General features: G+C 41.6%; 1 protein-coding gene and 1 long non-coding RNA gene across 3 annotated transcripts; one reads left to right on the top strand and one right to left on the bottom strand.

Moving 5' to 3' along the window:
- The first annotated feature begins 13,410 nt into the window (after nt 1-13,410).
- LOC138949294 (uncharacterized) lies at nt 13,411-46,661 on the top strand. Of its 2 annotated transcripts, XM_070321081.1 has the most exons (5): nt 13,411-13,637; nt 15,411-15,593; nt 27,803-28,452; nt 35,914-36,128; nt 45,589-46,661. In XM_070321081.1, the coding sequence occupies exons 2-5, from the start codon at nt 15,422-15,424 to the stop codon at nt 45,761-45,763; spliced, it is 1,212 nt and encodes a 403-aa protein (XP_070177182.1). In that variant the 5' UTR covers nt 13,411-13,637; nt 15,411-15,421; the 3' UTR covers nt 45,764-46,661. The 2 variants fall into 2 exon arrangements, with proteins under 2 accessions (XP_070177182.1, XP_070177181.1); XM_070321080.1 differs by lacking the exon at nt 13,411-13,637 and having other exon boundaries at nt 14,657-15,593.
- Nucleotides 42,025-43,508, bottom strand: LOC138948119 (uncharacterized). Its single transcript, XR_011449893.1, has 3 exons — nt 43,390-43,508; nt 42,316-42,410; nt 42,025-42,161 (listed from the first exon to the last, which is right to left on the bottom strand). It is a non-coding gene; the product is annotated as an uncharacterized lncRNA (long non-coding RNA).
- Nucleotides 46,662-72,089: the final 25,428 nt, after the last annotated feature.

Below are 72,089 nucleotides of genomic sequence, written 5' to 3'. Positions count from 1 at the left end.
AAAACATCACAGCATTAGCAACAACAACACAAATTACCTAACGGATCTTTCGCTGTTTTGAATTAGACGCAAGAATGTATACAGCATTCTTTTTTTAATCAACGTACCAACCGCTGGAGTCTGCTTTGGCTGAGTTTTGATAGGCTCCAAGCAAAACTCGTATTCCTCGTTTGCACAGAGATTCTCAATTTGCATTTCCTTACGAAGATTTTTATGCGGTGTCCAACTGACGTTGCCTATAAGTCGATACTTGAGTTTGCAGTTTGTGAGGGGGATTCTCTGCGGTGCTGTTAATTCAAGGCAAACAGTTGTCCTGTCTCTGGCTGTAACTTCAATTGCTCCTTTAACCCGCACTGCGTGAGAAACAGAAAACAAGTGCCAATCAATTAGTCAATGAAATGTCAACGTTATTGTCAATTCTTAGGAATTCCACCAAATTTGATTTAATTGGTATCTGCGAAAGGCACGCTGCATGATTCCTGTCCAAAATGGTACTGCAGACAGTCACACATACCTCCACCAGGTTTGTACCTCACTTATCATAACTTAAACACATTAAAACCTACATTTTGTTATTGAAATAATAATAAGACACCTGTTACCAGGTTAGGTTATTCTTTTTATCCATATTTCGGCAGATAAACTGCCTTCGTCAGGATGGTATGAAAGTGACATCATAATATCATTAGTTATTTATGATAACACATTTAATTATAATGTAAATTATAACCTTTATTTTCCCGTTAATTTTCAAAAAAAGCAAAAGATTCAGTTCATTGAAAATTCATTAAACATAACCGGTTATGAATTCTCAATGAACACCAATTACTATTAAGTTGTTTGTTACCTTCGTCATGTTCCATGCTCATATCTTGTGTTTCACAGGGCATATCGAAATCAACATTAACACAAATCTTCAGTGGTAGTTGTAGGCTTAAGTAATCCTGTTCTTGCATTAAAATATCCAAGTGAGCAAGCGCCATCATGCATGATATAATTCGGTATAAACATCCTTATTCACGTATGGTGAACCTTCTGGGGGAATGTACATGGCGTTAAAAAGTATATCTTGTTTTGAAAAATTAATTAAAAAATTAAAGAATAAAAAAAAACATTTCTTCACATAATTCTGCATCACAAAACATATGATAACATTATCTCCTTAGGGAAACATCAACTTTGGCTTTTCTTTCTTTGGTTTCATATACTGTGATAAACTTTACAATATCATCCTTGAACAACAACAAAATTCCAGTCCTGGTTTACGTTTGAACTTGCTTCTGCTTTCATAGAGGGACACATAACCCGGAACATCAACTGTGTCAATATCATTCAACTTGCTCTCGGATAAGGCAATGATATCACATTAACAGATTAGCTTCAGGAAATCTGGGTGTTTCATTTTAGATAATAGGCCTACACCACCAACATTCAACGCAATGCACGATAGCTCGGAGCCTTTGTAATCACACGTAACATTTCTTAAAATATTTACATGATGTGCCTGTCCCTGATCACACACGATATCAGTTAGTATAAGACTAGTATACTGTGCCTGTTCCCGATTATACACAGCAATAGTTGCATTGACATTGGATTCTTGTTCTTGGTCCGTGTTGCATGTGTTATTATTAGCATCACAAAATCAATGGCAGTTGCATTACAACAAACATGACATAAGTCAACACATTCAACATTGTTTTTGACAGAATTGTAACACAAAGAAGGCTCTGAGTCATTCATGCGATCATTTACCCTCACGTGTTCACATCATTCTGTTTCCTCTCACACACACACACACACACACACACACACACACACACACACACACACACACACACACACACACACACACACACACACGCATTCATGGTTTTTTTAAGTCGTTGCTTGTTTATCCCTGTAGCCGTATGGGAGTGGCCACAAGTGGATGAAATACTACTATTATGATAGGCTTCTGGACTGGCCCACTGTGCGCGGTCGCGCATAGCCTTGCTGTGTGACACACTTTCTGTGCACGGCGCGTTTTTATCTCTCTCCCTTCTAGCACCATGAATAATACTATGTCTGTCACTAAATGCATCCATATAATTCTGACTGTCATTGACTGACTCAGTAAGTGAGTCACACACCTTCTCCTTCCTTTCACTGGATTGACAACTGAAAATACAATGTTCATCTACCATTTCCTTATTCAGTGTACCGAATGATATTCACATAAGTGTGTTTTTCCTTCTCCACCTCCCTCTTTCTTTCACCACTGTTCTGTTTTTCATACTCTTATTTCTTTTCTTCATAAACGCAAATGGCAAAGGTCTGATTTGTATCGACCACCTCGTTCTTCTGCTACATGTTCCACTACCGCTGTAGTGGCGGGGCAGTTCTGCACGCCTTATGTGAATGCTTCAGCGCTTTCTCGGGAGTGAAATATTGGCAAAACTATTGTCTTGTGAAAGAATACACTGCATTCAGTTTCACCATGTGAGTTCGACAGATTGACGAAACAACTCAATATAATTCATTAAGTTTTGTTTAACGCGACTTGTTTGTTTTTCCTTTCAGTTTCAGAGGGTACAACTTCAATTTTGAAACAATTACTGGCCTGTTACATAACAGCATACCTTATGTCTAAAATGAATTAAGATTCCGTGTATAGTTTATGACATGTGCCGCAAGTTTGATGGGTCTGCATAAATAGTTACAGGCGAAAACCGCCAAGACGCTTGATAGATGTTCCGGTCCAGAAAAAAACATAATGTTGTTGAAAAGAACACAACTACATTTTCTGTCAACAAAGTTGGATATGTGACGTAACAGTACGTTTGGATGTTCAGATTACACAAGGCGTTAAAACACACACACTTATTAAATTGTAGAACTTAAAATGCAAGTCTGAAATTGAAAAGACCATGTTTAAAGTATCCGTTTAAAGTTTTGTTACGTTTGTGTTCTTTAGGGGGCACTGCCACTGCACTTAAATTATTTTCCAAGTAAATATCAATCGATTCATGTCAAATTAGGACAACATCATCAGAAAACATCGAACTTTAAACAAATTAAACATTAATAAAATACTAACGTCCGAAAACTGTTTTCCAATTTTATGCTAAACTATATTTAGGTTTAGGTACACAATTAGTCATTACCATTATAAAGGTTACTCAGTTAGTGTTTTCTACCGACCTACCACCGTGGTTGATTTCTGATGCACCATACATGTTTTGTTATTTGGTACTTCAGGCGACAGTTTGTCCTGCCTAAATCCGCAATATCTCCAAAACAATAAATGACAGCTACAACGGTGCACGATGTTACGTGTATGGTACTTTATTACAGATATGGTAATCATGCGGATGAGTACATGCCGATTTCTGATGCTTTTGATTCAACAACATGTTGTCACTTTTCAATGTAAGTGAATGATGGTATTTCCAGAGAAACAAATACATATGTCATTTTTGGGGGGTCAAAAGAGCAGGGACAATAATTATACTTTAATGCAGAAAACAACAAAGTCTGTGAAGCGACATCGAACATTTAGTATATATGTCGGTCTGAAACTAAAATAAAAGAACGCTGAAGCATGATTCATCATTCGGTCAATCAATTGCACTGAAAACCGTCCACTTTCCTTTCACTTTACGAACACACACACACACAAATACATACACACATTCACAAACACACACACCCACCCACACACAGAGCCGTATACACAACCACACACACATCATTCGGACAACAAGAGAGAGATAGAGAAGGATGGGGGGAGACAGTGACAATGACAAAGTTTTGTTTACGAGGGTAATGGTATAAGCATAAATTGGTTGCTTATTTTACGACCTGCCCTCGAATAAAGAGGGATTACGCTAATGATAAACGCTAAATGAACAAAATATTACATTCAAAACATATGCCAAAATGGCTTTCGCACGAGTTTTTGTGTGTACATCTTAGGATGAACAAACCAATTTAAGAAAATAAACACAAACAAGAACTTGTAAACAGAAGACAAACAACTTTAAAGCAAAAGCGATTAGCTTTGCAACCCATGTTAAAACAAAGCAATGGAAGGAAACGTAATAAATAAAACTCAATAATCAAAAAGCAAAGTCTTTGAAAGAAAAAAAACAATTATGATTTCGTTCAGGTCGAAGAAAGTCTCTCAAACATGTGACGGAATTGATTTGCCGGAAACTGTTGGTAAATAATGTCCATAGTATGGTTTCAGAAAAGTTTAAAATAAACTTGAAGAAATCAATGCGAGAAAAAAGAATGCGTATCTTTGTGTGGTCTCTTTGATTATTTGAGAACAATGCAGAGCAAAGTATGGGGGTGCATTTTCTGATATAATCTTGTGCTTTGAGTGGAAGAATGTTTAATTTTGTATGTTCTTTCTCTGAGAATGTAATGCTGCTAAATAATTCTAACTTGAAGGCTTGCTTATAAATGTAACCATGACATTTTAGTGGTTTGAGCACATTTTGGCTGGCAGAAGCCCACAGTGTGGATAATCTATGATGGATTGAATGTGTGCATTGAAAAACAATTTCCTTTCGTGTACATTTAGTAATTATTTTATTTTTGATAACAAGTACACCTTTTTAGGGAACATCTTGTACATTCCAAATACATGGTTGACAAAAAAGCTTGTCAGAAAGAAAACCACCAAACATCTTTATATGACATTTGTGATTCAAACTTCAATGTTTAAGACATTTAAAATATCGGCTTATTTCGAGTCAACATTTCATAAATGAATTTTAAAGTACCAAGGTAAACTGCAATCCCATAGTCCGGACTAAGTCAAAGATTTTTACTCCAAATTTCAATGAAATCGATGAAAAAATGTGGCCGTAACAGTGTCGCCTCAATTTGCAAACAGGCGAATATGACGTAATCAAAAAGCTCTATTAAAAATCGGCGAAAACAATTTCAAGAAAATGAGTTCAAAAATGTCCATAATAATCTGTTTTGTAGTTTTTTAAGAAAGACAGGCACTTACAAATGCATCGGGAGACAAACCTAAGCTACTGCCCTCGTAACATCATTCAGTCAAGGATTGTCTGAATGTCAAAAGGTCAATTAAACTGAAAACCCAGAATCAGTCATCTTCGTGATTATCAAGGCTTGTCTAGCCGAAACCCAAAGACCAAGAGCCGGTTTGGCAAGACAATAAAACAAAAGACCCAATTTGCATTAACCGATTTTCTTTAATTTTGCACATACAAAAAAATTAATGACAAACCTATACATTTTTGGATTTACAGAATGATAGAGAATACAATGCAAATATTGATGGATCTCTTTTTGAGAGTTTTAAATAGAATTGGAAACAAACATTAATAAACAAACTGATTAATTATTTTTTAAAGCTTCCGAGTTAAAATACTATCCAATTGTCTGGTCCTAGTCAATCATTCTTTAACCAAAATGTCAAATAATTTAATTGAAATATGAGGTCACCTTTGTGTGCCCTCAACTTGTTGGAAAAAAAGGACATGACCTCATAAGAAAATGTATCTACATAACGGGGAACACCTGTCATATTGCTATGAAACAAATGCCAAAATGCGTGACTTACAAGTCTGTTCATGATGTCAGGTACATAGGAGGTACAAACCATGTTATTGTGTTCATTATTTTATTTTTCATTTTGCTACAATCGATGTAAACTCCGATTACAGTGAAAAGCTTTTCAAGGGTTCATGCGCAAGAACAGTCATTAAAATGAACGAACACGTCGTGCCGCTATTTTTGTATGCGAATTGACAAATCGCACTTAAAGTCTGTTAACAATAATCAAAGCAAAAATATGATCTTAAGTCTCTTTCGAAAAAGTGAAAAACATACTTTTTCGTTTTTGGTTGAGTATACACAAAAACACCCTAACATTTTACTTAAACTGCCGTGGACAAAATGTTATTATCTGTGAATATCTGTGAACACGGATTCGTGCTATTTGCATGAGAACAACCATGAAGTGCTTAAATACATTTATGGGCCGAGTGTTTGCGTATGGATCGAGCCTTACAGTTGTTACATTCTTCCTTGTTCATGGGTGCACAGTGTTGTGTTTGTGCTTATGCGTGCGAGTATACATATAATTATACGTGATACATTTTTGGTTATTTTATGTTACACTTACAGCAGTAAGGCCGTACACGTTGACAGTCATGTAATAATAATTTAAAAAATAATAACCAGTTTTACTTACCGTTATTTGCAGTATTATGCAACTTAGCGCTCGCCATGTCCAGACAAACTGGCGACAGGTTTTCTTTCTCGCTCGGCGTGACTTAGTTTGTGTAGGCTACATTTACCCATGCCCATAGGTACATGTGTCCTGTTGAAGGCCTACATAGTTCTACAGACAGTGTTGCGTCCAATACACAGACCCGTTGCCAACTATGACTGCTATTTGGCAAAGACAAGTTGCCGGCGTCGATTCTGCACCGTTTCTTGCTCCCTTTAGATATGAACAGATTCGCATTAAACATTTCTGAGAAAGTAGGTCAAACCACTCCGCCTTCGATTCACACCTGCCATAGCTGGCAGGTTGTGGACGAGTTTCAGTGGTCGACTCAAGTCTAGTCTGGTTAGTCTACTCATAGACCAAATAGCCTGGACCGCCAACTCGTCACGTGACCCTTCGAGGTTACGACGCTCGACTTCCACAGGGGCGCTTAGCGTCCGGTTTGAAAGACAGTGAAAAGAAAGCACGCTCCAGTTATGTGTAACAATGGGAGGTGACAATGAACTAGATTTTCCAAAACTCCAACTAAACTTTGCAAAACTCATCGAAAAACATGTTCCATATGCACTTTAGCTGAGTTTATTTCAGCATTTTCAGAACTTACCTCGGCAACTTCGTCCATGTTTACAATCAACACCGGTTATGACATCCCCCTGATTTCTGAAAGGCTAGTAAGCGTAGCTTCCTAAATGCATGAGGCCGCTACCTCGTAATAGAGAGACAGAGCGGAGAGAGAGCTAGTCCAGGATAAATGGTCTATGCTGAAACTTGGGTTTGTCGTCACATGGAGTTTTGTATGTGAATAATTTAAATAATAACATCAATAAGGTTATTCTTACATATATTTTCTCACAAATGTAGTTGACGAAGTCATCGACGTCGAAACCGGTCTGTTTGTGTTTCTGGTACTGGTGAGTGGATCTTGATTGTTATCTGGTTCTTACATATATGACACTAAATGCCAAACACTTACTCCGTCACGGCGGAGGGCTGACCGTGCGCCCAAAAGCGGACTCTACCAAATGGGTATTTTTTGAAAGCTTGGGACCTGCCAAACATAAAAATCGATGTTAACAAGAAATATTCAAGGGCGCATTTTCTCTTCTCAGTCAAAATTCAACTATACCCTGAAGAGTGATGCACGAGCATTTCAGACGCTTGCCTCTGAAAAAAGAAGTTCTCAGCCAAATTACGAACTCAAACTGGTACGTTTTACATATAAATGTGTTAGTTGGTATCTTTTGATTATCACAAAACAATGTGCGACTGCTTTGGTCGAGGATGCTGGTGACAGTATCATTATTATGAACCCTACCCTAAATCCAGGAAAGACGTCGTCCAAAATGTAGGTAAGTTTTGATTAAAAATAAATTCACACAAGACTAGTATTGTTGTTTGGCTTCAATGGATATATTTTCGTCAAGTATGATGTCTTTACATAATATCTGTATAATATGAATGGATTTGAACCATATACTATGTCATTATGACCTTCCAATCTTCCTAACCCCCAGCCCAGTAAAGCGTGCGAGACGTTTCCTGAAAAAATGTCGCTTTGTGGTGCGAGTTCAGTGTGACATGATTAGTTTCCAGAACCCCATTTCTGACTTTCGAAGTTTATCTACATACATTTAGCAATGCACGAGCAAAATATGACAACTTAATGGTGCTTTTTGGTTTAATGCTATGGTAAAATTGCTAGTGATAGTGTTTACAGCTTGAAACAAAACATAACAGATGGGAATAGTCTTCCTCAATCTGGTTCAGAGCATAATGTATTTCTATTTTCAGAGGTAGCATTATTTCTGATAAGAGCTAGAGCCAATATAATGATGCTGAATATTTGAAAAATGAACTTTGTGACTCATCTGAGTAGCAAGAGAGCCTTCGTGATCGTCAGCGTAAGGCTGGCTGTCTTCAAGGCAATTCCTAGATGAACAACTTAACACTGCGTTCGATTATTCGCCCGTTTCTTAAGCTAGAGCTTTGAGACTTTACACGCGTCTAGGGCTACATGTACGCTTTACAATACGTAAAATATAGTTGACTCTCGCGTTATTTAAAGGTCACAACAAGGTCATTACCAGGCAAAAACGAGGGAAAACCGACGGAAAGTACCATTTTCTGCAACTGTTTGCAAGAAAAAGATTTCAAATTCAATTGTTTCCTGGGATTAACGCATCTCTAGACATGACAATCATCCGATTATCAGACATCAATTGTGGAGGTCACGACAAGGTCATTACCAGGCAAAAACGAGGGAAAACCGAGGGAAAATACCATTTTCTGCAACTTGTGTGTAAGTAAAAGCTTTCAAACTCCATCTTCTTCTGGTATCGGCGCATCTCTAGGCATGACAATCATCTGATTAACAGTCCTCAATTTTCAAGGTCACAACAAGGTCATTACCAGATAGAACCGAGAGAAAACCGAGAAAAAATACCATTTTCTATAGCATTTTTGTAAGTAAGAGCTTATAAACTCCATCTTCTTCTGGGATTAGCGCTGATTTCAATGACCCTGAAGTGCGAGGAAATTTTTCTTTACCCATGCCTACTTTGAAGGTCATGACAAGGTCAAATTTACACGTTTTCTATTTGGGAATATCTTTTACGGTCAAATAAAATACTTTCTGGACGTCAGCTATTTTCGAAGCTAAAGCTTAATTACAACTTTACACACGTCTTGGGATTTATGAGACATAACGCAAATATTGTTGACTCTCGTAATATTTAAAGGTCACACAACAAGGTCATCACCAGGTAAAACCGAAGAAAAACCGAGGGAAAGTACCATTTTCTGCAACTGTTTGTAAGAATGAACTTTCAAATTCAATTGTTTCCTGGGATTAGCGCATCTCTAGACATGACAATCATCTGATTAACAGTCATGAATTGTGGAGGTCACGACAAGGTCATTACCGGGGAAAACCGAGGGAAAGTACCATTTTCTGCAACTTGTGTGTAAGTAAATGCTTTCAAACTCCATCTTCTGGTATTGGCGCATCTCTAGACATGACAATCATCTGATTAACAGTCATGAATTGTGGAGGTCACGACAAGGTCATTACCGGGGAAAACCGAGGGAAAATACCATTTTCTGCAACTTTTTTGTAAGTAAGAGCTTATAAACTCCATCTTCTTCTAGGATTAGCGCTGATTTCAATGACCCTGAAGTCTTTGGAAAGTTTTCTTGACCCATGCAATGTTTGAAGGTCATGACAAGGATGGGTTTTACACACGTCTAGGGCATTATAAGACATGAAACAAATATTGTTGACTCTCGTAATATTTAAAGGTCACACAACAAGGTCATTACTGGGTAAAACGACGGAAAATATATCAACTTTACGACTCGTCTGAGTGCCAGGACAGCCGGTGTGACCCTCAGAGTCAGGCTTGCAGACCGCAAGGCTATCGGTAGATGAACACCTTAACATTGACTTTTTCTTCTCTCTCCCCTTCTCTTCTACCCCTATTACATCCAGTCCCGCCCACCCCCTAGAGCCCTTGTGGGCGAAGGAAGATGTCATGAATCTGCCTCAACAGCTTTAGCTTAGAAAATAGCCGAACACAAATAGAAAACGTGTAAACTTGACCTTGTCATGACCTTCAAACTAGGCATGGGCCAAGAAAACTTTCCTCGGACTTCAGGGTCATAGAAATCAGCGCTAATCCCAGAAGAAGATGGAGTTTATAAGCTCTTACTTACAAAAAAGTTATAGAAAATGGTATTTTTTCTCGGTTTTCTCTCGGTTCTATCTGGTAATGACCTGGTTGTGACCTTGAAAATTGAGGACTGTTAATCAGATGATTGTCATGCCTAGAGATGCGCCAATACCAGAAGAAGATGGAGTTTGAAAGCTTTTACTTTCACACAAGTTGCAGAAAATGGTATTTTCCCTCGGGTTTCCCTCGTTTTTGCCTGGTAATGACCTTGTCGTGACCTCCACAATTGATGTCTGATAATCAGATGATTGTCATGTCTAGAGATGCGTTAATACCCCCAAAATAATTGAATTTGAAAGCTTTTTCTTGCAAACAGTTGCAGAAAATGGTACTTTCCGTCGGTTTTCCCTCGTTTTTGCCTGGTAATGACCTTGTTGTGACCTTTAAATAACGCGAGAGTCAACTATATTGTATGTATTGTAAAGCGTTCATGTAGCCCTAGACGCGTGTAAAGTTTCAAACCTCTAGCTTAAGAAACGGGCGAATAATCGAACGCAGTGTTAAGTTATTCATCTAGAATTGTCTTGAAGAAAGCCAGCCTTACGCTGACGATCACGAAGGCTCTTCTGCTACTCAGATGAGTCACAAAGTTCATTTTTCAAATATTCAGCATCATTATATTGGCTCTAGCTCTTATCAGAAATAATGCTACCTCTGAAAATAGAAATACATTATGCTCTGAACCAGATTGAGGAAGACTACTCCCATCTGTTATGTTTTGTTTCAAGCTGTAAACACTATCACTAGGATTTTTTACCATAGCATTAAACCAAAAGGCACCATTAAGTTGTCATATTTTGCTCGTGCATTGCTAAATGTATGTAGATAAACTTCGAAAGTCAGAAATGGGGTTCTGGAAACTAATCATGTCACACTGAACTCGCACCACAAAGCGACATTTGTTCAGGAAACGTCTCGCACGCTTTACTGGGCTGGGGGTTAGGAAGATTGGAAGGTCATAGTGACATAGTATATGGTTCAAATCCATTCATATTTTACAGATATTATGTAAAGACATCATACGTGACGAAAGTATATATCATTGAAGCCAAACAACAATACTAGTCTTGTGTGAATTTATTTTTAATCAAAACTTACCTACATTTTGGACGACGTCTTTCCTGGATTTAGGGTAGGGTTCATAATAATGATACTGTCACCAGCATCCTCGGCCAAAGCAGTCGCAAATTGTATTGTGATAATCAAAAGATACCAACTAACACATTTTTATGTAAAAGTTTGAGTTCGTAATTTGGCTGAGAACTTCTTTTTTCAGAGGCAAGCGTCTGAAATGCTCGTGCATCACTCTTCAGGGTATAGTTGAATTTTGACTGAAAAGAGAAAGTGCGCCCTTGAATATTTCTTGTTAACATCGATTTTTATGTTCGGCAGGCCCCAAGCTTTCAAAAAATACCCATTTGGTTGAGTCCGCTTTTGGGTGCACGGTCAGCCCTCCGCCGTGACGGAGTAACTAGTTTCCAATGCAATGCGTGCTTGTAAATGGCGCTGTCAAATATTGGTTTTGCAAGTGAAACTATCACTTAACGAAACCGTCTCGTCGCAGAATCGTAAATCCTGATACACACACGAATATGAAAGTGAGAATAAACACACATTAGGAACGTTGTCAAATAAACATTATAAACTGACATCATTTGCTGACAAACTCTGTTATTTTAAGATGAGGTTATCTCATTTGTATTTTGGAGATTTTCACAGAAAGGCGGTAACCGCCATCGTGTAACCAATAATGCTCTGGTCTGTTCTGGTTAGTACACTGCGTATGTCACTCTGGTCGCTTCACCGAAACGTGGTCCAGTCAAACCATAGCCAACCAAATTGCCCGTCGCTATGTTAATTGTTTCTTCTTCAAATAACTAGCATGCCTATTCCCGGCTTTTCACTGTTCTCACTGAAATATAATTAAATACGTACCCGTGTCCATCTACACACGAACACGTTAAAGAAAAAAACAAACAAACAATTAAATAAATAAAGAATTTTGCTCGACACCCGGAACTGAACTCGAGACCCACCGCTCTAGAGCGCGGAATCATACATCCGAGATACGAAGACCGTTAACACAAGGTAGAACATCTCTCGTGGATGATCGAGTTTCAATTGAAAGCTTTTCGCGATCGATACCTGCTATAAAGACTCAACATTTTGTGACCCAAAAGCTATACTCCGAACACGAGTGGCATGAACGCACACACTAAATTTGTGAACGATTTGTTTAGAGATGGTCGCTTGCATAGCGTCAAAGAGATCCCCCCACACACACACACACACAAAAACAGGATGACAAATACATAATTTGGAGGACATCAACGAAGTGATTCGCACAAATATGACACAAACAGCCTTACAACTAGTTTGCAATGCAAAGCGTGCGTGTTGACAGATTAGGCTATTTCTCTTTAAGGGGGGGGGGGGGGGGGGCGATTAAGATATGGGCGTTTTTCGGAGAAAAGCAGTAACCGCCATCTTGGAACCAAACAAGAAGCAGTGCTACCAGATTGACGTTATCTAATTCAACCAGACCACACTTCAGAGAAGTTTTGTCCGACTGTAGTGACTAGGGTCTCCGCTGAAACTTACCCTGTGTGAGCTTGGAAAGCCAGGGCGTACCGCGCCAGCGCAGCGAGAAGCCTGCAATAGTTTGTGTTAGGACTTAGTGTTAAAATGACGATTAATAATCAATCAATGAGGCTTATATCGCGCATATTCCGTGGGTACAGTTCTAGGCGCTCTGCAGTGATGCCGTGTGAGATGAAATTTTATACGGCCAGTAATTGCAGCCATTTCGGCGCATATTTACCTTTCACGGCCTATTATTCCAAGTCACACGGGTATAGGTAGACAATTATTAACTGTGCCTAAGCAATTTTGCCAGAAAAGACCCTTTTGTCAATCGTGGGATCTTTAACGTGCACACCCAATGTAGTGTACACGGGGGGGGGGGGGGGGGGGGGGGGGGGAGTTTGGACACCGAAGAGAGTATGCACACAAAGTTGACTCTGAAATAAATTTCCGCCGAACCTGGGATCGAACTCACGCTGACAGCGGCCAACTGAATACAAATCCAGCGCGCTACCAACTGAGCTATATCCCCCGATTAAGAAAACATTCGTCAAGGAAAAACCAACAATTACATTTAAAGAGAGAAATGGCTAAAAGAATATGTGGTTGGTGACTCGTGAATGTTGAACGTCAAAGAAAAACAAAGATAGGAAAATAAAATTCTAGTTCGAACAATCGTTGTTTGTGTGCTGCTGTTGGGTTTTATGAGACCAAAACATGTTTCACTTCGCCCAGTTGACACGCTCAATTCGCTATCACGTGACAGCCACTGCGCTAATGCTACGCAAAGTGAATTGGGACTGGCTGGCTGTGCAACCACAGCAGCTAATAACAACGAGTTTCTCGAAAACACCAGAATACCTGGCAGTCGCAGTTAGCCAAAATACGTCGTAGTGGCTTAGGGACCAGCGAATTGTTACCATCCCAATGATGTACAGTATCAAGTTGTGTGCCACCAATACAGCGTTCTTCGTGTTGGATATGTTGCTGTTTCAATGAAGGACGTACCTTCGCCATGTTGTAAAAAGGTTGCTTCAATATGGCGACGTAACTTGACGCTTCTGTTTGAGGTGAGCAATTTGTTTTGTCTCGGACATTAGACAGGAGTTCACCCCTTGTAAACGTGATGAGATTTTATGTAAAGTGAAATGTTTCATTAGTTAAAGGGGTACTTGCTTCTTAGGCTAGACATAAGCAAAATAAGATAACGACGAAACATGAATATGGCGAATCAGATGTTGTCACGAAAACACTACTTTGCCAATTTATTACACAGATTCTATTAATGGAATTGAAACAAAATCAAATTCAAATGATCACATAATTATATGAAGAACACTGATAGAGGGAGAAAACAGAATTCTAAACACTGCACTTATTTGACAAAGATGTACAGTACAGCAGTCATGAACAACGTCACTATTATTACAATGTTCCTATAGAACTTCGTCAACACGGTTGACATACACTCAAAATCAATATGAATGAAGCAAAGATATAACGCAACAAACCGGCACGGTTGGCCTAGTGGTAAGGCGTCCGCCCCGTGATCGGGAGGTCGTGGGTTCGAATCCCGGCCGGGTCATACCTAAGACTTTAAAATTGGCAATCTAGTGGCTGCTCCGCCTGGCGTCTGGCATTATGGGGTTAGTGCTAGGTTTGGTTGGTCCGGCGTCAGAATAATGTGACTGGGTGAGACATGAAGCCTGTGCTGCGACTTCTGTCTTGTGTGTGGCGCACGTTAAATGTCAAAGCAGCACCGCCCTGATATGGCCCTTCGTGGTCGGCTGGGCGTTAAGCAAACAAACAAACAAACAAAATAACGCAACAATAAGCTCACCAAGTCTTGTGTGTGTCTGTGTGTGTAGATGGATTTTGATTTTAGCAAGTTCAAGTTCAAGTTTTATTAGTCCATAACCCATGGGGGCATTTTGAACAATAAATACAATCAATACAATCATGATATATGCTAATATAATAAAAAAATTTAAAAAAAATAAAAATAAAAAAAAATTATGAAAAACTGTTACAAATTCTATTAATAAAGTCCAAAATATTCTTTAGCAATTTCTTTTTCTTAGTAAACAACTCAGCTCTTTCTTCTGTGAAAAAATCACAGACAAATAAATAATGGAATTCATCACCTATGTCATGCGATACACATTTGGTGCAAGTTCTTTCTGACCTCGGGATGTTAAGATAACGTTCTTTCTGTACAGGCAAATTGTTGTTTAATGTTCTAAACTTCATCATTGAAACACATTGCTGATATGGCAGGTGTGTGACGTAGTCTTCACATGCAAAAATATCTTTGAACATTCGATAATTCCAAAACATATTTTTTGTTTCAATTTCTGTAAACCATTTATGGATATACTGGTCATATAAGCTTCTTTTTACTTTCTTTTTAAACCATGTGCTTGAGTATTGAATATTTTCTTGAGAAGTCCAAAGGCCAGAGAGACCAATTTCATTTAAGGTTTTTTCAATGAAACATAAGTACTTGGATTCAATCATCTTGTTGATATACAATTTATAAGTAAAGCACAATACTTGAAAATTTATTTTTATGAATAGGACTAATCAGTTTATACCAATAGCAAAGCATTCTACATTTCATATTAACATCTAGTGGATATCTTCCAAGTTCACCAAATACCGATGACGTCAGAGATGGACTCGCCGGCATGTCACTTGTCTCGTCAAAATATCGGACCCTATTGCTACGCTGAAAACACATTAGCTGTTATTATCGAGCGAATGCTTGTCTATTGGATAAAAGAACAATACGCTTGTGATATACGGACCTTGGTACATGTATTTGCATAATGTTCTTCTTTCAGAATCTACAAGCATGACGAAAACAAAAGCATCACGAAACCCTTCAATCTATGATGGGCTGAAGAAAAATCGAAAAACGGCAAAGCAAACCTCGAAGGAAAGCACCCCGAAGCACAAGAAAAAGAAAAAGCGTAAAATAGCGAAACGTGAAACGATACAAGAAGCACTACGGCTTTTTGTTCAAGGTGAGAATATCATCAATGTTCAGCATGCAACACACTGGGATTCATCTATTACTGATACAATTTGTCAAGTTTGTAGCTATGTATAGGCCTACTGAAAGGCATGAATTCTGCAAATAGTGCATTGAACGATTTTGCTCTCAAACGAAAATCAGATTGAACCTGTAATTTGTAGTTGACATCTTGAGTGTTGGAGCAAATGTTTCACGCTGTCAGCGTGCGCTTTGCAGTATTGCTGATCCAGCCACAGCTCACTGTGCTAATAAAGACAATGGGCTGAACGGGAGACAATAACGTAAAAAAGATAGTGTATGGCCCTATAAAATGCAACTGGCTGTTTGGCTGTATCCAGATATCGCAATCATGCCACGACTTGATGAAGGAGAGAGACAGCAAGCGATTGGGATGCTTAAAGCTGGCCAAAGCATTGAACGTGATGAACACTGAACGTTTTCCGAAATCATTGCGCTTGGACTCAGTCACTTTTTTTGAAAAATTGTCATTTCATGATGTTCTATTCAAAATCAATTAAGCGAAGGTTTATAAACACTAAAATGGCCAATAAATAAAATATTCAAACATTGAAAACATTCACCACTGAGTTGATTTTTTGTGATTTTTTAAAGTTCCGTTTGCGGAATTTATGCCTCTCGGTATACATTTTCAGTCGTTGTCTGTATGCATGCGAAGTCCTAAATGTTTATTTTTGTTTAAAGGCACAGTAAGCCTCCCGTAAACCATCACAGATACTGTCAGGCTTTTACACACAGTACAAACACCCTTCCATTTGAACGTTCACCAAACGGGAACATCCTAGGTGCCCTACGTAAAGAGCGAGCAATTTTTAAAGAATTAGTTTTGCGGATTGTCTCAGAGACAATCGGACCGTGGTGCGTTTTGGCGCTAGACCTAACTTTTAAAATCTAAATGATAAATTGACAGCTTGTTACACAAACATTCTTAAATCATAAAAGAATTCTTTTTTCATCAAGACAAGATCAGTACAATTCGAAGCTTTGAAAGTTTGAAAAAAGAAAAGCCCGGAAGCAGGGTAAGGCAAGGTCGTGGTTCTCGTAGCAGACGAAGGTTTATGCCTATCGCCAGGATCTGAACAGTCAAAAGCCATCGCTAGAGTTCTTGTGAATCACAGCCGTTAGTTTCGTGCATAGTCAGAGTTCAGGGGCGGATCAGTTCATTTTATGGGTTGTTTTTTTCAAAAGTATATTGTTAAGATATGGGTGTGAAGGCGCGAAGCGCCGAGCCGACGGCGCGAAGCGTCTAACTTGCTAGGGGGGTCCGGGGGCATGCCCCCCCCGGAAAATTTTGAAAAAAAGGATGCAAAATGGTGCAATCTGGTGCATTCTGAGGATGATCATTACCAGTTTCAGGCAGCAGATTTTGTCACTGATTAATACCCCAAACAACAACAACAACAACCCCAAAAAACAAAAAAACAAAATTTAATTTTTTTGGCTGGGGGGGGGGGGGGAAACCCCAGAAACCCCCCTCGTCCGCCCCTGGAGTTACATGATAACGTACCATTGCAGATAATTAAGCTTACAGCGAGTCGCATTGAAATCACAAACTGACGACTACATTGTGAAAAAAGGAAACTGGATCACACGGGTTCACGATGGCTCAAGGGTAGGATAAACCACGCAAAAGTGAATTCTTTGAAAATTTCTCGTTAACGGAGGGCACCTAAGATGTTCTCAAGTGGTGGGTGTTTAAATGAAAGGGTGTTTGTACTGTGTGTAAAAGCCTGACAGTATCTGGAATGGTTTACGGGAGGCTTACTGTGCCTTTAATGTTAGTTCATAAACCGATGACAAGTTTTAAAATTATTTCCGGAAGATTGCATTACAACTGAACAAATACCTGTAATAATCCAAACATTATTGTACCTGAAGTAAGTTTCATATATGCATGTATAGCCACGCAATCCAGAAAGTTCCAATGCAATTAAGAGGGTATTGCTGACATAAAACGCTTTTTGTCCCAGTAGTACCCCTCAAAATTTGAATGATGTCTGCCGTTTTCGACCGCTGATTAAATTGACACCTGCGTCAATGAATGGCACAATAAATAAAATATACGCACAACTTCTAAACAAACAAGCATTGGCCTTAAATGGGTAATATAGCCGCCCATGGCCGTGGTGACACGGGGGTGGGACATGGATACCGTCTCTGCACAAACAGTTGACGACCTTAAGTCACGCTTAACAGTTTCAAACCACACTGAGAGAGAGCGAGAGAAAGAGAGAGAGAGGGAAAGAGAGAGAGAGAGGGGGGAGTCCGGAGAGAGAGAGAGAGAGAGAGAGAGAAAGAGAATTGAATTGAATTGAACTTTATTTAACAAGGATTAAGATTTAAGGCTACGCCTTTTCTTACAATCTGTCCTTGGGACGCATAGACACACAATTATATAATTACAAAATTAAAAATTAAAAAGTTAAAAAGTTAACCAACAAAAGGAGGTCGGAAAACTTCAGCACGTGATAATAAAGATGACGATGATGATGGTGATGACGATGATGATGATGATGATGATGACGATGATGATGATGATGATAATGATGAAGATGAGGCATGAAGAGCATACATATGTGGTTATTCATAAAATCAAATGCATACTATGCAGGTAATTATAAATACAAGCTGGTAGCAATCGAACATGTAGCAATAGTACAACAAAAATATGTTCAGAACATACAATGCACAGCATATCTTTGACGTAGTGGCAAATCAAAAGGCGTTAAACTACTCAGACATTAAGTGGTTTTTAACAAATTTTTAAAAACTTTTTAATGACTTTAAGTGCTTAAAGGATGATGGAAGCGAATTCCAAACTGAAGTACCCGAAAAAACAAGACTGGTCTTATAAAGATCAATTCGTGAAATCGGTGGGATCAAGTTGACCGACCCATAATTATCTGTCGGTAGCTTTATTAAATAATGATGTAATGTAAATCGGCACTTTACCGTAATACAATTTATGCATGAAAATGGCTTTGTCTAACTTGAGATGCTTTTCCAGTGGAAGAAAGTTAAGCATTTTTAATTTCATATCTGTTGATGCATTATCCTTTACGATGAGTTTGGCCGAGCGACGATAGAGAGAGTCTAACTTTTTCAAGTGGACATCACTGCTGCCATCCCAGAGCGTCGAAACATAATTAATGTGAGGCATTACATGAGCATGGTGGAACATTTCCAGAGTCCTTCTGTCCGTAAATTGCTTTAACTTGGATAGGAGGAAAACGTTCTTGGCTACTTTCTTGCAAATATGCTGTAATTGTGCCTGCCACTTGAATTCACAATCAATAATTACCCCTAAAACGCGATGCTGTTGAACTTGTTCAATTGATTGCGTACCAATAGTAAGATTTAGTTTGAGTGGAGAAATCTGGTGTTTTTGTCTGGTTGCAATTACCATACTTTTAGTTTTTATTGGATGGACAAGCATAGCATTAGCACTACACCAGTTATTTACATCGTTTAAAGCTGTTTGAAGGGAGGACTCTATTACTGGAACAGACTTTCCACTTGCATGAAGAGAAGAATCGTCAGCAAAAAAATCACTTCTTACATTACTATCAGAAATGTGCAGTGGCAGATCATTGATATACAGACAGAACAAGATCGGCCCAAGCACTGAACCCTGAGGCACCCCGCATTTCACAGTCTCCTCAGTAGATATTTTACAGTTTAGGGCAGTATATTGAGATCTGTCATGTAAATAGGAAGCAAAGAAATTACACACTGAACTGTTTCTGACATACAACTGTAATTTCTTCAATAGAATTGAATGATCAACAAGATCAAATGCTTTTTTAAAGTCGAGAAACACAGCACCACTGATTTCAGATCGGTTTGTTGCAGACAGCCAGGTGTCGCATAGCGTGGTAAGGGCGCTGTGACAAGAGTGATTTGTTCGAAAACCAGACTGAAATTGATGGAAAAGGTTTCTGCTTTCTATGTACGCGAGCAAATGTTTGTGAATATGTTTTTCCAATGGTTTGGATAAAATGGGTAATAAGGAAATGGGTCTAAAGTTATTTGGGTCGGATACATTTCCGCCTTTATGGAGTGGAATTACTTTTGCTCTTTTTAACAAACTAGGTACAGTATTTTGCTTTATGCAGAGATTATACACATAGGTGAGTGGCTCCACAATATATGGTAGAGCTAGTTTGGTCAAGTAAGGAGGAATCTTATCAGGACCCATGGACTTTTTATTCTCCAGGCCTTCTAGCACCTTCCCTACCTCATGCAAGATACAAGATACACGAAATTTTATTGTCCTCATCAATACAAGGAAATTTGGCATGTGTGTGGCAAGACATAATACACTGATACATAGACATTTACAAAGCAACAACTGAAGTTCAATATCAGCACACCCTTACGCACACATACCCACTACTTCAGACACACAGGCTACATGTGCCCCTCGGACGTACGCAACCCACAATTCACCCAGCCATACAACTCCACATGCACTTACTCATTCATGCAGCACTCTAGCGCCTGGCCATGCACAACGCACACACTGGAACCCTCGTACGGCTACATATGACACCCGCACAAACATTACAGCCTCAAACATCGTACTAGATCTACAACTAACAAGCATACATCCACTATCAAACACCGAATACATCATCACACATTACATCATAACATATTGCATTATAACACACGCACAAACATTACAACATCAAACATCGTACTATAATCTACAACTAACAAACAATCATACACTATCAAACACCAAATATATCATCGTACATTAAATTACATCATACCCCCCCCCCCACCCCACCATACATTCACAATCGACACAGAATACATCATCATACATATACATTACATCATAACCCCCATACATACGCAATCAACACATAGTACATCATCATACATTACATCATAACCCCCCCCCCCCATCATACAAAGTAAACAGACGTCAACATTTCACTCTTACCCCCCCCCCCCCCCCCCCGCCAATCACACGTCCTCTACTCTACCATCGCTCACACCTACTACAAATCACCCATAGTCCTCCAAGTCACAGTTCACAGCACTCATTGTCCTTCCGCAGTCACAGTTGACATCACCCATAGTCCTCACATCACAGTTCACATCACCCATAGTCCTCACAGTCAAATTTTACAGCACTCAAGTCTATCTAGCATACTGTCACATTCACAGGGACTGGTTGTAGAGTCGTACAGCCATCGGGAGGAACGAGTCCCTCATCCGGTTCGTCCTGGCCCGCCAGCACCTCAAACGGCGTGATGACTGAGAGGCTGAAGCTCAGAGCCAATGATGGAGCTTGCTCTCTTCACAATCTTCTCCAACCTTTCCATGTCGCCTTTCTTTGCACTGCTGTGGTAGCAGAGCTGGTTGAAGGAGACGACACTCTGAATAGTCGCCTGGTAGAAGAGGTGGAGGATCTGTGGGTCGACGTGGAACTGCCGCAGCTTCCTCAGGAAGAAGAGCCTCTGGTTTGCCCGCTTGCACACGGCGTCCACGTTTGGCGACCAGTCAAGCTGGTTGTCGATGATGGAGCCCAGATACTTGTAGGTATCCACCATCTCGACTGGTTCGCCCTTGATGATGATGGGGTCGACGGCGGACTTGGTTCGTCGGAAGTCCATGATGAGTTCCTTCGTCTTGCTCACGTTGAGCTCCAGGAAGTTGTCGTCGCACCACTGCACCAGCTCCTCCACTGCGTGTCTGTACGCCGATTCGTCGTTCTTCAGGATGAGACCTGACAGGGATGTGTCGTCTGCAAAGAGAGAGAGAGAGAGAGAGAGAGAGAGAGAGAGAGAGAGAGAGAGAGAGAGAGAGAGAGAGAGAGAGAGAGAGAGAGAGAGAGAGAGAGAGAGAGAGAGATTCGGATTCGGATGGTATATTCACATAGGCCATTGCCCCTAGTGAAGGGGTGTGAACAAAAGCAAAAACATTGAATCATTTTTTACATTCAGTAGACTCAAAACAGTGCATATTTTTCTCAAAAGTGGATAACAGCTGCATCAATGCAAACATCAGCATACGAAATTACGATAACAGTGTTTCTCGTATCTTAAAAGCTTTATACAAATACAAACATAAATCACGTACAGTTTTTTCATGTATTGAAGCTAAAAGAAGGCTGAGTCGAAAAGCACTTGGTTGCCTGTAATATTTCAGTGGGATGAATTTTTCTCTCAATTTATGGAAGTATGGACAGACAAGAACAAAATGGACTTCATTTTCCAGTTTATCTTTACAAAAGGGACACATGTAATTATTAACATCATAAACTTTTTTGTAACGATGAGTGTGAACGGCAATTTCAGAGATCCCTAACCTAAACCTTATCATCATGAATCTTAAATGTCTGTCAATATTGAACAAAAGGTAAGGTTTGATCTCAGGAACAGTACAAAATGTTCTATACACAGAAAATCTTTCACTATTTTGAATATGAAACTCCCAGTCTTGCCATCTGCATGCAATTAATCTATCTTTCAAAACATACAAAAACTTGCTTTCGTCAACAACACCTTGGTTCAACCACACAAAACCATATCCTAGCTGGTACAATTTACAACGCACATTTGACGCCCAATTCAATTTACCATTCTCATCCATCCTGTACAGCATTTTATATGATTTATGAGGCAATCTATGCTCAGACATTCTCAGCAACTTCAACCAATATTTAATACATTTCAATATTGAATTTACGTACAAAGGGTATCTGTTAGTTTCTCCATATACCAAATCGTTTGGTGTACGCATTTCTAGACCCAGAAACTTGTTCAATGCAAAAAAATGCACCTTTTCACATTCTATGGCTGCTTTGTCTAAGCCCCATAACTCTGCACCATATTGTGCAATAGGTTGCACTTGTGAATCAAATAACTTTAGATAAACATCCAAACTAGTATTATTAATCATGTATAATTTATGTGAAATCGACAACAAAGCTTGCTTAGCTCTACTTGCAAGGTCTAAGCAGGCAGCCGTAAAACTAAGCCTGGTCGAAAAAAGTATTCCCAAATACTTATATGCATTCACTACAGGTAGAACATTCCCTTCATAAATCCATCTTTCTCTGGCAGCCAAATAGCCCCCCTTCTAAAAAAACACAATATTACTTTTACTCATATTTACTTTCAACTGGAGAGAACGAGCTGCCTTGTCCAGATTATTTAATTGATTTTGTAAACCAACCACAGTTTCTGACAGCAATATCAAATCGTCAGCAAACAAAAGTAGAAACAACTCAAAATAATCTATCGTAAAAATGGCACCATGTTTTCCATTTTCAATAATCTGAATTGCTAATTCATTAATATACAATGAAAATAAAACAGGACTACACACATCTCCCTGCTTCACCCCAAATGTGCATTTTATACATTCAGTCAACTTAAATCCACATCTCACTCTCACCTTTACTGACTCATACATACTCTTTATACATTTGAGAAGTTTTCCCGTCACTCCATTTTTTAACAAAATAGGCCAAAGTAGGTTTCTATTTATAGAATCAAAAGCCTTTTCAAAGTCTATGAAAGCGACATACAGTTTGCGGTTAAGGGCAAATTGTTTCTGTACGAAAGCTAACAAAGTAAACATGTGATCAGTGGTGGTATAACATCTCTTAAATCCAGCCTGGTATTCACCAGTAATATTATGCAACTCCACCCATTCCTGTAATCTGTCATTAATTATAGAACCAAAAACTTTACTACTGACATTGCAAATAGAAATACCGCGATAATTATTTGGATCATTGGCATCACCTTTTTTAAAAAGAGGTATCATCAGGGGCGGATCAGTTCATTTTATGGGGGGGGGTTTCCAAAAGTATATTGTGAAGATATGGCTGTGAAGGCGCGAAGCGCCGAGCCGACGGCGCAAAGCGCCTAGCTTGCTAGGGGGGTCCGGGGGCATGCTCCCCCGGAAAATTTTGAAAAAAGGATGCAAAATGGTGCAATCTGGTGCATTCTGAGGATGATCATTACCAGTTTCAGGCAGCAGATTTTGTCACTGATTAATATCCCAAAAATTGAAACTCAACCCAAAAAAAAACCACAAAAATATTTTTATTTTTTGGCTGGGGGGGGGGGGGGGGGTTCCGGAAACCCCAGAACCCCCCCCCCCCCCCTCGTCCGCCCCTGATCATAATAGACTCAGTCCAGCTTTCAGGGAACACACCTTTCGAAAACAAAGAATTAAAAAACTGTACAAAAAAATCAATTATTACACAATCAGAATGTTTCAAGAGCTCACCAATAATACCATCTGGCCCGGCTGACTTTCCAGATTTTAGCTTTCTCATTGCAACAAGCACACCTTCTCTTGAAATAGGACGATTCATAATATCATTTTCATCATCAACAACATCATTATCCACATCAGCCTCACGATCAATACTTTCACCCTGATTTACACTTTTATCCAATAATGCATTAAAATGTTGAAACCATGCATCCGGAGTAATATTATTCTTCATATGCTTCCTTTTTGCAGAAAGTTTATGCATAGTATCCCAAAACTCCTTTTGATCATTAACAGCAATAAGTTTATTTAAAATTGATTCATTATGTTCTCTTCTCTTTCTGTCCAACATATTTTTATATTCCCTCCTGGCTGTACAATAAGTACTACGAGAGGCGCCATCATTGGAAATGCTCGAAAGCAATCTGAAAACATTTCTCCTAGCTATTCTGCATTCTTGATCAAACCAGTCTTGTGATTTCTTGTCATGATTTAATGGGATTATCCTTTTCATACATTCTGCACTTTCCTTCGATGCAAATATTAAACAATTCTAGATCTCTGTTAATGTCAGACTTAATCATATCTTTTGCTAACTCCAAACGGTTAAACATATCACGTGAACCTAACAAATTTGAAAACACATCGGAATTATCTCCACTCCACACATACTTCTCCATAAAGCAATGATTACTAGCTTTTTGACCAATCAGGACGGATTCTAGGTGACCCTCTAAATGTTATAATGTTCAGGCAGGGACCCTTTTTGTTTATCAAGCTAAAAATTAACAAGACAAAGTAAACATTTAAATCAACAATACCAGCGTGATTTATTCTAAAGAATGATACTTCAAATGCTGTCAGATATCACTCTCTTTATCTAAATAATACCGACAAGCGAGTTTTGTCGGTGGGTGCTTCACGGAACAGCAAGGCACCGCCCATCCCCTGAGTGTACAATGCCGACCCGCTCACTTGAAATCTAACTGATCTAAGTTCGGAAAAATCAAGTGAAATTGCGTCACTCGCTTTACGTCAAATGTATCTTTACGTCATTTCCCATCCGTCTGGAGTCGGTTCTAAATCTGTCGCTCTCTGTTCAAGAAGAACAAGTCGCGTAAGGCGAAAATACAATATTTAGTCAAGTAGCTGTCGAACTCACAGAATGAAACTGAACGCAATGCCATTTTTCAGCAAGACCGTATACTCGTAGCATCGTCAGTCCACCGCTCATGGCAAAGGCAGTTCTTTCTTTCTTTATTTGGTGTTTAACGTCGTTTTCAACCACGAAGGTTATATCGCGACGAGGCAAAGGCAGTGAAATTGATAAGAAGAGCGGGGTAGTAGTTGCGCTAAGAAGGATAGCACGCTTTTCTGTACCTCTCTTTGTTTTAACTTTCTGAGCGTGTTTTTAATCCAAACATATCATATCTATATGTTTTTGGAATCAGGAACCGACAAGGAATAAGATGAAAGTGTTTTTAAATTGATTTCGACAATTTAATTTTGATAATAATTTTGATATATTTAATTTTCAGAGCTTGTTTTTAATCCAAATATAACATATTTATATGTTTTTGGAATCAGCAAATGACGGAGAATAAGATACACGTAAATTTGGATCGTTTTATAAATTTTTATTTTTTTTTACAATTTTCAGATTTTTAATGACCAAAGTCATTAATTAATTTTTAAGCCACCAAGCTGAAATGCAATACCGAAGTCCGGGCTTCGTCGAAGATTACTTGACCAAAATTTCAACCAATTTGGTTGAAAAATGAGGGCGTGACAGTGGCGCCTCAACTTTCACGAAAAGCCGGATATGACGTCATCAAAGACATTTATCCAAAAAATGAAAAAAAACGTTCGGGGATTTCATACCCAGGAACTCTCATGTCAAATTTCATAAAGATCGGTCCAGTAGTTTAGTCTGAATCGCTCTACACACACACACACACAGACACACACGCACATACACCACGACCCTCGTCTCGCTTCCCCCCTCTACGTTAAAACATTTAGTCAAAACTTGACTAAATGTAAAAAACTCCACGCATTCACACCGCCGCGGGACGATGTTTTAACCCCAGACGTGCGCAATGACTTACACGTTCATTTTAAGTTGATAACGTCTTTGACAACTGAAACGAATTAAAAAATATGTTATCTGACTAGTGTACACGACCATGCTTTGTAAAAGCTTCCATGCTTCGTGTAGGGAGGTTTTAGGTCTCACTTAGCACACTTCTTCGACATCAAGTGTTAGGTTGAAACGCGCGTCCTCATGCGAAATCTTTAATCAGCCGCTTTACACTGCAGGTAATTGTTTTTCCTGGCCGGGTGCCAAACGCGTGTAAAGCTACTATCTTCCGTTTGCCTACCGGTAGGAACGTAATATTCTTAACACACCTTTGGCCCCACAATTCCAAGCTACTCACCATATTTGAGCTCAATTGAGTACCAGAGTACCAGCAATACGGTCTAAACTCTTCAAGATACAAACAAACAACCAGAGCGAATCCTAAATAGCATTTATGCTTTGCATAAAAGCGACTATAACAAAACCAAGCTCCTGGCGCCTAAGAGAATAACAAGCAATGAAATGAACAAGCGACTTTCATCCTCAATGAATTTCATGAGGATGAAAGTCGCTTGTTCATTTCAATTACACATTCACATGCTTCCATTTGCAACTTCTCGGTCGTCATCGTGGATTGACGCCCTCCCAAACCCTTATTGAAGCCCGACGTCGCTTCGCTCCGTCGGGCTTCAATTAGGCTTTGGGAGAGCGTCAATCCACGATGACGACCGAGAAGTTGCAAATGGAAGCATGTTAATGTTATTGTCATTTAATCTTACGACGATGTCTGTCCTGCTTTCATGCGGTTGTAAACAGACAGAATTGGTTCTGTTCTGTTCACACACTACTTTCAGTCCACCTACCCGCAAGGGTCAAGTTCCAAGAAATATGTCTCTGCAATCCTATCTTATCACTCTATGGTCTCGGTATTTCGTTCGCCTTCTAATTTCCTACTTGTAAAATGACCCTCAAAGCTAACCAAGACTGGTTGAAGTTGTATCAATGCACCTCGCCAGCAACCGGCACGGTTGGCCTAGTGGTAAGGCGTCCGCCCCGTGATCGGGAGGTCGTGGGTTCGAACCCCGGCCGGGTCATACTAAAGACTTTAAAATTGGCAATCTAGTGGCTGATCCGCCTGGCGTCTGGCATTATGGTGTTAGTGCTAGGACTGGTTGGTCCGGTGTCAGAATAATGTGACTGGGTGAGACATGAAGCCTGTGCTGCGACTTCTGTCTTGTGTGTGGCACACGTTATATATGTCAAAGCAACACCGCCCTGATATGGCCCTTCGTGGTCGGCTGGGCGTTAAACAAACAAACAAACATCGCCAGCAGGTTATAATGGCTTTTTTAGCGAGTGTTCATCGACAATTTTTAATGAGTTCGGGGCATTCTGGCCAATCACAGGATCTGTTTCATTAAAACGCCAACTTGATTGATTTACAATGCTTGTTATTCTCTCAGGTGTTGGGAGATTGGTTCCATATAGTAGACATAGACATATAAAACGTTATTATCTCAAGACGAGAAACTTGATCGGGTGTGGTGTATCACAGCATTACAGCAAACAACATAACACGTAAGAACATAAAACAGTAATATTACAGTAGTACCTCTCGCTTACTCCATTTCGCATGTCGTGTGCATTTAGAGCGGTTACTTCCCTTTGGTTCTTTGAATCTCTAAATAGCGCTCTGCCTTATTTGGTTATAAGTTTGATGAACAATTTCAGCAGGAGTTTGATATGAAGATAACATTTTTAACGTTAGCTTGTTCTGGACAATGACGGATGAATGAACGGTGTTTAGCAATACATTGTGTGATGTATTTCAATGACGTGTTATATCTTTACAGATGCCAAGAAAGAGGAAGTGAAGAAGGAACATCTTGTTAGTGCCTCCCCATTCTTTCGCTACCCTCTGTATTCCTATAAGGAAGACCACGAAGATTCAGCCGATACATGTGTTCGAGAGCAACGCCGGGAGAACCAGCTCCTGAAAAATGACGCCTGTTTTGAAGATGAGATTATAGAAGCCATCAACAAGTTTGCAGGTGGCAAGAAAGTCTGCTTCTGGATATCGAAAACGTTGCCTTGTGATCTCAATCTTCCGATAAACGCAAAAATGCCGGCCTTTGTGAAGTGCACTCAAGCTTTCGTGATTTGCGAGGGGCGTCCGCCATTCCTGATGTCGGTGTCCGAAAATGCAGATAACATGGCAACCGTCACGCTTTTCACCAAAAAGGTTTCCAGTTCATTGCATGGTTGTCTCTTAAACTTCTGTCATCTAGATTTCACAATTCTCACGTGCATTCTGACATGTGATCAGCTGACTGATGGGTCTTATTTGGAAAGAGAAGTTTTGAAACAAGAGACAATTGTGAAAGGATACTTCAAGAAACCCTCCATGGACATTAACAAATGTCAGCAACTTGAAGAAGCGGCAACGGCACTGGCAGGGGCAACGTTTGCACCTTGTCTTCTGGAAAAAACAGAAAAGGACAAAGTAAGGAACACTTCTGCTCTTTCTTTTATTCTTTCTAGTAAATTGCTTGCTTTTTTGGGGTGCTTTATCTCTCCAGTTTTTGGCTCACGTAAGTGTAGCCTATGCGATGCTAACTTTTGTCTGTCTGTGCGTGCGTGTGTGTGTGCGTGTGTGTGTGCGTGTGTGATAGAAACTTTAACATTTGACTGAACACCGAAATACTAGTTTTACCGGGTTATTATTTAAGCAACAGCTTCAAAGTGTTGAAGCAATGATCAACATTTCGTCGGCACGTATGTAGATAAAGTGTATCCAAAGAAAACGGGTGGTGGTGGGGTTTTTTTTTTGGGGGGGGGGGTAAAAACAGGTGACTGGTTTGTGTTGTGTGTGGTATGTAGACCAGGTCAAGGTTAGGTCAGATCGCGTGAAGCATTGTGGTATAGATTCACTTCTCAGTTCTAACCGAGCTGTATTCGCCGACGATTCGGGAAAGACGATTTCACATTGTTCGGTTTCGTAGCGGCCCCAGAAAAAATAGATAAAGAAGCCGGATACCAAAGGAGATTTCCTACAGGTTGATCTGCACAGCGTGTTTTCAGTGTCTGCGCGAGGAAGCGCTGTCGAAAGGGCGGCAGTGTCGATCTCAGTCAGCAGTCGTGTCCCCGTAAGTAGGCTACAGACAGACAGATCTTGATCTAGCGTCTCCCACTCTTGCACTGTGTCTATGCTTACTGTTTGTGTGTATGTGTGACGGAGTGATTGAGTTTGTGTTACTGTTTGTCGATTTCTTACGGGAGCCTTGAAGGCTTCGCCTCTTGTTTATGTTTTGTATACACCAAATCAAGTCTGATCATAAGTCTGCTATAAGTCGTTTTGGTGTGTTGAACAATAATGCAGTTACCTGTACCAATTATGACCAACGAGGTCAACGTTAACTAGACTCGTGCCAAGTAGTTAGGAACACGAAAAAGCAATATATTCACGCATTAGCCAAACGTCTGGATACTGCATGGTGCTGGTCTCCTTTCCGACGGTTGAGAAATAATTTGACTGATGTTATAAGAAAAAGGAAAGAAGAGCACATTAGGGAACTAGAAAATAGAATATTGTCACCTCATTATTTTGGCAATAAAGACTGGTGGAATGTAGTTAACTCTTTTTTGAAAAAGAAAGGAATGAGTACAAATGAGATTCCGCCGATTGAAAGCAATGGAACTGTTTATTACTCTGCAGAGGAAAAAGCCGAGGTTTTTAATGAAGCATTTCTACGACAGTCGCATATACAAGGTCATGATGATGACGTTCCACCAGTTGAAGAAGAGCCTATTTCAATTAGTCCTCTCGTGATAACTACCGAAATGGTGTACGCTGTTCTAAACAACCTCGATGTTAGGAAAGCAGTAGGTCCTGATTTGGTTCACAATAAACTTCTTAAACTTGCTGCTTGTACTATTTCAAATCCGCTTGCAACCCTATTCCAGAGATCGTTGGCTGAGGGAAAGTTTCCGAAAATTTGGAAAGTAGCTCATGTGAATCCCATTTATAAGAAAGGTGAAAAAGAACACTGTAGTAACTATCGTCCGATATCATTACTCAGTTGCATTGGAAAAGTATTGGAAAAATGTGTTCAAGCCCATGTTTTTCGATATCTCACAGAGAATGATTTATTAACGGTTTCTCAGCCAGGTTTTATTCCTGGTGATTCAACTAGTTTTCAGTTGTTGAGTATGTATGACGATTTTTGTCAATCCTTAGATAAGCAGTTGACGTCTCAGGCTGTTTTCTGTGATATATCAAAAGCCTTCGACAGAGTGTGGCATAAGGGTTTGTTGCATAAATTATATGCTATAGGCATAAGAGGTGTTTTATTAAAATGGTTTGAAGATTATTTGACAGGCAGGTTACAAGCCGTTGTTATCCAAGGCAGGAAATCGACATACGGACGTGTTTGTTCAGGTGTTCCCCAAGGTTCTGTTCTGGGGCCCTTGTTGTTCCTTGTGTACATTAACGATATTGTCATTGATATCGAATCTGTCATTAAACTTTTTGCTGATGATACCAGTTTGTATTTATCTCTAAATGATGCAAACACGCGGACACAGATCTTAAATGCAGACTTAGCCAAAATTGCACACTGGGCGGAAAAATGGAAAGTTAATTTCAATAATTTAAAAACAGATTTGATGACCTTTTCTAGAAATAGAATGCCTGAAAACCTTCCTCTTGTATTTGATGGAACAATTCTGAGAGAAAACCACGTTCACAAACATCTTGGTGTACTGATTCAGAGCGACTGCAAATGGGAATCACATGTTCAGTCAATTATATCTAAAGTACGTGTTCTTCTCTCATGTTTTCGGTCCTATAAGTATCGCCTTAGCCGAAAGGCACTTGAACTTATGTATAAATCTTTTATTATTCCCCATTTTGATTTTTCTGACGTCATTTGGGATAATTGTTCTGACAGATTAGCTACTTTATTAGAAAACTTGCATCTTGATGCCATAAGAACCATTATAGGTGCAGTTCGTGGCACGAGTCACCAAAAATTGTACGATGAATCAGGATTTACAACACTGAAGCAGAGGCAAAAAAGACACAAATTGATTCTGTATTTCAAATTAGTTAATGCACGCGTGCCACCATACTTACTAGAACGTCTGCCTCCTCTCGTTGCTTCTGTGAACCCTTACCATGGACGAAGACCACTTGACAGACAGACTCCCCACTCTCGAACTGAACTGTATAAAAAGTCATTTTTTCTGTCTTCGACTTCCCTGTGGAATGAGCTTCCATATACTGTAAAACAACTTGACTCTATTGGGTTATTTAAAAAACGTATTAGTTCTGATGATTCTGTTGTTCCCTCGTATAGATACACATCTGATCAAAAATCAGAAATTATCTATTGCAGACTGAGATTGAGGATCAGCAATCTAAATAGTGATCTATTCGACAAATATTTAATTCCCGACCCGTCATGCACCTGTGGTTATCCTGTTGAAATGCGGAGCACTATATTTTTCATTGTCCCTCATCTCTTCAAATACGTGAAGTCACCTTGTCAACACTGCCCAACTATGATTTGCTAACCGCTGATGATTTTCTGTATGGCAATAGAGACAAGTCAGACAGCGAAAATGCATTGATATCTGACCAGTTATTATACGTTAATTGGATCTGTGATCATGTTTGGATCATAGATTCAATTAACATATATATATATCTCGACATTCACTGGTCTTAGGGTTTTTGTTTTCAAAGAAGAAAGAAACTTGCTTGAACACGGACCACTTCTCCGAGCAAAATCAACAAACCTAATCACTCGCATTCCATTCGACGTCACAGACATACGCTTGAAAAAGTAGGACCAATTGTATCGTGTTTGAAATTATAATGAATTCAATTTTTCTTGGGTTTCAACAAAAAAGCAATGGTCTGGAAGAAAGAGAATACAATTCTGAAACGGCAATGAACGGTAATAAACAACAATAAATGAAATGAAAATACGCAAGTTCTCCTAACATCACAGCGACCTTTCCGACTTAGGCCTACGTGGGTCGACCGATTTCATTTTGAGAGGCGGGTAATGTGCGTAAGGTTTGTCAATCAAGGGTTTATTTATTGATAATGTTGATGGTGAGGGATTTGATCTGGCAGTTGGTGAAAGGAATGTTGCTTGGAAGGAGGTTTGCAAGATCGATCTGCTCCGGGGTCATTGAACTCATTTTCGTCGGAGAAGATGTTGATCAGTTCTTCTTTTGTGAAATCCCCCCCTTTAGGATAATGGGCTCGCCCGCTCTGCGCATCAGCCGATACATTGCCCTGAAGTGTGTTGGAGCCGCTCGGTTTGCACGAGATTCTTGTTCTTCTTCGACAGTTCATCCTCCGCTACTGTAGCAGAACGTTTCATCTTTTTTTCACTTTCGAGTATGCGGACGACTGAACTTGACCGCTAAAAATAGTCATTTCGGAATCATTACGCCAAGTCTGAACATGAGGTCCGAACATTGTTTTTAGGCAGGATCTAGGTGAAAGCGAGGCTGTTCTTATCTCTGTACATACAGTCGAGAGAGAGAGAAATACATGTCGACACATTCAGGTTTATCTTATTAAGCAAACGTTTTGAATAATGAATGCATTTATCTCATCCATGTTCGAAACGACCATGTTCTGGTAGTATTCTATTTTCAACCATGTGGAAGTCATTGTAGGACTATGCGTGTGTGTGTGTGCGAGTGAGTGTGCGAGCGCGTGTGAGTACTGTTGTTAGTTTAGCATTGTTTTTTTTGTTCCTTTTATTGTTACATGTTTGTCTACCATAATTTACAATTATTATTTTGACATTATTTCAAACCTGTTATATTAAAATCGTCCGCCAAATTTCATTTGCTTTTAAGAGTACGCTTATAAGCCTAGCTTGTTGTGCTCCATGTTCCTAATTTTATGTATGCGGCAATAGTTTCAACGAAATTTATTGAATAAAAACTTGTTTAAACCAGTTAGGAACACCCTGGCATTCCATATGAAATGTAATATTCAGAAAATCATACAATTTAACTGAACCGCTAAAATAACTTAATTTCGGCTTAAAGTAGAAAAGTATGGTCCAATGTCACTTTCCCGAATTTGAGCGTGAAATGTCAAATGTTATTCCCACAACCATGCATCTACAGCATGTTTTATATAGCAAATTCTACAGCAACAGAGTGTTACATGTTTAAAGGTCGATAATATATAAGACGCCATTCAGGAAACATGTTTTGGGCGAAATATGTAGAGGTTACACGCCGAGTCTCAGTGATTATTTAAAATAATGGTCGACGTTGGCGGATCATGAAAAATGCGAGCTTTAGCGAGCTTTTTCATGACCGCGAACTGAGACCATTATTTTGTATAATCACTGAGACGAGGTGTGTAACCTCTTTATTCCTCCTTTCTTCAGTTATTCAAAGAAAAGAGGAGGTTTTTTGCGAAAGTTTGATCGAATCCTATTCACTCAACCAGTCTACCTGCGCAGGCTATCGATTAATGCGCGGTTGTATAGTTCCGTGCAAATCATTCCATTCTGTTGACACTTCTTGTCAGTTTTCCTATTTTGGACTAAAATCAAGTACACAGATATGCTGTTATTCTGCTGTGGCGGCAAAGGCAGATATTGTGTGTTCTGTATATGTTTTGGTATCGCTTAGGATAATGTTCTTTCGTCAAATGGGACTAGCAGACGAACTTTTGCACCCGTGTTCCAACGTTAAAAACTGTATGAAGTTCAGTTTTCTGGGGAAAATAGTGTATGAAACCGCTTTATGTTGTTTAAATTGATGAGATGTGTGCATTTGGTTGCGTGTGATCTGTTTATTAAATGAAATATTGTTGAAAACTGACCGTCGGATTGCAGTCTGTTGTCGAAGAAACTGAGTGAAAAGAAGGGGAACTACTCTTGTCGCTAGACAAAGTATGAGTTACTTGCCTTGCGGGAAATTGCTTGTGATGAAAGTTTGAGCACGGCAAATCTAGATTCAGAAAACAACCGAACTCATGGATTTTATATGAAGATTCATGTGTTTAGGCCTGTAGTTGTTAATTTAAATGCGGTATGTTTGTATTGTTTGCTCCAGAGATGTATACTTCGTACGTTAGAGCGTTCGGAACTTTTCAGTCGCAAAAAGTAGTACCGAAACAGAACAACTTCTCAACCCATTGCACTATCGAGGATTTAGGCTGTTGCTGGGTCGTTATTTGTTTGGTTGCTGGGTCATTATTGAAAAATAACTACCCCTACAAGTTTACAGAGGTAAAGAAGCAGAGGGGGGAATAAATATCTAAAAGTTCAGGGGACATTCGCTGTGCTGTAATGTAGACACATCAGTAGTTCGCTCAAAAGTGGCCCATAAATAACTAGTTTAATGAATGAAAAAAATAAATATTCGGCCAAAGATTGTCCTATCTTATTCTCCTGTGTCAAATAAGCGTCATTGATTGAAATAGTCCCGTCCTCAGTTCGTCAACACATTTATTCAGTGCAAGTGGGTACTTATTCGCCTAGAAAGATACAAAACCATTGGACTCAGAAATTCAAATCAGTGAGCTAGCGAGTGCACGGTCATTCGATGTACGGTGCACCGTGCTAAAACGAATTTCTCAACCGAAACAAACACACTGTCCAATATGCTGGTTCAAAAGATTACCCAACCGAATTTTGATTTGCATAATTAAACGTTAAAACTCCAATTCTTAGGCATTCCTCGTGTGTGGTGTCATCAATGTAAACCCCAAAACGAACTCGGTGCTCTTTGTGCGACTCTAAATCTGTATCTCGAGAAATGCAGGTCGCTCTTCTCTAGGGCGGAAAGTAGGATGGAAATCAAAACCATTCCGTGATACGATGGAAGAACGGTGGGAGAAATCACTTTGTCAAATCATAACCCATACACCTGGACATTTCACATGTGAATATATAAAGTGACAGGATCAATTATAATATTATTATACTCGTTGGCGGTTGCTATTAGTCGTGGGTTTTGCGTGTGTGCTGAATTGCATTTATCCCCGAGTACGCAGTAGGAGGGTCCAGCAGACTTTAATTGTGTGTCTGTCTGTCTGTCTGTCTGTGTGTGTGTGTGTGTGTGTCTGTGTGTGTGTGTGTGTGTGTCTGTCTGTCTGTCTGTCTCGACTTAACAGCTTATTGCTGGGAAACTACTGGGCGCAGTTCTTTCAAAAGTTGATACACTAACTTGATAATAGGTCCGATTGATCGTATTAAAACTTCATAATGTTACCTGGGACCTAAATGCCAAATAATCCACCAAAACGACTCTTAACGGGGGGAGTTTTTGCGGTGGGAGGCTGTTCGTTTTGCGAACAGCCAGTCACTGAACTAAAGGGGAGACTTGGGCGGCCTGAGCCGAACACGTCACAGAGTGACAAGAAAAGCATGATTTGCAAGCCAACCAACGGGTGGGGATATGGTCTCGGCAAAGAAACTACAATGCAGGGTTTGGTCTCGGTGAAAGAGAGACAGAGAGCACGAGAGAGTCTATGGCCAAAGTGATCAGTTCGATTCCCGGCATGGGCGGTCTATTTTTTTTTTTTTTTAATTCTTGTTTACTATTGTTTATTATGAACCTTTTAATGTTTTATTTTACTCTAATAGTTTTTTTATTGTGTAAAATAAATAATTTTTTTTTGTTTTTTTAATCCAAGTGATCCGGGTTCGATTCCCGGCATGGGCGGTCAATTTTTTTTTTTAATTCTTGTTTACTATTGTTTATTATGAACGTTTTAATGTTTTATTTTACTCTAATACTTTTTTTAATTGTGTAAAATAAATAAATAATCTTTTTCTTTTTAAATCCACGTGCACAAGACAAAAACTTTCATACTGGGGGAGCGAGACAGTCTGAAGAGTACTCGAGTCCAGCGCCAGCGTTTTTTATTGCCTACTTGGAAACTCTAACGTCTCATGTTTCCTTCTATTTTTAGATGTGGGTGTTACTGTTAAGCAGAACATGGATGGACACATTGTCGGATTATATACAAGTACTGCAGAAAAAAAAGTTAAAGGTCAAGCTCTCCGCCGAAAACGCACTACAACATATCCAGCATATCATTGCTGCTCTGGAAACAACAAAAAGGATGAGTTTTGTTCGCCCAATCAAGGTGACAAGTCTGCATGAAGAAGTGCATCTGTGCCTTCAGTAAGTAATCGACCGTCGAGTGTGTGTGTGTGTGTGTGTGTGTGTGTGTGTGTGTGTGTGTGTGTGTGTGTGTATGTGTGTGTATTATAAACTGTGTGTTTGTAAATGTGTGTGTGTGTGTGTGTGTGTGTGTGTGTGTGTGTGTGTGTGTGTGTGTGTGTGTTTTGAAGGAATTAAATGTGCCAATAGTTACCGTAAACTATCTTGTAAGCGCCGAGTGGGTGTAGAAAGATTGAGAAAAACTACTTTAGTGCACTCTTTATGTTCCTTATTATGGTTAAACGCGTATTTGTGAATTTCCATATTATAAGTTAAAAGGTGGTATAAAGCTTTGGAAAAACCCAGGAAACCGTTGTGTAAATATCTGAGCATGCGCACGTGTGGTCAAAACTCGTTAAAATTAACCGTACGTTTAATTTTAGCTGCGCGCGAATCTTCAAATACCAACGCTTGGGAACAACAACGGCGCTCCAAGGAAAAGGAGATTGTTCACCGGTTTGAAACAAAATCTGTCAAATAACATTGGAGTAATTTAATACCACCATATTTATCATAATGGATCTTGAAAAAGAGATATTTCTTAACTTTCATCCACTTACAACTGAAATGCATCGATACATAAAACCTTGAACGCTGTGACATTTCTGTTGTCTGCAGAGTGTTTCAGTGTTTCTGCTTGTGAAATTTAAAAGCGACAAGCAATAGTGATTGTGAACGATAACGAATGAACGATAACGACAATTCCTACAACAAGCAATTACTTTCTGTATTGCAATGAGTACGTGATGCAGAACATTACCCGCTATTACGAGCTAGTCGTGTGACAGAGAGTTTTCTTGCACACGAGACTGTAGATGTTTCACGACGGCTTTAGCCGGAGTGAAACAGCAGCAGTCGAGTGTGCAAGAACACTCTCTGTCACACGACTAGCTCGTAATGGCGATTATGTCTCACAGCTTCAACAGAGGAGAGAACAAACACGTTTTGCGTACTCACGCTTGATAAACCTAAACACAGGAGCAGCCATTGTGGAGAGATCTACTTTTTGACGAAAGTGAACGAACAACTATGAATGACGTCTCGGTATATGTGAATGACGTCACAGTCATCGTCACAGTCTGTATCTTTTGAAGCATTCCATTCTTCATGACGTCTTTCTGTGTCTGCATCCGCGAAATGTTTGTTCTTTCCGGGGTCTTTGTCATCTATGTTCAGAACTCTGTCCTTCTAGTTTCAGACTAACAGGCCTCCTGAGCGAGCCACTTTCCAAGGGAAGCTAAACTCGCGTATGGAAACAGTACTGTAGTCTGGGATGCCGTTTTCAGTATTCTCAGCGTTGAAGAATTTGTAAAGAGAAGACACGACAACAGCAGGAGAAATAAAAGTCGTGTGTGCATTTTTTGGCTTTTGGAGGGACGATTTCGAGTTTGAATCCGTTCTTGCACATGCTCCAAAGCGTGTAACATACAATCTTGCACACGTTTGCTTTAGTAGTGGCAAAGAAGGAAAGCGTGTGACATTACAAGATGTTTGGTGGCTTGTTGACAGACCAGCTTTTTTGTTGGTCCAAGGGGACCATATCGTCTTTTGTTTCATCTTTATCGACCTAGGCCGAAGGCCGCGGTTGATAAATATGAGACAAAAGGCGATATGCTCCCCGAGGACCAACAACTAAATGCTGGCCTGACGACAAGCCACCAAACATCGTTTTTGTTATCATTTTGGTTGTGCAACAAAATGCACAAAAACCCACAGGGAGACGAATAGTTAGAATCCAACTTGGGCCACAAAGCATCGTCACAGTAGCTCGAGATAACACGTCAACCTTGTATGTGACGTCAAACGTAGCTTGTTGACGCTTTTCTTCCAGTCTGAAAATGTACAGAGCTGCGATCATACGTGTGAGTTCAGTAAGTGTTGAGCATATTTCTTTTCTTTTTAAGTGTTTATGACTTTTAGTTGTGGATTTTGCGATTACAGAGATAAGTTCCAAATTGACCATAAGTCGCCGCGGTAATTATCAACATTGATTGGGTCTTTGCGAGTGAATGTGTTCAATCGTTGCCCTCGAAAACACAAATCCAAAGCCGCGATGATGCCACACATCAAACAAGCCTGATTGGCTTTTACTTCAGTTGACAAACCACGTTTCACCTGAAAGCTCAAACATATTCACCACCTCGATTTATTGCATGGGAAACATGAGACTTATTTCCCAGGTGTTTGTGAATGAAAACTCGTGAAAATGATGACAATTCTTTTTATTTTACACCGTAAACGATCTCTAGTTGTGAACGACAGCACTGAAATATCGCCCGACATACATTTGCCAGGATACCGACTTTGGAACTCGTGACGTCAAATGTTCGAAACTAAATCCAACATTTGTTTCCAAAATACCTCATGTTTGGCCAATGTGTTGCTTCTCCAGCTAGTCTGGGGACTCGTGGCAGGATACTGCATATCATTGAACAAAGCACCAAAATTGGCATACATATACCTTTTTACATTCTCTATCGAATAAGAGGATGACACAACTGATCGGAAAAGCTCATGACCTTCAAACCTATACTCTTCATAAAAAGAAACGCATCAATTCTAAAAGTCTCTATACTGCCAGTTTCTGTCAGAATCAGGTTTGCAAAATAAGAAAAAGAAAGCCCTTTAGTATTCCTAATGGCATGAGAGGATGACAATTTGATTAAATCATCACGATTATACTCGGCATAAAAAATAAAGCATCATTTCCTAAAATCGCACATAAAATTAGCAAGTTAGTAAAAGTGCAAATCAGAGCAAGAACACATTCTTTTAGTATCCCCTGCGACAATTAAACACACAAAAGCATGCAGTCTCAAGTTCACAGTGAAAGAAATACATCTTTCACAAAATTGTAAACTCGGTTTCGGGGCGCGTGTTGTTCGTTTTACTCGCGAAAAGGGAAACGATGCCTACGCGACATCTTCTCAAACTTTCGCAAAACAGCAATGTTTGATGGATCCATATCTGCTTATCAGAGTAAACAATGTATCCATTGGAAAGGTAACAAGGTCACTAAATCGCTTGACACGCATTTTGAGTGATCATGAGCTTGATATCACTTACCTCACTTTCCCGCAAACAACAATACAGAACTTCCGTCTATCTCGATGTTTATGAGGCCTGGATGTCACTTCTGTAGCATGAGCCGCCACAGGAGCACATGACTTCCTTCTGCCTTGTTCTGAGGTATAAAAGAAGGCCAGTATATATATGGCCAGCGGCTATGTCAACCATGCCAATGACAGACATTCGGGTCTCCTGCCAGGAAGCCAAACTGCAGCTAGCCAAGCTAAAAATAGAGGAAAGAGAGCAGACTCTTGTCACAAACATGTGAAGAGAGAGGATGGATACACCTCCCCTACAATAGGAAAGGGCACCACCTCCCACTCCCCCCGAGACCCATGAGCCTGTTGCGTCGCTTGCGCACGGTCAGCAGCCGCATCTACTGGGACAAGGCAGTCTGTCAGTGTGGCAAGACTGGACACCTCACACACGTGTTTGAAGGTTGTGACACTCAAGGAAGAGATGGCTAGTCTCATCCGCTACAGAAGGGAGAATGCCCTCAGTCTGGGAGACTTTCTCCGCCCACACCCATCACTCGGAGAGATACCGATGATGGTCTTGGTCACCAACCTGTTCACCTCAACTGTTGCGAGCTGGTTCTAGTGTGCTTGCAGCAGATCCAGCACAGCACAGATCCACTTCTGGAATCTTAAGCTAAATGTGTCTCAAGGCACACATTTTGTAGTCCTGGCATCCTGAAAGGCAGAGGCCCCAACCTACAGGTTTGCTTCCATACCAAAAACGCCTCCTGAGACACGGAAACTTGGGAGCAGAGGCAACAGCTCCGCTTGAACCTCAGAAACCAAATGTGCCTCCATACACACAGATCCCTTAGACAGCCGAGGCTGTGGCCTCTAAGGTTCTCTTGTACCAAACCGCCTCCTGACTCTGCATCAGATTGCTTGCGTTGGCATCTGCTTACATAGACCCACATTAAGTCACCACCGAGTGGTAGACACAGACGACATTTGGTAGCACTGACTGCCAGCTCCACGGTAATGCGTACCCCTAGCGCGGCTCTGCTTGGGTGGGAATAGTCTGAGCAAAACACTATGTGTTACTCCATACCCCCCGCCCTCCATGGAACTTCTTGACCCCAACATATTGGGTGGGGAGTTTGCCCAGTCGGTAGAGGCGCTGGCTTTAAAACCGGTTGTTACTATCAGCGTGGGTTCAACCCCCAAGTTCGGCTCGAGATGTATGTCCCAGAGTCAACTTCGTGCAGACTCTCCTCGGTGTCCGAACACCCCCCGTGTGCACGCATGCGCACGATAAAGATCCCAGGGTCACAGCGAAAGCCTCAGGCCTTGGAAACACGAATACATGCATGCAAAAATATGAAGCCCGGGTGTCCGTTCGGCCAACAGCCAATAAAGTAACCATTTCAGCACTGACCCAAGACGACCCAACCCGGTCCCTAGCTCATTTCAGGTCTCCTCTAGCAGCCCCCCCCCCCCCCCCCCGCCCCCGCCCCCTTGCATTTTTATTTTTTATTTTCATACAAAGCCGGATTTTTTCCTTGTAACATGCCCCTAATGGCTTAGCCGTGAGGGCGTAAAACTTACATTTTCTCTTTCTGGCCAGTGGTGTTTCCCTCGACGTTGAGTGAAATGACCTTGAAGATGTGGGTCGTTTACTTCTCTTGTCTCCTTTCCTTGTGTTGAACATCAGAACTTCGGAAACTGACGACACTGACTTCTGCTTGTTGCTGATCTCCGTCAAAGTCGAACCAGACACGTACACGTTTCCATGCATTATCATACCTGTGAGTGCACGCAGACTTTCGGGAACAACGTCTGCTGAGGCCTTAACAGTACCGTCAAAACAATAGTCTTTGGAAAGGATATCTTTACGGACAATCTGTGCGGCACGTGCAAGATGAAATGCGTCATCATCTAATGTTCTTGCAAAATTCAGCAAACTGCTGACGTCTGTATCGAAAATAAGGGCAGTTTCTTTCCCTTGCCTTTGAGCTTGCGGATTTGGCACCATATGAAGAAGTCTTTCTTTGAGTCTTGTTGTATGAACCTTTTTGTTATATGAACAGTCCAGCTCACGAAACTGGCTGTCATACACTTTGCACAGTTGAGACATTTTGAACAGTGACATGGACTTGCTTTCTCTCTCTTCTTCAATGAAAGAAAGGAGTTGACTTAACACTGTTAACTCATTTTGTTCGTGTGCGTCATTAATTCCCCGTTCTGCTAAGGCTTTTTTAGATTTATTGTACAAAGTCAACTTGCAAGATGAATGATATTTGGCGTCCAAGGCATGCATATCCCCCTCTGATAATTTTCCCAAGAGTGATCGGTCCTGCACAATCTCTGCATATTCACGAATTGATTGGTCGATGGTAAATGTACATGCGTTCACAAGTTTTTCAGAAGTACCATCTTTTCCGCATCGCGGTCACACACAGGTCCTATCGTCCTCCTTGTTTTGACGGGGCTGTGCAGTTCTTTCTGGTCATTATCTTCTTCTTTCAAGTATCTCTTCTCAGCACGAGCAACTTTCTGGTTATCAAATTTGTTCCTGCAGCTTTTTTCTCTTCAAAGGTTGTCTTCATATCGTTACCTTGTTCAAGGAGATCCTTGTTCAAAACAAACACAGACGAATCCCCAAGGGCTTCAAGTTTCAAAATATTGTCGACGACACGACCGTACCCAGTCTGCACGCCAGCTTTGGCAAATGTTGATTGTGTCGGATTTACTAATTTTTCTTCTGTTTCTGTTTGGCATATCGCACATAAAGACCAGTCGACCAGGGCACGGGCCTCCAACATTGATGGGTGTGAATTACCTTCATGAACCGCTTCTTCTGAAGACTCCTCTTGTGTTGGCAGTGGTCTGGGATCCAAGCTTTTTTCCTGGACAGATTCCGGGAGATTGTGAGGGTCCAGGGAAGTCTCTGCATCCAGGATGAGATAACCTAATGAAAACAAACAAGGGCAATAAATCAACTGCAAAACAATTTTGTTGGTGACTTAATCAAACACACACACATACACACACACACACACACACACACACCTAATACACAAGCGAGCAGGCATATGCCCCCCCCCCCCCCCCTCGCCTCATACCTTCGCGAACCGTGTCTTCAGAAGACGTTCCTTGTTTTGGCAGTGGTCTTGAATCCATGCTTTCTCTTGACTGATGCAAGGGTCAGGAAACGTCTCTGTATCCAGAGTAATAAAACCGAATCAAATACAGACAAACAAGGAAATAAATCACATGAAAGACAATGCTGTATGCGACTAAACTACCCCCCCCCCCACACACACACACACACATAAAAACACACACATACATTCTCTCTCTCTCTCTCTCCACACACACACCCACACAGGCACGCACACGGCACACACACATACGCACACACTAACACACACCCCCACACAAACACAGACACGCACGCACACACACACACATACACACACACGTACCAACACGCATGGCTAGAATATTAGGTTACATTATAATTATGTGACATGATCGTCTACGGCTCTGTGCAGCGAATGAGAGAACCCAGTAGTGACCGCACGCAAAACGCACGTGGATTGAATGAAGCATGCACTTCAAATGTCTGTGTTTTCTTATGATACATACTGTATAATGTTAATAGACTTGTCGTACCGATTTCTGTACAAGCAATAACATCATCAAGATTCAAGAGTTAATTACCAATTACCTACATATCGAAGATGTACAAAATTCAATTTGATTTCTGACTGCCAGGGCCACATAAAAACGAAAGCAAGGTAAACACGAACAGATCTAAACAGCTAGGCGTTTCCAAGATTTTGTGTCAACAAATAGTCTAGTGTTGAAACAGTGTTACGGACAATAGCCGCTGCTTTCACAGGAACTCTTATTTTCCCAGGACGATCGTAGCCTGGAACCATCTACAGGACGATCAAGTTCTGGCAGGATCTATGGAGATCTTTAAATCTGATCTCCACCCAGTTTAGGACTTATTTATATGCGCACCTCCCTTCCGTCGATCAAATGACAGAAGTGGTTTTTCAACGTATTGACACAGATACAGATCTGGCATTCATTGCAATCACTTTCGCGCCCCCCTCACCCCCTCCCGTCTACCCACCCTCCCCCCTCCCCATTAAAAACATGTATACATGTAACTGAAAGCATCTTACCGTTTACTCGAAGGTCGTGGGTGCAAAATATATAGCAGGCGCCTTCCTTCTGCAAACTCAAACGCCATTCTGTTGCTCTTCAAGCAGACGACAAGTATTCCGCGCAAAGCGATACGTCTAAAATCTGATTGGCTAATAATCCCAAGGTTGCGGATAACTCGCGTTGGAGTTATCTCCCGCACTGCGTTGTTTACCTTCGAAACGATTTTTATTTAATTAATTTTTTCACCCTTTCATACTTGCTGGATGACTTGTGTCATCCTCTTAATCGATTCTTTGTACTTTTATGTGCAATTGCTGAGAAAACTACAATTTGTTCAATGATTTGCAGTATTGTGGTGTATTCTTGCCACGAGTCCCCAGACTAAGAGGGTTTCAGCGTGAACTCAACATAAGGTGCCAGCATAGATTACAACAGAAGCTGAGAAACATGACATCAAATGATCGGACTACTTTTAAGCTCGGATGCACGAAAACACCCATTGTAAACAGACTTTCGGATCAGGCGTCGAGGCCGTGTATAGACGCAGTGATGTGTCCAAAAACATAACAACACACGTCTTACCGCATTATAGTGTACTAAAGAAGTTACACAATGTTATATTGTAACTCACGTTGGAAATATCTCGCGACTTTCTTTGTTTAGTGGGGCACTGACGGGGGTCGAGGCTTAAAGAAAGTCGCGAGGGATTCCAAACGTGAGTTATAAATAGAACATTGTGTAATCTCTATAAAACGATCTTTTCATGAAACTTTAAATGAGAGTTGCTACGAATAAAATCCCCAGACACATATTTTTCATTTGTTTGATAAATGTCTTAAATTACGTCATATCCTTTTTTTTTTTAAGTTGAAGGGACACTGTTTCGTTCTCACTTTTCTATTTGCACGCAATACAGAATAATTATTCGAGCGATTAATGACGGGATGGTGCGCTGCAGTCACAGGAGCTTGTATCAAAGCGCCGGTCGATTATCCTTTACTCCTTCATCATCACTGTACCTTACTACTACTATTCATACAAGGAATATAACGCGGGACGCTCGCACTGCCGACTCGCTCCGTTTCAAGCTTACTACATGTACATCGCTTTTGGCACCCCCTTCCCGAACGCATGAGGCTCAGACACAAACTAAAATGATTATATCTTTCACTTCAAGTAACAAACTCGAAATAACCACTCACCAACTTCGAGAAGATTGCCAAGAACTGGCGCCACACCAAGCGGGGAACCGATGTTGTCGGGAAATCGAAAGTACATCTCGCGTCGATGTTTTCCCCTTTTCGTCCGCTCTCAAGTATGTAGCGGCCTGCACTCTGTCTACTGCAACTGATAAGGAACACAAGAGACACAAAACATTCTCGTTCGGCTTTAAATTTGACTGAGCCGTTTCCTTCCATAAACACCATTTCCACTCGATTGGCGAACATGAATAAATGAAAGCTTTTTTTCTGATTGGTGTGAAGTGTACTTTCGATTTCCTGACAACATCGGTGTGTTGACACACACCTTACTCCTACCAACCCACCAACCCACCACCCCCAGGTGAATTTGATCAGAGCAAAATGAACTGACTACATATATCATTTGCTTGATTTCTGTTTACACATACGCTTCTAATGCAGGTTAAACTCAAGCAGATGCTTAGTCATCATTTTCAGTTCTCATTTGAGTTATGTGCATTTGTTCAGAAACCATGTCGCAAAGGTATTTTTGTGGTAAGTTTCCAGGTTCCATTCTGGCCACCGTCACAGAGAAAAGGGGTAGACATGTTTGCATAGAAACATATCTAATTAACAATTGTTATTCCGAGTGACCGTACATTACGTTATTTCTCACGAGAAACTGATCCTGCACAGGGTACAGTACCAGGAAAACGCCCACCCACTACTAAGTTAATGCAAAAGGGGGTGGATGCTCGCGCGCAAGGTAGTTTACGGTACTAGTGAGTCCTTGCAGACCATTTTTCAATTTGCTAGTTCTCCCATCAAGTCAACATGTATGCATCTTTTCCACAAGACATCTTTCTTATAGTTATGTATTTGTAAAATAATTGATCCTTCGTCGTTTTCTTCATCTGCTGTTTGTATGCATATAAGTTTGTTTCATGACTATGAGAGTGATCTTAGTAAGTACAGGACTTTTGTGACGTATTGCCTATTGCTGCAAACATCATTGTTATCTATGTTCGTTTTCAGACAAATGAAACAACACGTGCAAACGTCAATGGGTGTTGACTTAAGACTGCACACAAGTTACCCGCCACTTAAAGGTAAAGACATGCCATTAGTACTCGATATTCCTCTTTCAATGGTTAATTTACCACTAGCATCAATTATAGAACCATGTCCCGCATGTTGGCAATTCGGGTGACTCCCGTAATAAACCAACCGTGTCATTTGCAGCACTATATTAGCGCTATATTAGGTAACTCTATTGATACACATCGAAGAATACAGTAGTGATTAGCGCTATTGACACAAGCACGCGTAACTTTATCACTACAACTCAATTATGCTACGTGTTGATATCACTTTCATTGGAAGACCGAATGTTTGTTATCACTAGTATTTGTTCAACCCTGCAGAGACTTCTCTCTTCCCCCCTCCCACTGTGCGTGTGTGTCTCTCTGTGCCTCTGTCTGTATTGTACAGTTCCTTTAAAACTTTTATTGAACGAGAAAAATATTTTGATTGTATAACTTCAGGTGTGTTTAGATGTGCCTTAACTCGCTTCAGGTTATGTGTTTCCTCAATCAACAGTCATACATTCCGTTATGCTCAAGCGAAATAAAGTAAATTTGGCCCTTTTTGTAAATTAGTCGAAATTACTACATTTAGTCAAGCTTTCGAACTCACGGAATGAACGCACTGTATTTTTTTCACCAAAACAGTACAGCTTCATCAATCCCCGCGAGAAGGAAATCGCTCACCTCCCACGTGCAAAACGCAGTGATATGCACACGCCAGAATAGCGCGGTAGCGTATTGTGCTAAGCAGGAAAGCGCGCTTTTCTGTATTCGTGTTAACTTTTTGAGCTTGTTTTGAATACAACATATGATATCTATCTGCTTTTGGAATCAGGAAATGATAGAGAATAAGATGAAATCATTTTTAGATCGATTTCTTAGATTTGAATCGTAGTACTAATTAATCTATTTTGTGTGAGTGCATGTGCTACATACTGCATTACAGCTGGTTACTGTCCACCAGAGCTGTACCGAACACACACTCATATGCTCATTCCATTCTTATCAGTCACTCCCACAAATTAATTGTCCACACCAGTTGTTTGCAGTTAGTCCACGTAAAGTGAAATGTTAATTGAAAGAAAGGTTTTTATGATTTTAACTTTTGTGAAAAATCATAGCAAATACAACATCACTTTTTCAAAAACATATTTACAAAAAACAAGACAAAGTTTAGCATCCAATAGCACAGCAGCTCACTGCTGACCGATTGTCTCCCCTGCCCTTCTGTTGGGTCAACCAAAGGGGGGGAAAACAACAACAAAACCAAAAAAACACAACAAAAAAACAAATGTACAAACATGGAAACGTTTAGCATAAAATACAACTGTACACAACCATGGAAAAGTTAGCATCAAATAGCACAGCAGGGCACTGCTGACCGATTGTCTCCCTTGCTCTTCTGTTGGGTCAAGCGAAGGGATTGAAAGTAGCAAAAGAAACATCAACTTGCCAAAATCATATTTACCAAGGAATAAGACGAAACAGTTTTGCGTCAATAGCCCAGCATAGCAGCTGACTTATTGTCTCCCCAGCCCTACTGTTGGGTGAAACAAAGGGGGCCCTTTGCTGGTCACAAAAACGACTGAGGCAGGCCTACAGAACTGAAAAAATAGTAGAAAGAGCCCGGGGATTACTTCCCTCGACCTGACCCTAAGGATCAACCAGGTTAGTAAGTATATCAAAAAAGAATGCCAGATGCCACAGTCGCGGGCTACTCAACCCAAACCACTCAGGGCGAAGGGAAGTAGGCTGTGGACCGATGCGATCTGTGAACTAAAGCTTAAGCTTCGGTTCCAGACCAATCAATGACGGTACTGCACCGAAGCTCAAACGGTGGTGTCAGCTCACCCTGGCAGGCATGCACGAACAAGAAAAACCAAGTAGAGCAGGAAACTGATCCCAACATACAAAAACCTCCTATTAAAATGGACATCAACCAATGAAATGCAACAAAGCTCAAGAGCCACTAAGTTACCAAAACGCATGCCTCCATTGATAAAATGGAGGAGGGGTGGGAGGCGGAAAAATGTTCACCAAATCCAAAAACCTGACCTTTCAGCTTGCTGGAATCTTGCGTAGTGACGCTAGGCTGCTCTGTGAGGGGCACTGGCCCATATAATTCTGTGCACTGGCCGCCGCATCGGTCGGTCCAGCGGCCCGCTACGAGCCAATCAAATAAAGGCGCAAGCAATCACACAAACTGCCCATCACCACGCTCGCGTGGCGAGAAGCTCTTTTGTGTGAGTGCATGTGCTACATACTGCACTACAGCTGGTTACTGTCCACAAGAGCTGTACAGAACATACACTCATATGCTCGTTCCATTTTTATCAGTCGCTCCCACAAATTAATTGTCCACACCAGTTGTTTGCAGTTAGTCCACGTAAAGTGAAATGTTAATTGAAAGAAAGGTTTTTATGATTTTAACTTTTGTGAAAAATCATAGCAAATACAACATCAATTTTTCAAAAACATATTTACAAAAAACATGACAAAGTTTAGCATCCAATAGCACAGCAGGGCACTGCTGACCGATTGTCTCCCCTGCCCTTCTGTTGGGTCAAACAAAGGGGGGGGGGGGGGGGGGGGAAACAACAACAAAACCAAAAAAACACAACAAAAAAACAAATGTACAAACATGGAAACGTTTAGCATAAAATACAACTGTACACAACCATGGAAAAGTTAGCATCAATTAGCACAGCAGGGCACTGCTGACCGATTGTCTCCCTTGCTCTTCTGTTGGGTCAAGCGAAGGGATTGAAAGTAGCAAAAGAAACATCAACTTGCCAAAATCATATTTACCAAGGAATAAGACGAAACAGTTTTGCGTCAATAGCCCAGCATAGCAGCTGACTTATTGTCTCCCCAGCCCTACTGTTGGGTGAAACAAAGGGGGCCCTTTGCTGGTCACAAAAACGACTGAGGCAGGCCTACAGAACTGAAAAAATAGTAGAAAGAGCCCGGGGATTACTTCCCTCGACCCGACCCTAAGGATCAACCAGGTTAGTAAGTATATCAAAAAAGAATGCCAGATGCCACAGTCGCGGGCTACTCAACCCAAACCACTCAGGGCGAAGGGAAGTAGGCTGTGGACCGATGCGATCTGTGAACTAAAGCTTAAGCTTCGGTTCCAGACCAATCAATGACGGTACTGCACCGAAGCTCAAACGGTGGTGTCAGCTCACCCTGGCAGGCATGCACGAACAAGAAAAACCAAGTAGAGCAGGAAACTGATCCCAACATACAAAAACCTCCTATTAAAATGGACATCAACCAATGAAATGCAACAAAGCTCAAGAGCCACTAAGTTACCAAAACGCATGCCTCCATTGATAAAATGGAGGAGGGGTGGGAGGCGGAAAAATGTTCACCAAATCCAAAAACCTGACCTTTCAGCTTGCTGGAATCTTGCGTAGTGACGCTAGGCTGCTTTGTGCGGGGCACTGGCCGCCGCATCGGTCGGTTCCAGCGGCCCGCTACGAGCCAATCAAAGGCGCATGCAATCACACAAACTGCCCATCGCCACGCGAGCGTGGCGAGAAGTTCTTTTGTGTGAGTGCATGCGGCTACGTACTACATTACAGCTGGTTACTGTCCACAAGAGCTGTACAGAACACCCACTCATACGCTCGTTCCATTCTTATCAGTCGCTCCCACAAATTAATTGTCCACACCAGTTGTTTGCAGTTAGTCCACGTAAAGTGAAATGTTAATTGAAAGAAAGGTTTTTATGATTTTAACTTTTGTAAAAAATCATAGCAAATTCAACATCAATTTTTGAAAAACATATTTACAAAAAACAAGACAAAGTTTAGCATCCAATAGCACAGCAGGGCACTGCTGACCGATTGTCTCCCCTGCCCTTCTGTTGGGTCAACCAAGGGGCCACAAACACTTCTCTTTTGTCTTAAAAAAGGAGTGTTGACCCCCAAAGAAGGTAGGGACTGAGAGATGGACTGAACTGCAAATTACCTGGCTTGCTTTTTTACTGTACACAATGCACAAATACACCGCTCTGGACTTCCTGTTGTCTCGGGGCAATCTTTTGTGTCCGTGAAGTCCACAGGCCTGAGAACCCTCAAGACCTGTAACAGAAGAAAACAATGCCGCGGCAGAGAAAAGCTTGTGTATTGCATGGCACTTAACGTTCTACTTAGTACCTGGCCAAAGTGAGTAGATCCTGCATCGAAGTTACAAGGCCGACAATCTCTGAGCGCAACGGATGTATTTCTTATATGCGTCTGACGACCATCTACCCAAGAGCCTAATTTGGCTATCAGACATGCCTTGCGCAGCTGCCGTAGTGGCCGCCCCAATACGAAAACTGTGTGATTTGAACTGCTCGGGGGACAGCTCGCAAAAATTTAGGGCATAGCGCAGCTGCTTAGTAAACTGAGCTCGAGTTACTGGGGAATGGGGTGCAGTCAGGAAAAGAGGTCCGGCTGCTGTCCCCCTCAAAGTGATATAAGATTTCATGATGCCCACGGGGCAATCAGGGGCTTCTTGTGATGCTTTCGCTGTCAGAACTAATGGCTCCCCTTTACTGTGCTTATATCTAACAAATTTGATTGACATTGAAGTATTGTCGAAAGTCACTTGTTCCAGTTGTAATAGGTTATGGTTTATCGCTTTCGCTGACAGAATTGTAATTTCTCCAATGCGCAAAAACGCATGAAAAGCCAACCCGAACATGGCCTGATACAATAAGCAGTCGTTCTTGCCAGATGTTGTGACTTTCAGAGCTTGAAGTAGCCTATGCAGTATAGGTTTGGTAATAGGCAGTCTAACCTCAAATTTCTGGTGCTGCTTGTGACATGCCTGAAGCAACTTTTGCACTAAAAACCCCGAAGTAGGATCACTCCAGTCGTTAATTTTATGTACGTAGCCAACTGCTGACACATGAGCTGATATCGTAGAAGGTGAATAGCCTTCCTGGTAGAGATGGGATATAAACAGAGACAATTGCAGAGTGGGAGAACCCTCGCCACCTGCACCTCTAGCCTGAATGAGTTCTGCCCTTTTGATGGTAGCGGGAATTTTAGTTCGACAAATTCCCCCGTCCAAATCTTCTGTTTTATCTTAAGTGGCACCAGTGATTGTAGGCCCATCGCGGCTGATGTAAACCCTCCAGACGTACCTGCTATGTGTTCGGTGACTGCAAAAGTGGCTGCAGCGCAGGCTTGGTTGGCCAGGTCCTCACGACTGGGATCTGCCTGGTCTTCCTGGCTTGGTGTTGTCAGGTCTGTAATGCTCGGTTCTGCCGACTGTTGTGGTTGGGGGCTGTGCTGAGGTTGAAGCTAGAGGATCCCCTGTCGTCTTTGTGGCCCTCTTATTTGCAGGCCTCGTCTGTCTATTCTGGGCTGCAGGTCCAGTGCGGGTAGCTTGTGTTTAGGCCTCTATCCGACAGAATAGAGCATTTTGGTAGTAGTGACTGGCTTACAGCTCATACCCGAGCTTACTGTTTCGTCCCACTGCTTAGTACTAGCTGCATAACAGGCTGCTGGTGCTCAGGCACTGAAATAAAAGTGGTTAAAATAACCAGGTTGCTGGTGCTCAGGCACTGGAATAAAAGTGGTTAAAACCAATGCGTAACTTGTGTCTGTGTTTCAAGCGCATACCAAATGGCTGTGTTTCCAGCGCATACAAAATGGCTGTGTTTCGAGCGCATATGAAATGGCTGTGTTTCCAGCGCATACAAAATGGCTGTTGGCGCGCAGGCAACTGGAATTAAAGTGGTTAAACAATGAGGCTGTTGGTGCTCAGGCAACTGAAATAAACGTGGTTAAACTGAGTTTCATGCAGAAAACGTGTGGCTGTGTTTCAATGCACTCAAAATGGCTGTGTTTCCCGCACATACAAATTGTGGCTGTGTTTCCAGCGCACCTAAACTGGCTGTGTTTCAAGCCAGACAAGTTGTGGCTGTGTCTCAAGCGCACGCAACATGGCCGTGTTTCAAGCACCTACAAATTGTGGCTGTGTTTCAAGCGCACATAAACTGGCTGTGTTTCAAGCGCAGAAAGTTGTGGCTGTGTCTCAAGCGCACGCAAAATGGCTGTGTTTCGAGCACATAAAAATTGTGGCTGTGTTTCAATCGCACATAAACTGGCTGTGTTTCAAGCGCAGCAAACTGGTGGCTGTGTTTCAAGCGCACACAAAACACGATTGGAGCTGTGGCTGTTGGTGCCCAGGCAAGTGGAATTAAAGTGGTTAACACAATGAGGCTGTTGGTGCTCAGGCAACTGGAATTAAAGTGGTTACCCAACCAGGCTGTTGGTGCTCAGGCAACTGGAATTAAAGTGGTTACCCAACCAGGCTGTTGGTGCCCAGGCAACTGGAATTAAAGTGGTTAACACAATGAGGCTGTTGGTGCTCAGGCAACTGGAATTAAAGTGGTTAACACAACGAGGCTGTTGGTGCTTAGGCAACTGGAATTAAAGTGGTTAACACAATGAGGCTGTTGGTGCTCAGGCAACTGGAATTAAAGTGGTTACCCAACCAGGCTGTTGGTGCTCAGGCAACTGGAATTAAAGGGTTAACACAACGAGGCTGTTGGTGCTCAGGCAACTGGAATTAAAGTGGTTAACACAACGAGGCTGTTGGTGCTCAGGCAACTGGAATTAAAGTGGTTAACATGCCAGGCTGTTGGTGCTCAGGCAACTGGAATTAAAGTGGTTAACACGCCAGGCTGTTGGTGCTCAGGCAACTGGAATTAAAGTGGTTAACACGCCAGGCTGTTGGTGCTCAGGCAACTGGAATTAAAGTGGTTAACACGCCAGGCTGTTGGTGCTCAGACAACTGGAATAAAAGTGGTTAACACTAACCAGGCTGTTGGTGCTCAGCCAACTGGAATTAAACTGGTTAACACAACCAAGCTGTTGGTGCTCAGGCAGCTGGAATTAAACTGGTTAACACAACCAAGCTGTTGGTGCTCAGGCAGCTGGAATTAAAGTGGTTAACACGCCAGGCTGTTGGTGCTCAGGCAACTGAAATAAAAGTGGTTAAAACTGATTTTCATGCAGAAAAACGTGTGGCTGAGTTTCAAGCACATAAAAATTGTGGCTGTGTTTCAAGCACATAAAAACTGTGGCTGCGTTTCAAGCGCACCTAAACTGGCTGTGTTTCAAGCGCAGCAAACTGGTGGCTGTGTTTCAAGCGCACACCAAAAACGATTGGAGCTGTGGCTGTTGGTGCTCAGGCAACTGGAATTAAAGTGTTTAACACAACGAGGCTGTTGGTGCTCAGGCAACTGAAATAAAAGTGGTTAAAACTGATTTTCATGCAGAAAAACGTGTGGCTGTGTTTCAAGCACATAAAAATTGTGGCTGTGTTTCAAGCACATAAAAACTGTGGCTGCGTTTCAAGCGCACCTAAACTGGCTGTGTTTCAAGCGCAGCAAACTGGTGGCTGTGTTTCAAGCGCATACAAAACAAAACGATTGGAGCTGTGGCTGCTGGTGCCCAGGCAACTGGAATTAAAGTGGTTAACACCATGAGGCCGTTGGTGCTCAGGCAACTGAAATAAACGTGGTTAACTGAGTTTCATGCAGAAAAACGTGTGGCTGTGTTTCAAACGCACTCAAAATGGCTGTGTTTCAAGCACCTACAAATTGTGGCTGTGTTTCAAGCGCACATAAACTGGCTGTGTTTCAAGCCAGAAAAGTTGTGGCTGTGTCTCAAGCGCATGCAAAATGGCTGTGTTTCAAGCACGTACAAATTGTTGCTGTGTTTCAGCGTTTCAAGCGCAGAAAAGTTGTGGCTGTGTCTCAAGCGCACGCAAAATGGCTGTTTTAAGCACATAACAATTGTGGCTGTGTTTCAAGCACGTACAAATTGTGGCTGTGTTTCAAGCGCACATAACCTGGCTGAGTTTCACGCAGCAAACTGGTGGCTGTGTTTCAAGCGCACCAAAACACGATTGTTGAAGCAAATGCGTCTAAAGCAATAGGCCACTGTGGCTGTGTTTCACGCGCACAACAACAAACGAGTGTAACTGCAAGTGTGTTTTGAGCCATAGAAAAACCCCTTGGCTGTGTTTCAAGCGCAGAAAACGTGTGGCTGTGTATCCAGCGCACCCACAAACATTTAGAGAAAAACATCATAAGTATGCATGTCCCCCAACGTATAATTATATTAGATTGCACACTGTCAAAAACAGGAGTTATTCATTCTACTTTCTGGTGCAAAGGCGGAAAGGCTTGCTTCATTTATTCTGCTTGCTGTACTTAGCATGCTTGTTGCATCTAAAACAGAACTGTATCATGTCTGTAGTAAAAGTGTGTATGACTATGACGACAAACTTCTGTGCTAACACTTTCACAACACACCAAAGCACGTCATCAGTTACTACTGATAAATAATTCTTACCAAATTCAAATGGGATTACAATTGCATTGAGTGGTATCTGCAGAAATCGATCTAGTCATGTGTCAAATTTCAAGAAAAAATTGCAACAAACGGCTCAGCTATCATTAAAATAAAGTTGTAAGTAAGAGTATTACAGCTACGGTCAGACAGGCCAGTTTGTTGCTGGCACTGACCCTCCGCTGACTGGCTGGCTCGCTGTATGCAGCTGGCTGGGCTATTTATAGATGGCTGCTCTAGATAAGTGTGAGTTTAGAGGGAGCGGTTAGCGACAATAAACTTTATTTAAACGAGACAGATATGCGGGAAAGGGGGGGGGGTGTAGAGGCAGGGGGAAGTGATAGCAAGTCCCGTGGGAACGAATGCGGGGAATGGAAGAGGGTTGGAGGGCAGGGGGTAGGTGATGAGTGAAGGAGAGCCATCTGGAATGAAACAATGGTAACCGATAAGGGGGAGTCCGAGAGAGAGCGAGTACCGAAGTCATTAGTAGCAGCGCGGCGGCCAGCAAGCAAGTTCAGCGACTTTTTCATTCCTGCAAACCCATGGAGTTCAATTTTACTTCTTGGGCAAAAAAAGCTGCCCGAACCTGTAATTGAGGTTCTGGAAGAAGAGGAGTTTACAAGCCTCAGTGCCTTGAAATATGCAGGAGAAAAGGACCTGGAAAGCCTTAAGTTAAAACGAGGCCACATAGTGGAATTAAAAGCGGCAGTGGCAGACCTGCAACAGAAGTACGGGGGAGGGCCGTTGCGTGCTGCCGACCAAGTGGCACCGCTCCAGGGTCTTCTTGGCAACATGGCCATACAGTCTGCTTCACCAGGTGAGACTTATTTACGAATTGTTGACTTCGTACCGGCTTCTATGGCGGTGGAGGAAGAGGTGACACTCGGGGGAGGTGTCACGCTCAAGCTGGCCAACAAACCAAAGTTGGAGAAAGTATCCCCCTGCCACTGGATCGTGGCAAATGCTAAAATAATGGCAAAACTCATGAACACCGTGGACTTCGACCACGAAGCTTACCTCAGTTATACAGAGATGGTGGGCGAGCTCGGCGCAAGATTCTCCTGGCAGTCGGTGCTCCTTTACGATGACGAGTACAGGAAGCGCCAGTCTACCAGCGGGTTTGCTTGGGGAACCCCCAACCCCCACCTGTCCACAGTGATTCCGTGAGCGTGCCCAACAAGTTCCTGGCAACAAAAGCGGCAAGGCCACGACGGGAAGCGGCGGTATTCGACGACCTGTGGGACCCAGTGGGAAGGAGGTGTGCCTGCAGTACACAAACAAAGGCACATGCCTCTACGGGTCCCGCTGCAGGTTCGAACACGTGTGTGACACGTGTGGAAAGGAGCACCCCGGCAAAGACCATCAGGCGACAGCAAACACCAATGCCTAGGATACAGCGCAGCGAACTGACAACACAACGGTAGGCCCCACCTATTCCAGCCCGTTCCCTCAATTAGATCCTCATAACTGTGCGTTTTTAGGAAATCATGCATCTATTAGTGCAAAATCTCAAATGTGGCACTCAGTGCTAGAGGGCGATTGTGACAGAGAATTTTTGTTAGACGGTATACAGCACGGTTTTCGTGTAACAGAAAAACATAAAACATGTGTGTTAGCGGCAGAACAAAGCAATCATAAATCAGCGTACGATCATCGTGACGTGGTAGAACAATAACTTTTAGATCAAATAGCGAAAGGAAATTATATAATGGCAAGTAAGAAGCCAACGGTGGTAAGCGCACTCGCCGCGATCCCCAAAGAAGATGGTAGCGTTAGGCTAATTCATGACGCCAGCAAACCAACAGGTAGGGCAATGAACGATTACTCCGTCCCTGAGTCGGTGAAGTTTCAAACAGTCTCTGATGCGTGCGCCTTAGCGAAGACAGATTATTGGTGTGCTAAAGTCGACTTGCAGTCCGCATATCGCTAAGTGTGCATCAGTCCGGAAGATTATTGTGTAACGGGACTCAAGTGGCATTTCAAAGGTAAAAAGACACCGACTTATTTGTTTGACAGTCGACTTCCATTTGGTAGCAATGTTGGACCGTCACATTTCCATAGACTTTCACAGGCGATTCGCAGGTGCATGGCCAGGAGAGGCATGCCTGGTGTGTTAGCATATATATATAGATGATTTTCTTTTAGTAGCAGCAACAAAAGAGGAGTGCAACGACATGTTATTCTCTTTAATTAGATTATTGAGGGAACTAGGCTTCAACATTAGCTGGAAGAAGGTGGTGGGGCCCACCCAACGTATCACATTTCTTGGAGTCGACATCGACACGCGGAACAACACTGTCACTTGGAAGTGACAAACTGCAGCAACTGCGGCGGCGACTACTGCAATTTCAAGGAAAGAAGAGCGCGACAAAAACTCAGCTTCAAAGCATTGCGGGTTCTCTTAATTGAGCCTGTCAAGCTGTCAGAGGAGGAAAATTCTTTCTGCGGCGGATACTGGACACAATCAAACCCCTCCAGCAGCAGCGGCACAAAGCAAAGCTTTCTAGCGAATTCCAGAAAGATGTGCAGAAAGATAACCGAATTCTCAGTGCTGGGAAGGTGTGCATGCCAAACTGACAAACCTTGGCTGTGTTTCAAGCGCAGGAACTTGTGGCTGTATTTCCAACGCACACAAAAACAAACGAATGTGACTGTGTTTCGAGCCAGAGCAAAAACAACATGAGTATGCGTGTCCACCCATATAGATCATCAGATTGCACCTGTGTCATGCATGAACCTGACTCAAGTCGGATAACGCTGCTCGCAAAGACAAACACATGTGGCTGTGTTTCGAGCCAGAGCAAAGACAACATGAGTATACGTGTCCACCCATATAATTCATCAGATTGCACCCGCTGTGTCATGCATGAACCTGACTAAGTCGGATAACGTTGCGACCGCAGGCACCCGTGACCGCTGGCTTCCGACGCCGCTAAGCGTCCCCCCCCCCCCCCCCCCTGCAACGTAACCAAAATATCAGGTGTAGCGTGGTCCTGGCTAAAAATAGCCGTTACGCGTGTACCACCCCAGAAGTCAGGGCCTTTCCGTGTAACCAATCGGAAAGTAGGTCGCTGGTCAGCGCGCCCCGCACCGATTTATACATTAGGTAACTGCCCTGTTGAGACAAATGTACGCCGTCGGCCGCAAACAAGCCTCTTTTCTCCTCCTGAAACCGTGACGTAATGCAAGTCAGCACTGTGTTCTGCCAGCCTGGCGTTAATATCTTGAGCCCAGGCGTGATAGCGCTGGTCTATTGTGGCCGATAAGCCCCGCGATCCTCTGTAATCGGCGGTTGGACTGAAACGAGGCAGAATGCCACAAACCACAACTTGTTTAACTTTGTAAACCCCATGGAGGAGGCCAGCGAATGCCAGCATCGTCAAGGCAACTCCTCAGCATCCATAGGCTCTGCAAACCTGAAATCATTTCCCCCAAGTTGTAAGATCACAACGTCAGGTGCAGTGCGAAAAATCTGTCGTAAGTAGTTAGATCCATGACCAAAAACCAATGTTTGTAACATCGTTAAAAACTGAACAAGAAATAACAGAAACAAGTTCACCGAATCCAAAAACCTGACCTTTCAGCTAGCTGGAATCTTGCGTAGTGACGCTAGGCTGCTCTGCGGGGGGCACTGGCCGCCGCATCGGTCGGTCCAGCGGCCCGCTACGAGCCAATCAAATAAAGGCGCAAGCAATCACACAAACTGCCCATCACCACGCTCGCGTGGCGAGAAGCTCTTTTCGTTAATTGGGATCACATTTTAAGAGTAAACATGACATATGTTAGGTAGGACCACTCCTTCTTTGTGACATGGAAACAGTCGCGTTTTTAGCGAAAAAATGGGCATTTCCAACTCGCCATTTCTTCAAATCCACTAGGATTAGAAGAACACAATCTACATATCGTCCTTGTCCGATTGAAACCTCGTAAATCGATTTTGAGCGTTTCGAGAAAAACACAAAAAACGTCTTTAAAAAATAACTTGTCATCAAAATAAGCCAATTTTTTCTGCTCATGATCTACGAACACAAACAAATTACTGTGTGTAATTAAATAGTGTTGGTCACAATTAAAACGCACGATATTCAACAAAATTGCAAGATACGAGTTTTTCTTTTTTAAAACCCGACCAAACTTGAAGACTTACAAGGTTTTATAACATAGCCAAAGAACAAAAAAGACAAAAACAATGTTTTATACGCAGTAAACACACAATCGTTCTTTTGTCACAATGTTCATTTGTTTTTTGATTGTACAAACCGATGTATAATCATTCTTGTGTAAAATGTCCTTGCAGTCTCCTTGCAACCTTGTCAATTAACACACAAACAAAACCAAGTGTAAACTGAAGCTTATCAGTACATAACATTCTTTGCTTGCAGGAAAGCGTAAACATCCATACCGGAGCCTTTTTGTATGCACAGAAAACAGAGTATTCCTTGAAAACAATGAGATATCTTAGTTTGAGTGCAATTGTCATCTAAATGTCCTTGAACAGCTAGTAGTTATGCAGGATGACCACTCATGAGAATGCAGAGCTTAACGACCATAGGGTAGACCATGTGTATTGGTATGAATCTACTGGAAAAACCTCCTTGACATGCTGAAGATGCTGCCACTTTATGTCTTTGATGGTCAGCCGTACTCAGTAGAGCTGGGGGATGATATTGGGCTCACCATGTGCTCTTCTTCTTCTTTGTGAAAAAGGCCACCACTCCTCAGAATAGATGAGCTTGTAGCGACAAGTACCGTCAGGCAGGTACTTCGGACTGCGAATAATCCACCAATTATGGATCCCCAGAAGTGTCTGAGATCAAGAAAGTCCTTGAAGAATGTGTGGGCTACCTGGACAACTTTGTAAGGTTGCCTTTTTCTTGCAGAGGTGATGACTTCCACGTATTCGGCAGGCCAGACTATCTGCCTTCTCCTTAGTTTGTTTTTGATAGCTGGGTGTACAGAGTCTACTTTCATCCAGGTATGACCTTTCTCAGGAAACTTTTGGAAAACGACTTTTCCTTGACTGACTGCAAAGTAAAGATGGGCGTTTCCCAAGACTATTAAACTGCGGTTCTGGTACCCACAGCCGTCATTGTAGATAATGATTGCCTTGGTTGTTTCGCCAACTGTTGCTTTTGACTTATCTTTTTTGACTCATCCTAAAAGTAGCAAGTAACCTCTGTGTCACTCAAGTTGTACAATGTGAAGACAGTAGTGGCAGCACAGCTTGGCCTTGAAGTATTTGTCATTTGCTTATATACATAGGGCCAACAAGTCGACCTGCAGATACATGGTGAAAACTTGGACATCACCATTCTCTTTAGCAACCCTCTTGTCAATGTTCTGTTATTTGCAAGCTTCGTCTTTGCGTTGAATGTGCATCTGGTACACATGCTATGGGATGTTTCCGTACTTGGATTCGCAGCAAACGTTGCATTCATAGTTTTTGGGGTTGGTGAATCACAATGTTTGGTTTGCTTCACTACTTCCATTACTCCTGGAAGATAGTGATTTTGTTTCCAAGCGAAATCTGCACCATCAATTGACTCCTGCTCGCTCATGCGGAGCTTGCACCAGACAGAGCAAACATGACTCCTAATGCAAACAAGTCGAGCAGATACAGTTTTTGTCATGCTTTACAGTTGTTGGGTCAATGCAGTCCACATGAAACTGACCATGATAATGGACACAGTACACCCACGAAACACAATCAGAGTCCATACGAACAGTGATGTCATCTATGATAAGTTCCGTTTCGAAATTCCATGGTATAGAACTTTTATTCAGGCACACACAGCACATCAACCTAAGATCTTAAAGCGAAGAGAATTGGCTTTCAGGTGTGAAGGTCCCACTGCCAGACATGACGGACTGCATTCAGACACTATAACACAACTTCAGTACGTGACATATGCATACCTGTACATCTTCAGCTAACAAATAAGATCAGAAGTTCAGGACTGAACTGTTACATAGTTAAGAGATATTTCAGAATACTGTAACTGCTTAATCTCTCTTTGTAGTTATGCTTTTGTACTTAGCAAAGGAAAATACTAACAAAAAAAATCATTTGAACAATAACTGATGTCGTAGAGTGTCATTTTACTACACAATACGTAATGTGGGCACTTCTAGCTTCATTAATGACTCTAATATTTAATTTTACCTAAACTCTGAACGTACGGACATGTTACCATAACCTCGTATCTAACGGAAACAGTTCATTTACCGCCGTGTTTAGATATTAGAAAACTTGTAAGTCGACATACGAGGTTTGCATCGGCCAAAACTGAAAAACACACGAACAAAAAAAAGCTCGTAACTCAAGTTACGTGTAATTTTGGTTCGCGGTTTTGCCAAAATGATATACGAGGTATTTTTATACCCATTTTTAACTGACTTCCAGCGATCTTAGGCTTTCACCACAATAACCAAAAAATAGAGAAAAAATCGTAGATTATATTGATGTAAAAAAGTAGATTTCGCAAAAAATCGAGTTACGAGGTTTTAATCGGACAAGGACGATATATATCTTGTACAACAATCCCTGAACCTTCCGACTGTGGTATTAATTATTATCTGCGATGCGGCCTTGGGCAGATCTGAGGGTTTTAGTCGACCAAGAAAATAGATCTAAAACGAGAGAGAGAGAGAGAGACAGAGACAGAGACAGAGACAGAGACAGAGAGATTAAGAGCGAAAGAAAGAGGGGGGAGGGGGGGTAGATCGTACGTTTTATTTAGCACACACACACACACACACACACACACACACACACACGCACACACACACACACACACACACACGCACGCACGCACGCACTCACGCACGCACGCATGCACACACACACACACACACACACACACACACACACACACACACACACACACACACACACACACACACACACATGAAGGCTTTCAAATGTTACAGAGTCAGGGCTCCCCAAAGTGCGCGTCCCTGCGTCCTAAACGCACCACAAGCCGAAATCAGGTTCTAGAAACTCATTGAGAGGGTCCCGGGATGCACTAACCCTGCAAAGAGCGGATCCTGGGACACACTACATCCGCTATCGTGCGTAGTGCATGCACTAATGACAATCTCACGCAGGTGTAACACGACATTTTTACTCCACGAAAAATGTACTCCGGAGTAAATATTTCGTACGAAATTCTTACTCCCCAAGGCACGAAAAAATTACTCCCTCCACGACATTTTTACTCCTCATTTTTATATTTAGTCAAGTTTTGACTAAATATTTTAACATCGAGGGGGAATCGAAACGAGGGTCGTGGTGTATGTGTGTGTGTGTGTGTGTGTGTGTGTGTGTCTGTGTCTGTGTCTGTGTCTGTGTGTCTGTGCGTGTGTGTGTGTGTGTGTGTAGAGCGATTCAGACTAAACTACTGAACCGATCTTTATACAATTTGACATGAAAGTTCCTCGAACGTTTCTGTTTCTCCTTTTACCATTGTTAAGTGTTTCTTGTATAGAATATAGTCAATGTTTGTAAAGATTTTAGTCAAGCAGTATGTAAGAAATGTTAAGTCCTTTGTACTGGAAACTTGCATTCTCCCAGTAAGGTCATATATTGTACTACGTTGCAAGCCCCTGGAGCAATTTTTTGATTAGTGCTTTTGTGAACAAGAAACAATTAACAAGTGGCTCTATCCCATCTCCCCCCTTTCCCCTATCCCATCTTCCCCTTTCCCCGTCGCGATATAACCTTGAATGGTTGAAAACGACGTTAAACACCAAATAAAGAAAGAGCAATTACAGAAAAAAACGTGTACTTCTTCACTGCAGCCCTGCGAATTTGTTTAATCCTGTCCCACTCAATTATCGGAATGTTCCTGTATACTATGTCTTTGTATCAGAGAGTTGTGATGTTCATTTGTAAGGACGTGCTTTCCTGAAACAAATGAAGAGTTGGATTACAACGCTGCAGTGTTCTCTGCCCTAGATTGTAGCTTTCCCGTCGTAAATCAGCAGTAGATCTGCGGGTGCTGTGTTCATTTGGAAATCTACCATCAGCTTATCTGTCTTTTGCACTGCAGACACTAAGCAATAGGTACCTGCCATGTGGTCACTTTTTCCACTGCTGTCCTCAGTCATATACTTTTGGTTTAAGCGTGTTTATTCAATTTCGCATACACACGTTTCAAACAATAACAACATTAAGAACGTTAACAAGCAGATTGCTTATGGACACGTTCTTGAAATGATAATCAATACACATTCCGATAGCAAAACATGGCGAACAAGTGATAGCTTTAACACTTATCTTGATAATCTTTAATTATATTTTATACAAATAAAATTAAGAGAGAGAGAGAGAGACAGAGAGGAAGAGAGAGAGAGAATGCCTAGCTGCATCAATTGCACAGTTAATATAATATCAGCCGAAGCGATTAGTTAACATAACATAGTCTTGTACAACAGAGAATATTTTCGTGTTCAAAGATAATAGTTAAATCAGTATTTCCAAACAAGAGTGTTTTGCAGTCCAGAACGTGTGTTGGCAGACTATTGAATAAAATGGTTCTATGTTCTTTAAATTTTGGACAGTGTAACAAGAAATGTTCAGAATCTTCCGGGCATGCTCCACACGTAGGCTACATTCTAAATTATTAGAGAGGTGTCTGTTAACTAAGTCTCGTTGCAAATCGCTCATGTTTAATCTCAACCTGCTGTGAAATACCTGTGCCTGGCCGTTGCCTAAATAATAATACTGTGAAACAACAACATCTCCATCGGTCAAATACCTTTTAAATTCACCAACTGACTGCGTTTGTTGTATATTTTCTGGAAGATTATTCCACAAAGCTGTCGTTGAAGGAAAAAATGAAGATTTATATAACTCACTTCTGCACAATGGGGTTAAACGATTTACAATTTTATAATACAGCAAACGTTTATGACGACGTCGCCTTTCTTTCAGGGGCACAAACCCCGATTCGTTATACAGTTTTTGGTGGCTTGTGCCACGTACTGCACCTACAATGATTCGGATTGCATCGAGATGCAATGTCTCCAACTCGTCTGCCAAACACTGTGTACAGTCATATACTTTTCATCAAGACGTGTCGCCATGCCGAGTGGATCTAAATTCAGCAGTCGTCATGTGGCTGAGGCATATCTGACATAGCGTCGATCTTGTTGTAGCTTATCCTCCTTTCTGAAACAAAAGGCAAAATACGATTAGTTGTGATGACTACAACCTACACAAATAAAACAGTGTTTTGATACTGAATAGTCGGGTTATACAAGCTACTTTACCTATGCAGCATGCATGGGAATCCTACATTATGCGAAACATGTCAACTGACTGCAGCAGCCTGGTTCTTAAAATATTTCTGACGGTCAACACAGTCAACACACTATTCACAGTCCATTTTGAGGAGCAACTGAGGTACTCTCCAGTGGTGGATTTAGGAGGGGGCGGGGAAGGGGGAAAGAGAGAGAGATTCAGGGGGGGCGGGGGGTCTTGCACGCGACCCACCCTGGCATTTTCGGGCGCTTTGCACCCTCATATCAGGCGCTTCGAGCCTTCAAGTTCGTGAAAAACAGTTTGGGTGTGCCCCCCTTTCCTGGATCCACCCTTGCTATCTAATGGTCTTGTTTGAATGATAACGATCAACTCAGAAGGAAGAAATCAACAGAGGAAAAAATAAACCATTAACATAAACCGCTGAAAAATACAGAATCACACTGTGCCATTATGTAGACTGACAAAATTCCACAGCAAGCTTTCTTTGGACGACTGTCGTAACAGAAGCTAATCTTACGTTGTGCTGCCTTGAAAAAATATGCCAACAAAGCCAAGGAAGCTGTTGCAAGGTGAGTTTACCAAACGTTACGGACATTAACGAATCGTGATAAGCTTAGTGGGTAAACAACAAATAGTAGATCTACAATCAAAGAGAGGAATCTGGAATGAAACGCTATGCAGATCTAGGTAGATCTAGCATTCACAAATTGTCTGTAGAAAGGCACCACATTTTAGAGACAGAACCATGACAGAGCATGTTTTGAAACTGAGGCAAAATCGTAATAATTTTGACTTTGAGAACAGATTCATCCCGTTTCCTTATATCAGCATGTTCAAGTAAATAGTAGACAGTTTTGAGACTCTTGAGACTCTACTGCAAGTCACTTGAAATTCACATAAATCGAACCATGAACACAGACATCCAAACATTACAGGCAGTGTAGATCAACTAATTTCACTGGAGGTGACTGCCTAGCACTGTTTTTCATATCCGTGTCTACTGAAATAGAAAGAAATTAAACAAAACGAATGATCAGTAAGCTTATGTGACACGCTTTATGAGTGGGAGACACTAGATCTGTGTGTACTTACATTGTTACTGGGACACGACTTTACAGCTAGCTCTGAAACAGGTGTATCAGTCAAAAAAGAAAGACTTCCTGATTCTGTCGGATTCCCTTACCGCCGTGAAGGGAATTCAGCTAGATCACCCACTGTTGGTCGAAATCCAAGAGCTACATGCATCTCTGATTGAAGAAAGCAAAATGATTGTGTTGGCATGGGTGCCATCCCATGTTGGAATTAGAGGCAAGTCTGCAGCTGATCAAGCAGCTAAAGAGGCCAGAGAAAGAATCATCACTGACAAACACACAAAACATTCAGATTTCAGAACTCGCACAAACACGTACATAAAGCACCTATGGCAGAGCGAATGGGACGAATGTGAAGAAAATAAACTTCATAAGATCGTCCCCCAGCTGTCGGACAGCCTACCCCAATGTCGCCTCAACAGGAAAGAAGAGACAGTTCTCTGTCGCTTACACATTGGGCACAGTCACATCACACATTCTTATCTGCTGAAAGGTGAAGATCCACCATACTGTTTTGGATGTGACGAACCATGGACATTAGAACATGTTCTCACAAAATGTGTAGACGTTCAAGAATTTCGAGACAAACACTACAATGCGGAAACGCTGAAGGTTTTATTCCGGGATGTTCCCCCGGACAAGATTTTTAACTTTTTAAAAGAGATCAAGATTTTTTACAAGATTTAAAGTACCAGAAGTGAAAGTGATTAATTTTTAGAACTTTCTTTTACAGTGATAGATCTGAATGTAAATAGTCTGAAACATAGAACTTGCCATATGGAAGGAAAAGAAAATAACTGCATCGGTCTCGAATAGCAGCTAGCATCTGCTGAAGGGACATTAAAACCCACAAACCAACCAACCAACTGGGACACGACTGCCAGATCGACACTGCGCTTTCGACAGCTGATCTTCCCTGCGCAGACACTGGAAACACGCTGTGCAGATCAAACTGTTGGAAATCTCCTTTGGCTTTGGTATCTTCTTTATCTATTTTTCTTGAGCTAAGAAATCAAACAATGTGAAATCGTCTTCCCCGAATCGGCGAATGCAGAGGTGAGAACTGGAAAGTGAGTCTATACCACAATCCTTCACGCGACCTGACCTGATCTTGACCCCTGAACTGGTCTACATACCACACAGGACACAAACTGACCAGTCACCTGCTTTTACCCGCCCAAAAAAAACCACCACCCGTTTTCTGTGGATACACACTTTAACTACACACATGCCGACGAAATGTTGATCATTGCTTCAATACTTTGAAAATGTTGCTTGGATAATAACCAGGTGAAATTAGTATTTCGGTGTTAAGTCAAATGTTAAAGTTTCTATCACACACGCACGCACGCACGCACAGTTAGCATCGCATAGGCTACACTTACGTGAGCCAAATCAAAAGTGTTCGTATAGCGCACTATAAGGGAGAGAACTTGCACATTTTAATGTCAACTCGGAATTAAGCTCCCCTGGTTTTTTCTTGCTACAATATCAAAGACACGCGCGGCATTGACGCTGTGTGTGCGAACTCAGATACACGTAGCACGCATGCATCATTACCTCATTAATCTGCAGTGCGTCGTCTGTGCCGCTAACGCTGCGCAGGAAAACTTGGGCCACAGGCCGACATTTTCACTCAGCGCTCTGAATGAGTCAACTTCTTACAAATTACGTTTACGCTGAAATCCTCACACCGCCCATGTCTGATAGCATATGTACATGGAATGTGAGTATGTGGCGCATCTGTTATTTGTTTTGAAAATAAGAACAAATGAAATTTGTTTCGACGAATCAGCAGACATACCGTCAATTTAAGAACTCTTTATGGCATGTCAAATAACAGCAGAAATAATGTGTAACATGACTTAAAATGTTGTATGTATATTTACGACATGTGTTAGCACAAATTACCGAAAGTATTAAGGCAGTTTGTCGAGGAGTTACTGAAATTACCGTTTTTTGTTTCATTACCAACTAAAACGTCCTCAAAAACCGCCTTTTATGGCTACTCAGGGTAATGACACATACACCCTTCAGCATGCCATAATATCATTGTTAGATAAGGTATATGAACAACACTGACATTTTTGGATGCAGCATAGATTTTTCTTCCTACTGACATACAGTTCTGATTTGTTTACATTTTAACGCGGGAACCTTGATTTTGCGAATTTGATTTTGGTGGGCGTCTGTGTTGTAGGTCGCGCTCTATAGACACTACGTAATGTTAACGGAATCTGTTTTCTGAATAAGGTAGGGAAATGAATGGCCTTTTCGATCATATAATGGGTTTTACAATCAGCAACAGCTTCATCAGAAAGATCTGCCCTCAAACGCATCTGCCTACTTTTTTTGTTATGACGGGTAGTGTAGAGTGGCGTCTCTTTGTTTTGACGTCAAAGATTGCAGGAGGCTTTGGAAGAAATCTAGATTCAAGGATTAGCGTCTTCAAAAGGGACGCTTGGACTCATGGATGTTTGGAGCAGAATGCACGCAAATACATCATATAGGATAAGCAGAATGCTAAATAGCTTGCTGTGTCGTACAAGATTGACATTGCTATTTGAAATATTGAAAAGCTCGCTTTTGTTCGCATTTCAATATCTAAACAAGTCGCGTAAGGCGAAATAACAACATTTAGTCAAGCTGTCAAACTCACAGAATGAAACTGAACGCACTGCATGTTTTCACCAAGACCGCATACTCGTAGTTTCGTCAGTCCACCGCTCGTGGCAAAGGCAGTGGAATCGACAAGCCAGAATAGTGCGGTAATGGTCGCGCTGGGTAGGATAACACGCTTTTCTGTATGTCTATTCTTTTTAGCTTTCTGAGTTTGTTTTTAATCCAAACATATCATATATATATGTTTCTCGAATCAGGGACCGACAAGGAATAAGATGAAATTTTAAATGTTTTTAAATCGATTTCGAAAATTGTAGGCTATTTTAATTATAATGTTCATATTTTTAATTTTCAGAGCTTGTTTGTAATCCAAATATAACATATGTGTATGTTTGTGGAATCAGAAAATAACGAAGAATAAGATGAACTTGTTTTTGGATCGTTTAAAAACATTTTTTGTGGTGGTGGTGGTAGTGGAGGTGGTGGTGGTGGTGGTGTAGAGCGATTAAGAGAAAACTACTGGACCGATCTTCGTGACATTTCACATGAGAGTTCCTGGATATGATATACCTAGACGTTTTTTTCATTTGTTGGAAAATTGTCTTTGATGCCATCATATCCGGCTTTTTGTGAAAGTTTAGGCAGCATTGTCACGTCCTCATTTTCCAATGAAATTGATTGAAATTTTAGTCAAGCAACCTTTGACTATGGGATTGAATTTAAGCTCGGCAACATTACACATTAATTAATTAGTTTGCTCATTCAAGTTGTGATTAAAATTGAATTTTCACTAACAGATTTAAATATGTTTGCATCGTTATTCTCAATTTCTCATGAAATCAAAAATATATACATATGTTATGTTTACTCTAAAAAATGTGCTCAGAATTACAGCAAATAGGTTAAGTAAGTACTGCGTTTGCACGCTACGCTTAGAGACGAGCGTAACCCGTCTCGGTCTTTGGGTGTGGTTAGTCGAGATTATCTTAATATAGTCTCGGCGATGATAATATACCGTCGCGATATAACCTTCGTGGTTGAAAACGACGTTAAACACCAAATAAAGAAAGAAAGATGATACTATTTGGTGTTAATCTGTTACTTTGATGCCGAGATCTTGACTAAATGTTTTTATATCGCCTCACGCGGCTTGTTTTTGCTGTTGTTGGTGTAACTAAATATTGTATCTATTAAATGCAGGCAACACGGATCAAGACTACATCTTACTGTCCATTGAGGTAGACAAAAAAGAGTGCGTGAAACAGGCCTTAAGTAACAATGATTTGGCAGACGTCGCAGGCACATTCTCTGAGTGTAGCTCATATGAACTAGACAGTATGATCAAACAGCTCACGGTCGAAAACGAGTGGGATTGGGGCAATGATTACATTGATGTGATCCTGACAGAATTGATCTCACACCACAAGTGGGAGCCAGTTAAGGGTCTGGTGCAGCTCGGACACGATGCAAGAAAATCCCAATGGACAGTCGAAAGAACACTCCTAAACGGAGAGATACTAATGATGATTGCTGAAGGAAGGTGGCAACATTTTTCTGGAATCTTTACACCAGAAACTGAGGAGTCACAGCGAAGGTGGGCGGTTCAAACCGCTAGTTCAATTGCAAGTTCCTTAACACCAGAAACTGAGGAGTCACAGCGAAGGTGGGCGGTTCAAATCGCTAGTTCAATTGCAAGTTCCTTAACACCAGAAACTGAGGAGTCACAGCGAAGGTGGGCGGTTGAAACCGCTAGTTCAATTGCAAGTTCTACGGAGTTTACGAAATACATACTTCCTCACTGTGCAGACCATCACATGGATGCTGTGCTTGCAAGACTGGTGAAACGGTGTCTGTGGTTGCAAGTATGGGAGGCATTAAAACAGAATGAAAAGAAGCTACAGGCAAGAAAAGAAGCAAATGTGCACTTTAGTGCAGTTCATTACGACACTAAACAGGCAATACTTCCTCTCCGTCTCGAGGATACATTGGATTCTATGCTAACACTACTGGTGAAACAACGTCTATGGCAGGCTGTGGGAGAGATGGTCAAGCAAAGTGTCAGTGACTCTGTGAAACAATGGGCAGTGATCGAAGCATGCACACACTGTTGTGAAATTCACATTATAAAGAATATTCTTCCTCACTGTGCTGACGACCAGCTGGACTCTGTGCTGAAAATACTGGTGGAACGACGTCGTTGGGAGGCTGTTGGACAGGTGTTGAAGCGAGGTGTCAGTGACTTTGAAGAACAATTGGCAGTGACTGAAGCTTGTGAACACTGCGAGGAATTGGATTGTTTTGATGAGGAAGACAATTGTCTAATGGGGGCCATACTCAGTCACTGTTCTGGCGACCGTTTGGACTCTGTGCTGAAAACACTTGTGGAACGACGTCTATGGTGCGCTGTAGGACAAATCTTAAAGCGAGGTGTAAGTAACTCTGCTAAACGATGGGCAGTTGAGGAAGCATGCGAAAATTACAATGTATTGGGTAACATTCACAATAAAGAAACATTACTTATGCAGATGATACTCTCTCACTGTGCTGACGACCAGCTGGACTCTGTGCTGACAACACTGGTGGAACGACGTCTGTGGCGGGCTGTAGCAAAGGTGTTAAAGCGAAATGTCAGTGACTCTGTGAAACAGTGGGCAGTGAAAGAAGCCTGTATACATCTTGGTGAATCTGATGATTGTGCCAATAATGCTGATAGTGATGAAAATGGTGAGGCTGTAATTATTCAGGATATACTCCCTTACTGTGCTGAAAACCAAGTAGACTCTGTGCTGACGACACTGGTGGAACGACGTCTGTGGCGGGCTGTAGCAGAGATGTTGAAGAGAGGTGTCGCCGACTCTGTGAAACAGTGGGCTGTGGACGAAGCATGTCAACATTTCGGTGAATCGGATAAATCATCACATAATGCTGATAGTGTTGAAAATTGTGAGGCTGAAATTATTCAGGACATACTCCCTTACTGTGCTGAAAACCAAGTAGACTCTGTGCTGACGACACTGGTGGAACGACGTCTGTGGCGGGCTGTAGCAGAGATGTTGAAGCGAGGTGTCAGTGACTCTGTGAAACAGAGTGCTGTGACAGAAGCATGTATACATTTTGGCGAATCTGATGATTCTGCCAAAAATGCTGACATTGTTGAAGACTACATTAAAAACGACATTTTTCCTCACTGTGATGACCTCCAGCTAAACCATGTGCTGGCCATACTGGTCAAACGACGTCTACAGTGGGCTTTAGATGATATGTTGCAGCAAGGTGTCAATAACTCTATTGAATTACAAGCAGCGCTGAAAGCATGTAGAAACGATGACAAATCAAATGAAGAGTATATTATATATGACATATTACCTCGTTGTGCTGACGACCAGCTAGACTCTGTGCTGACAACACTGGTGGAACGACGTCTGTGGCAGGCTGTGAGAGAGGTGTTAAAACCAGGTGTCAGTCACGCTGTGAAACAGTGGGCTGTTAGGGAAGCATGTACACATTGTGTTGAACCTGACCAAAACAGTATCTTACTACACATACTCCCTCACTGTGCTGACAACCAGCTGGACTCTGTGCTGACAGCACTGGTGGAACGACGTATGTGGCTGGTTGTAGGTGAGGTCTTGATACGAGGTGTCAGTGCCTCAGTGAAACAGAGTGCTGTGACAGAAGCATGTGAACAGGGTACGGCAACCTATATTACAGAAGACATACTCCCTCACTGTGTTGATGACCTGCTGGACTCTGTCCTGAAAACACTGGCGGAACGACGTCTCTGGTTTACTGCGGGTTATGTGTTGGAGCGAGTTGCTGGTGACTTGAACAACGACTTGGCTTGTCAGGAAACATGTGAACACTGCAGGTCAGCAGAGGTTTACTTCAGCGAATACCGTGTGAATTATTCTAATAGTCCTGCAGAAAATAATATCACTCCACATTGTACAGACGATAATCCGGATTCTCTTACACCTACATTAACTACGCGAGATGTGTGCACAGCCGTGAGAAACGTATCCGGACGAGAGGTCAGTGACGTACAGCGACGTGAGAGCATTAAAGCAGCATTTCAATATGCAGATGAAGTCACGCTCATTGAGAGTATCCTACCGTACTATGTTTATGACAGCATCCACTCTGCACTCAAAATGTTGGCTTCACGGGGTTTTTGGCCTGCGTTTCTTGTGTTGCTGCATAATTGTATCATTGACACACTCTACATATGGGCTATGACGAAAGAATCAAAGGACGACGTGTTTTTGGACATGGTCAGACACCCTTGTGACGGTGTTACGGAGCTGACACCTGCAGTGTGGAGGTTGGTCACGTTGTCAGAATTACACCGCTCCCTGAAACAGCTTTTTGACTGGGACACACCGCTGTGTGAAGTACTGTGTGAGTCACTGCTAGGTACTGTCAAGGAAATATGGCTTAGTGGACGAGAAAAAGACATGAATAATAAAGAAGATACAGTTTTGGAGGAAGCTTTGTCGACAGTAGAACGTTTGCGCCAGCTGATTGCACCTGTCCTAATGGAATGCAAGACATATTATGTTTCAGATCTGTTGTCATGCACAGAAGGTTTACAGCGTGAGTTTACAGAGAAAAGATCAAAAAACTGTTTTCTTCTTCAATTATATTTTATCAAAAGTATTGTGCTACAGTTTTACAAACGCAAAGCATGGACACAGATGACAGATGCCATTCTGGTAGTTCTGTCCACTGTCCCTGTTGTTCCTGACGTACAGAGCGTGGCCCTCAGAGTCATGCTACGTCACAAGAGATGGGACGTCATCAGACACGCGTGTCTGTCTGGTGTGTGTGAGCAAGATCGGCGACACTTGTTCCAGGCAGCTGTGAAGCAGAGACAGTGGAGCGCTGTCAAGCGGTGGGCAGACCACACACTGTATGATGATCAGCGTCTCTGGGCACTGGGGGAGGCAAGACAAGAGAAGCGGTGGGACGTCTACTTAAAGCTGGCTGACCATGGACTCGGTGAGGGTGAGCGAGTTGGTGTCCTCTTTCGTGTGGCCATGCACGCAGACTGGAAGCTTGTTAGTCACATGCTGAGAACTGTGGCAGATGTGACAGACATGATTGACCT

The sequence above is a fragment of the Littorina saxatilis genome, linkage group LG15 (genome assembly GCF_037325665.1).
Source record: "Littorina saxatilis isolate snail1 linkage group LG15, US_GU_Lsax_2.0, whole genome shotgun sequence".
In the NCBI taxonomy this organism is placed as follows: domain Eukaryota; kingdom Metazoa; phylum Mollusca; class Gastropoda; order Littorinimorpha; family Littorinidae; genus Littorina; species Littorina saxatilis.
Note: the sequence above shows the minus strand (reverse complement) of the source record. Positions and strands in the feature narration are given on the sequence as shown.

Coding starts and splice junctions, on each gene's coding strand:
- LOC138949294 (XM_070321080.1), top strand. CDS start 15,383: ATGTATTTGCATAATGTTCTTCTTTCAGAATCTACAAGCATGACGAAA. Junction 28,453..35,913: donor AAAAAACAGAAAAGGACAAA/GTAAGGAACACT, acceptor TTCTATTTTTAG/ATGTGGGTGTTACTGTTAAG. Junction 36,129..45,588: donor GAAGTGCATCTGTGCCTTCA/GTAAGTAATCGA, acceptor GTTCGTTTTCAG/ACAAATGAAACAACACGTGC.